Below are 71,496 nucleotides of genomic sequence, written 5' to 3'. Positions count from 1 at the left end.
CATAGAACATTGATCCAATTCTATTAAAAGTGCCTAAGCTATCTCCAACTCAAGTTGATTCCATAGAATGTCAAAGAATCATCTCTATTTGGCTAGTGGAATCATATCAGACTCTGTGCGCCCATCTCCTTGGCCAAGAGCATTCCAACTATTAGGGCCTCGTACTCCGCCTAGTTATTACTCGCTTTGAAGGCGAACCTCAGGGCCTGTTCGATCAAAAGCCCGTTCGGCCCCTCCAAGATTACGCCAGCTCCACTTCCCGACTGATTTGAGGACCCATCCACCGAGATTACCCACTTGAAACTAGCTTCCTCCTCCTGTCGTGCACTTCCTGGCGAAAGCTCTGCCACGAAGTCCGCGTAAACTTGTCCCTTTATGGGTCCTTGGGGATCGTACTGGACATCGAACTCTGACACCTCCACCGCCCAGCGAACCATCCTCCCTGTCACGTCTGGCTTCTGCAGCACTTTCTAGATAGGGAGGTTCGTCATGACCACCACCGTGAAAATTTGGAAGTAATGACGGAGCCTCCTGGCCGAGAACACCACGGCTAGTGCTGCCTTCTCTAAAGCTTGATATCTCACTTCTGGCCCTTGCAGGACCTTGCTCACGAAGTATATGGGCTTCTACGTCTGGTCCTGCTCCTGGATAAGTACCGAGCTGATCGCCCGCTCGGTCACTGCGAAATACAACCGGAGGGGTCTGCCCGTCTGTGGCTTACACAGCACGGGAGGAGCAGTTAGGTACTCCTTAAGCTTGAGGAATGTCGCCTCACACACCTCGGTCCATACAAACCGACTGTTTCTTTTTAAACACTGGAAGTAGGGGTGCCCCTTATCTCCTCCAGCAGATACGAATCTGGACAGGGCCGCCATCCGCCCTGTCAGCTGTTGTACCTCTTTCACCGAGGTGGTGCTCCTCATGGCAAGGATCGCCGCACACTTCTCTGGGTTCGCCTCTATCCCACGCTCGATGAGTGCGAACCCTATGAATTTACCCGCCTCGACCCCGAATACACACTTTTCGGGGTTCAGCTTCAAACGATACTTGGCTATGGTAGCGAACAGCTCTTCCAAATCAGCTGCGTGTTGTCCCCTTTCCTGGGAGGTCACCACCATATCGTCCATATAGGCCTGCACGTTTCTTCCCAACATAGGTGCTAGGACCTTATCCATCAACCTCTGATAGGTGGCGCCAGCGTTTTTTAGGCCGAACGACATCACTGTGTAACAGTAACAGGATGTCTCAGTCATGAACGCCGTTTTGCACTCGTCACGAGGGTGCATCTTAATCTGGTTGTACCCAGAAAACGCATCCAAAAAGCTAAGCATCTTGCAACCCGAGGCGCTGTCTACCAACGCGTCGATGCTTTGCAATGGGTATGAGTCCTTTGGGCACGCCTTGTTAAGGTCAGTGAAGTCTACGCACATCCTCCACTTCCCGTTGGCCTTCTTAACTAAGACCACATTAGCCAGCCACTCAGGATATTGAATCTCCCGGATGTGGTTGGCGTTCAACAACTTCTTCGTCTCTTCCTGCATGACCAGTCGTTTTTCTTCGTTGAACTTTCTTCTTCTCAAGCGCACTGGTCGGACCTTGGGGTCCATGGTGAGACGGTGAAATAGAAAGTCTGGGTCGATGCCTGACATGTCCGAGGTGGCGCGATATCACTTCTGCCACCCGGTTCTGTTCCTCTTGGTCTAACGATCCACCCAACCTAAACGTCTTACCACCGATCTGTCTCTCCACTACATTCTCAACCGGCTCGGGCCGCCTCTCCCGGGCATTCTCTGCGCGAGATACGCCTATGCGGTTCTCCTCCATAGGTATCACCTCCGCAGGCGCCTCCTCCATGGGTACTACCTCCACAGGTGCCTCCTCCATGGGTGGGCGCTCCACCACCATGAATATGCCCCTCCTCGTCTTAAGGCTATTCTCATAGCACTTCTTGGCTTCTTTCTGATTGGATTTGATCACGATCACCTTCCCACTGAGATCGGGCAGCTTCAACTTCATGTGGCATGTGGACGACACCCCTCTCAGCCGATTCAAGGCTGGCCTTCCCAGCAAGATGTTGTACACCGCGTCGGCGTTCACAACCAAGTACCTTATGCTTTCGGTACGAGACGCCCTGTCGTCTGTGAAAGTCGTCCTCAGCTCCAGATAGCCTCGCACTTCCACTTGATCTTCGACAAAACCATACAAACATCCCGTGTATGGCCTAAGTTGATCAGGAGACAACTTCAACATTTTAAACATAGACCAGAACATCACGTCCGCTGAGCTGCCCTGGTCTACCAGCACTCGGTGTACTTTCCTTCCTGCAGTTACAACCGAAACCACCACGGGGTCATTATCGTGTGGGACGACGTCGCGTAGATCATCCTTCGTAAACGTGAGATTGACATCAAGCGTGTTGTCCACCACCTGCTCTGCTACTGACATTACTGAGCGCACGTACCTCTTGCGCTGGGAGGCAGTGCACCCTCCACCCGAGAATCCACCAGAGATGGTGTGGATTTCCCCGTGGATGGGCATCTTGTGGGCCTGGTCCCCCACTGATGCTGTTAAGGCCTCGGTCTCTGATGACCCCGCCAGGTATTCATTCAAGAAACCGCTCTTCACAAGCTCATCCAACTGATGGCCCAACGCCAAGCAGCTGCTGATCGGATGTCTGAACGCCTAGTGGAACTCGCATCATGCATCCTTGTGCGGTCCCAACACCTTATCTGTCTTCGCCGGCATCTTCAACCTATTCGCTATGTTGGGCACAGCGATCAGGTCTTTCAACTCTGCCACGAAGTTGTGCCTCAATGGCTTATTTTCCCTTGGGCGCCCCTTGGCCTGAGGCTTTCTGGCCTCGTAAGGCTGCTTCCTTCCCCGAGTCTTCTTGCCCACTGCGGCCTCATGCACTCTCGTGGGCTGCGCACGTGGCGATGCACTATGGCGCGCGGGGACCACGCACGCGCGCTTTTCGACTATTTCTCCTTTTGTTGCGATGTGCGCCACCGCACGACGCCTGATTTCAACAAAAGACTTGGGGCGACATCTGATGAGCGATTCGCTGAACGGTCCAGGGCAAATTCCCTTCCTAAACGCATGGACTATCATCGACTCATAAGTGGTGTTGACCCTCACCACCTGTGCCCCAAAGCGATTAACGAACTCTTTCAACGATTCCCCCTGATACTGCTTCACGTTGAAAAGATCATACGAAACGGGTGGAGGAGCATGGTTTACGATGTACTGTTCCCTGAACAGTTGCGACAGCTGCGCAAATGAGGTCACGTGGCCATCTGGGAGACTGATGAACCAGTCCATCGCCACCCCCACCAAGGTGCTCATAAACAACTTGCACCTCACGGCGTCAGAACCGCTGACCAACATCATCTGCGTGTGAAACGCAGTGAGGTGCGCCTCTGGATCCTCCACTCCAGTGAACGTAGCTTTCGGCCCTACGAACGTGGGTGGTATTACTGCTTCCATGATTGTCTGCGAGAAGGGCATGGGGAACTCTCTGGGAGGCGTGAAGCATTCTCGATCCTCTGTTTCACGACTTCCAGACTAGTTGCGCAACCCATGACGTAACTCTTCGTTAGTGCGGTGCAACTCTTCGTTTCTAGCTTGCGAAGCCGCAAGATCTTGCTGGATGCGCTCCTGCTCCACCCTCGACGCCGCCATCGCCTCCTACAGGCCCTGCATCACCCCCCATCACCTGTTGTAGGGTCAAAGCCTCATTCCCTACGCGCGTTGTAGCACTTAGTCTGGTATTCCTCATTCTTGCATGTTTCTTGGAGAATCTTGGACTGTCTTGCAAATCTTGGAGCTTTCTTTGTTGAACCTGAGCAAACCTTGAAGATTCTTGATGAACTTTTCAAGAATCTTGAAAAACCTTAACGAACCTCCACAACTCTCACTGGATCTTCTACTTCCTGCGGTGGGACAAATGTTTTAGATCAGGCCCCACGGTGGGCACCAAATGTTCCTGCCGCTTTGACTTGGACACCTTCGCACGTCTCTACGAGCTTCGCTTCACGAACGCCTTTACTTCTATTCCAACGTTGTTCCTCCTCCGCCGCTAACACCTGAAATAGAGAGACAAATGGCGCCCTCACGACCGTTTGCACTCCGACAATCAAGTCAGCTATGGACAGGAAACACCAAACACCTATCGTCACAGAACACCGTAAGATCAATTTTCAGAGAAACGTGTTACTCTCAATGCTCTCACACTTGGGATCTGTAGAAACGTACCTCATTTTGTTTACCATAAACCTTATATACCTTCTTGGTGTTCCTGTCCATGTGTCAACCTGAGACTTGCGTATCCTGTGGGGGCTCCTTAACAACACCGTTCCTAGTCTTAAGGCCCTTTCAGTGTGTAAGGCTGCCCTGTCGAAGTGCACCTGCGCAGAGGTGACTGCTTGGGTGCCAACTCATACGCCTAATCTCCGAGTCATTTGCCCTAGGAGTACCTCGCCTTCCTCACGTTCCATGCCTGCAAATCGCCCTCTGGGACGTGACCCTCTCATGGGTCATCTCTGTGCCAGTGGCTTTCCAGCGGTGGTGTGTACTGTCGCGTCCCTACACCTCATGTACGGATCCCTCTTGAGTTGGGTCTCTCCCTTCTGGTACTGGGGGTGTGGCTTGAAAACCATTTCTCTTTATCTATTATTACTGTCCGGGGTGCCAAGGCCCGAGGCTTCCACGCCCCTACCATGCCGCCTCCTACCGTGTCGCCTCCTCCACGGTTATCACGACCCATGGGTATCAGGAGGGGACATCTTCCTGGCTTACAAAACCGCCTCAAACGCCTTTATCATGTTGATCCTGGAGGCGCTCGAGGCCGGTCAACGCCTGAGGTCGTGGACCTTAAAGAAACTCCCTCTCTTGCTTTGCAGTACTTCTAGTGGATTCCTCGCTCTGGGTTCCATCATGTTGACTTTAGTCAACGCCCGAGGACCGTACGGTACAGTTTTATAAAAAAATATGGATTTGGATTTAAAACTCATTCCAAATATTTGGATTTGGATTGGATTTTCCAAAATCCAATCCATGACCACCCTTACGATTACATAACAATAATAATAATAACAATAATAATAATCATAATAATAATAATAATAATAATCTATACTTATATAAAGGGAATTCCCCTCTTAACTACCATTTTATTTTATTCCAATTTTATCCTTATATTTATGTTTTATTTTATTATTTTAAAAATATATGAGAGGAGATATTTGTCCTTTTCTGACTTCTTTATTTTTAAAAACTAAATTTTGAATTTTAAATTTTAAATTATGAATTGTGGAGTAATTGTATACATAATTGAAAATTGCAGCAGTCTTGAATTTTATTATTGATTCACAGAGTAGTTTTAAAAGAGTCATCTTTTTATTATCTCTCCCAACTTCAAAAACTAAGCGAGAGTCACACGTCTTTTGAGTTATTCAACCAAACATTTCTCTTCAAACCCCATTTTTCTCCCTTTCTTCTTGAATGGTTCAGAAAAACCACTTACGTCATCCAAGAACCTCTCTCTGCAACGTCATTAAACATGTAACTTTCTCAATTCACGTTGGATCTAAGAAGTGAACCTTTTTCCTCAAAAGTGTAACCGTGTGTAATGATGCAAGAAAGAAGAAGAAGAAAGTTTCATCCTTTCAACACAAAAAAACTCTTTCATTCTTCTTAGGTATGCACATTCTTTTCTTCACTTTACCCAACTTCTTTGTTACATTTTTATGATTATATATTATTTATCATTATATTTATTTGTCTCTCATTTCTCCTCTCTTTTCTCTGCAAATTTGTTCTTTTCTTTGCAAATTTGTTCTTTCGTATCTCCGTGCACTTTTTTTTCCTCTCTTCTTTATTCTCCCTCTGTGTGTTTTCGTGTCAATATTATGCGAGTACACAAGATTTTGTGTAATTTTTTGTTTTTTATCTATTCTCTTACATTCTTTTTGAACTTTTAATGTGTTTTTTTTACAGAGAGAAAATCTAGAGCGAGAGAGAAAACAATGAAGATCACACAACGTTGTTGGTGCTTAGATGCATAGGTGAAGGTTATGATCTCATGATTCTCGCGAACGCTTTCGACAATGAAGATCACTTTGACTACTTCCAACACCACATCATCAAGGAGTTCACCATCTTTTTCGATCTTACCATCGCCAATCGCATCCCTCAAGGCCAATGTCTATACAACACGAAGGTTCTTTTCCCTTAAATTTGATTTCTTAGGGTTTCTATCTTTTACCCTGCTTGTTCCCTTTGATAATAATAGAAATCATAATTTTTTGTATAGAATATAACATGTGATGAGTCATGGAGAAATGTAGAGGAAGACTCTAACAAAAATATAGAAGGGAGAATTGCTCTTCCTTCTTCTCCCTACAAAGATTGCTAACAAAACCAATTTACCGTGTTTTTTTATGTTGATGAAAGTGGTAAAGTGGTGGTAGCACCTCTCATCACTCAATAGAGCAAGTGTAAACAAATTTCTTTATAAGAGTAATTTTAGCATATACATAAATGTATATTTATTTTGCCAATTATACTTTCAGAGTTACATGAGTAAGTAATTATTTTTAGTGAGGTATCAATAGCTATTTTTAATTTTTATAAACTGTTGGAGGAACGTCGAAAAAACACACCATCTCATAAAACAATTGATAAAATATTATTCACATAAATTTATAAAATAATAAATTAGCTTAATTTCCATAATTAAATACTTCTTAATCTCTTTATAAAAAATTCAAGCAACTAAACAATAAGATCAAAGGAAGCAAACATAGTAGATTAAAAGGAAAAAAAAGTAATAAATAATATGATAGGATAATAAAGATAAAAAATTAAACAAATAAATTTATAAAATAAAGAAATACTTTCTGTTTTTAAATAAGATTTTCACTTTTTAGAATTTAAAATTATTAATTATTCTTTTCAAATGGGTGATTGTTTTAGTCTTTTATATAATGTTTTAAATCTTTGTTTGTTCAAAATCTATAAACATTGATTAATTGTTGGATCCAGAAAAAAAGAAATAAAAGAAACATGTAAAAAAAAGTAAAGTGAAATTGTTTAAATTTAGAATAAAAAAGTAAAAATGAAAAAACAAATATTTATTTGTAATGAATATTTTCATTTTTTTATTTTCATGGAATTACTTTAACTATTAAGTTTATTATAATAAAAAATATGTTAATTTTAATTACATAATTAATTATGGTTTTAAATATTAATGACATAATAAAATATAATAGATTAAACATATATTCAAGAATTAAATATAAAAGAACAGAAAGTGCAGGTCTCCTATTTGTCTTATTAGAAAACAATTTTCTGTAAAATTAAGTTTTGTCATTACTATAAATAAATCACAGGAAAAAAATATACCTATTGTTGGAATTTACGACACATTTTTAGTCATGGTAAATTATATGTTGTGTTATCAAGAGTTGTTTCGCAAGTTTCAACAAAAATTATTATTACATAAGGACACCTTGAAGGAGAACATGAAAATTTTACCAAAAATATTGTTTATAAAGATATTTTGTGATCCTGCCTGTTGACCAGAACGCTGGAACCTGCCTCGTCAAAGGATCGACGTGTGCACCGCTTCAAACCTCCGTCCTTCTTCAAGATCCACCTCAAGAACCTGCAAAAGAACAGAGCGGCGCCGCTGCGGCCGATCGCACTGCAATGCCCAAGTCAGTGACTGAACCACCAAATACTAAGAGCAAGATCACTCGAGAACTCTCAAGGAACCGTGCAATGTTCTCTCTCACAGTAAGCTCTAGAGCTCGCAAGCGTAAAGAGTTTAATCTGAACGTGCGTACCTCAGAAAGTTCGTTGAGAACTCTTATATACCTGGTCACTTTCTCTCTCCTGGCAGTTACAGACCTGGACACGTGGCTCGCATCCAGTCGTACACGTGCCATCATCTGGAGCCTCCTTGACTTGGGCGCTGCTTCTGACTCTCTTTTTGGCTAAGTTACTTATGCATGGTACTGCCCAGTGCATAGCTAACTTGGGAGCGCGATCTCTACTGGAATTGGCGAGTTAGGGTGCTCTCGTACACCTTCCCTGTGGTCTCGCCGGCCGCCTTCATAATCTGCATCACCTTCATCTTCGGCGATGTGCTTGCTCTGGCGATCTCCAATCACTTGGTCGCCTAAGTTTACCATCTGGCGACTTCATCTTCAACTGGGCGATCGCCTGGTATGCTGGAGATCGGAGCACGCCAACTTAATAACTGGCGACTACACGAACCCCCCGACTTCCTTCCCTTCTGCAACTCTGGCGCCTTGTCAACACGCCTACACTGTAGCTTGGTGCCACGTCATCACCTCCGACTACCAGGGCGGTACACAAGCCCCCCAGTCTTAAGCGAAGACTTGTCCAGCGAAAAGACTGAAAGAGTCACGTCAACACCGATCTACGTGGCACTGACGCAGAATTCCAAGCGGTTGTACTTTCTGCTTCTCTGACGCTCCACCAAACCCCTCACCCATCGCTCGACACGTGGCTTCATCAACGGTTACCTTCAGTTACCGTTTGCGCTTCCCAAACCCACTTCGAAAAACCCTTAAACCCATTTTCGCTCCACTGTTCCATCACTTTTCTTCGTATTCTCAAACGCTCTAACTTTCTTCTGCAAAAAAGCTCTCAGCGTTCTTCAACATTCTGAATCACCAACATCTTTCATCGCCTTCTTGATCATAAAAAGGTACTTCCTTTCCTTCTTCTGCTGGTTTTTCCTGCATTTTAACCGATTCGCATCATCCTATAACTGTCTGGTGCATACGTTGTGGGTTGTTTTTTCCATTTCTCCTTTCTCGTAACTTAGGGCTTCGCCAATCGTTGCAACGAACCTACGTTCGTTCGTTTTTCACCCTTCTCCTATGATCGAGTCAACCTCTGCGAACCCTTATCATTTTTCCTTTTCTTCTTCCTTTGCAGCTTCAACAATGACTCGCTCAAAGATCACCCCAAATCCTCCTCCTTCGTCGCGAAACCCTTCTTCTCAAGCACACAACCCTCTGCAAGCACGCGGTGCTTCATCTTCTCAGGCTGAGAGGCCTGCACCTTCCCGCCCCAACCTGGCCCAGGCGACTCCGCCTATCACCGGAGGAGCCCCCGTCCCCCCACCAGACTTCAAAAAACTCTATCCCTGGGCCAACTCGACCCTGTTGAGGGAAACGTCTTCTGTGAACACTGCTGGGGCAGTTTTGCGATTGACTAAGGGGGATGAGCCTCACCAAACATTCCACAAGGAGCACGATGAGAAGATGGCAGTGCTACCTTGCCCCCCTGGCCTGCCAGTTTGTGCTGACGACAAGGCGAGCAATGACGGGCCCTTCTGCTTCGTTTACACAACTCTGTTCAAGAAGGTGAAACTAAAGTTTCCCTTTACTCGTTTCGAGAGGGAGCTTCTCACCGAGCTCAACATCGCCGCCGCCCAGCTTCATCCCAACAGTTGGGCGTTTGTGCGGGCATTCCAAGTTATGTGCGACCACCTGGGGTTGCCAGCATCTGTAGATGTTTTCTTATTTCTCTTCGAAGCCAAGCACCCAGGAGATCGCCTGTGGGTAAGCTTGAATGGGATTGCTGGGAGGTCGATCCTCTCCATCTTCCAGCAATCCTATAAAGACTGGAAGGGAAAGTTCGTCCAAGTGCGCCCCAATGACAAGGACGCTTCCCTCCTCGACGGCTTCCCCTTGTACTGGGTAAACAAGGGGAACAAAGAGTCTAAGAGCAGCTTCAGGAGGCCAAGAAGTCCTGACAGCATGGGTGCCTTAGACAGAGACCTTTGCTTCTTTTGGAAGAGCGTGGCAGATGCCAACATCACTTTCCTCACCACCACGCTCATCTGCTTCGAATTCTTCGAGGACCAACTCGAAATTCGAATAGGTTAGAACGTTTAAGCTCTTGTTCTAATACTGCTTCTGTTAACTGTTTCTGGGCGTCTTGTGCATTGGGCACAAGACTTTGGTTTTATTTTTCTGCACTCTTTATCTGCTTTGCTGCACATTGCCTTATGCATTGATTTTCTCTCTGAACTAACCCATGCATTTTTGCTCTATGCAGATAATATGTTGGGCCAGGGCAAACTCGCTGAATTGAGGGCGCTCGCCCGAACCCACGGGTTGGCAACGGGTTCTCAAACAGTGCCAAACTCGGTGGTGGAGATCGCCGCCGCACAGGGCTGATCGCCACCTAAGGGCCCAGCTCCCTCCGATGTCCAACCCGCCGCCCAACGCAAAAAACTTGTCCTCAAAAGACCCAAGAGGAAAGCTCCCCAAGTAGTCCACGAGGAGGAGGAGGAAGACGACGAGGTCACTAAAGATGGCCTTGTTACGAAGAGGAAGAGGGTGGCACCTTCTTCACCACCTGCCCCACCCCCTCTTCCAACATCAACACCTCCATCCATGCCTGCTCCACCTCCAACTTTGCCATCTCCACCAGCTCCTGCCTCACCAGTCCAAGCAATCCCACTGGCAACTGCGCCACCTGCGGTTGAGGCCCCCGAGCCAAATTTCATGGAGGACCCCCCGAGCGCCTCCACGCCGTATGTATCAGCTGGAGGGGGTCCTCCTTCAAATGCCTCAGCCGCAGACGTTGCTCCAATCGGGGATGAGGTTGCACATACCTCTCCAATTCTGATTACTGAATCCCCGACGTCGCCACCGCGCCAAGAAGCACTTGCTGAACAGCCAACTAAAGAAGGTGGCGGCGAGAGCCAACAACAGGCGCACCAGGTGTGATGAGAATCAAATAAAGGAGGCTTTTATTAATGGAGGAAGAGGACATCCACCCTCACATTTGAAGTTCTTCCTTCTAGTCTTCTCAAAATTAAAAGAAGACATAAAATAAAGATGAGGCCCAAGCCCAAAGCCCAAGCCCAAGCCCAAGCCCAAGAAGGCCAAAGCCCAAAGAGCCCAAGTCCATCCCATGAGGGGCAAGGCCAAGCTTTGAAATACTGTTGTATAGTTTTAGGAGGTGTGGTTATTAAATAAAGGAGTGTGAAAATGTAAAATAAAGTCACATTACCCATGTGACTTAGGAGAGTGGTGTAGGTGTAGTTTTTGGGAGGTGTCATAGTAGAAAAAGGTCACACCTCCCATGTGACTTGTTTTTGGTGGGAATTTCAAATGAGTTTATTTGAAATTTCCCACCTATTTTTCAGCACCTTAGGCTATATATAGAGGTGCTTCCTTTGTAAAATTCAGATTTGAATTTTATCTAAAGAAACTATACTCAAAATTGGAGTGAGCATTTGGAGAGCTTTGAGCTTCTTCTCTAGTCTTATCTTGAAGGACCATGGTTTCCTTAAGTGGCGGCTTCCACACTCATCTAGGAGCATCCATACTTCTAGTGGCGTGATCATCCAACCTATCTTCCATCTTCATGAGCATTCTCTTCTCCTTCCTTTCTTCTTCTTCAATTGTTCATGTTACCTTGTGTTTTTGAGTTGTCTAGCTTTCGGTTTTTCTATTTTCAGCACCTATATTCTGTTTTGTTTTTAAATTCTGTTCGGTTCTTTTGTTTAGTAGCTTAATTCTGTTCGGTTAATCTAGTTTCTATTCCTTTGTTGATTCAATTTGACAATATTTGGTTCATCCAAATGAGTTTGGGATTTGGTACTTGTTATTGGTGAGTTCTTGATCTTAGAACCATGATCCAACTTCTAAGAAAGTGCCTCTACATTTTCCAGCTCAAGGTGATTCCTCAAAGTGTCAAGAATCTTGTTCTATGTGGCTATTGGAATCACATCAAGGTGCCTCCACCAGCAAGCCTCTCTCTCGAGGTCACAAGAATGTGGGAGCCTTTCTCTGCTAAACTGAAGATGATGGCAGAAGACTTCCCCACCATCGTAACTAGAGTTGTGGAGAGCTCCACCAGGAAACTCCAGGACGACCTCTTCAACCTTCAAACTAAGAATAGCACCATGAGGGTTGAGGTGGAGAAGTTGTCCTTCAATTTGACACTCGCGGAGATTGAACACTCCCGAGTAGAAGACGCGATGAGCACCGAGCTCCGGTTGGCGCGCAAGGAGGCCACCGATCTTCGCCACAAGGTGCAGCTTCTGGCTCAAGAGAAGATTGAGCTGGAAAGCAAGATTGTGCCTTATCGCGTTAAGGTGGCTGACTTAGAGGCCCTAATAAAAACTGACACCGCCAAGGTGAAGAAACTGGAGCAGAGGTCCGCTGATCGGGAGATCTTCCTGGGAAAGGTGGAAAAGGCGAGGGACGACGTCATGGCTGAGCTTGCCGAGGCCAACAAAGAGAAGGGGAAGATTGCTGCTGAATTAGGCCAAGTGCAAGCAGAATCCAAGAAGGTTGCTGAAGACCTTCTCCAGGCTCAAGAAATCAACGAAAAACTCAAGAAGCAAGTTGAAGAGCTGGAGCAGCAGAACAAGGGGCTGAAAGAACAAACTGAAGAACTCAAGAAGCAGATTGAAGAGCTTAATCTGAGTTCTGCCCAAATTCTGGCTACTGGATTCGAAGCTGCACGGGAACAGTTCGCATGCTTGTTCCCCGATCTGGATCTCAGCATGGTGTCCCTTAACAATGAGGTGGTGGATGGAAAAGTGGTTCCCGCTGAAGACTAATCAATTTCCCCTCATCCACCACCTTTATGCTTTTTCTTTGTATGTAACTTGTAATAAACTTTTTCCCTCTTTCTGTATATGTGCCCGAACTGGTATTTACTTAATGTCAAGACCTTTGCATTTCTTCTTGTAACTTCTTTAACTGCTTTAACTTTCCTTGCGCAATTTACTTCAAAGAAATGACTTAGCGATTTCGTAGGCACGATCTTATACTTAACTGCTTCGAACCACTTCAACTTCGAATAACAACCAATTTAACAACTTGTAATCTCAATGCAATGAGCTTCAGCGTAAAACCATTCTTCAAACGAAGATTTTTAACTCAACTAATGGCTTGGAACGTCGCTTCACCCGATCTGCTTCATTAAAAACGGGTCTTTAACTTTCTCGCCACTGTTTGAATTTTTCCTGGTCGCCAAAGACTCTTGGCGACATCAGCTTCTCTCTGGCTTCGTACCTTGGCCATTGTTCTTTTATCTGGGGGTAGAGGCGCCTTTCGGGTCCTTCTCTACCTTCTTGAACTTCAGAACAAAAGACCGGGTGGCTAGACGCTCTCTTCGAACCTACCTTAGCCACCTTCCAAACTTCTTCCACCCTCAACACCATACCTGAACTCGTTCGAGACGAGAAGGATTTTATCTTGCCTGAACTCGCTCATAGGCGAGAAGGTCTTTAACTCGCCTGAACTCGCTCATAGGCGAGAAGGTCTTTAAACTCGCCTGAACTCGCTCATAGGCGAGAAGGTCTTTAAACTCCCCTGAACTCGCTCATAGGCGAGAAGGTCTTTTACTTGCCTCTACATTGCCCCGGGAGTTACATCTTCTCGCCCCCAGAAACAGTGAGGACTTTTCACTGGTGCCTCTACATTGCCCCGGGAGTTACATCTTCTCGCCCCCAGAAACAGTGAGGACTTTTCACTGGTGCCTCTACATTGCCCCAGGGGTTACATCTTCTCGCCCCCAGAAACACTGAGGACTTTTTACTGGTGCCTCTACATTGCCCCAGGGGTTACATCTTCTCGCCCCCAGAAACACTGAGGACTTTTCGCTCTTCCGCGCCTGCGCTCGCTCGACGACGAGGAGGTCTTTATCTTGCCTCAGAACGCACGAGGGCGTTGAGGTCTTTTAACTGATTCCTCCGATCGCCGAAAGACGATGAGGACTTTAACGTTAACTTGTGCCTCCGGTCGCCGAAAGACGACGAGGACTTAAAACTTTAACTGATGCCTCCGATCGCCGAAAAACGATGAGGACTTAAAACTTTAACTGATGCCTCCGATCGCCGAAAAACGATGAGGACTTAAAACTTTAACTGATGCCTCCGATCGCCGAAAAACGATGCGGACTTAAAACCTTTTAGAAAGCATGCAATATATCTTTAACTTGCCTTAAGTCACATACAAGTGACAAGGTCTTTCTTCAAAACTTTCTGAAAACAACAGGCACGCAATCTAAAACAACTTGTACTTTGAAAACTTCTCTTTATTGGGTGGCCTCATTAAAAACCCTCCTTAGGGAAAAAAGAGTGCCCCCTTCAAACTGTTTTAACAGAGACATTGTAATGTAACTTCGTGTTTATCTTTACTTACAAAGTTCTCAACTGTAATACAACTTCAGGTGCGTGGCGTTCCAGGTGCGAGGAATCGCCCCTTCTTCCAATGTCTCTAAGCGGTAGGCGCCGTTCCCGAGCGCCTCGGTTATTCTGAACGGTCCAGTCCACTTGGGCGACAGTTTGTTCTCCATCTCGTACTGGTGGGCTTTCCTCATCACCAGGTCGCCTTCTCTAAACTGTCTCGGCATCACCTTCGAGTTACATCTTCGCTCAATCCTTCTCTTCACCGCTTCAGCCTTCAATCTCGCCTCTTCCCTGACCTCATCCAGTAGATCCAGGTTCAGCCTTCTCTCCTCATTCGAGTCTTCCTCTACAAAGTTCTGGAATCTCGGCGAGCTCTCCTGGATCTCTACTGGAATCATTGCATCACACCCATAGACCAAGCTGAACGGGGTCTCATGGGTTCCTGACTGCTCGGTGGTGTGGTACGCCCAGACTATACGGGGTACCTCCTCAGCCCAGCTTCCTTTGGCTTTCTCTAGCCTTCTCTTCAAACCTCTCAGCAACACCTGATTAGCTGACTCCACCTGGCCATTTGTCTGAGGGTGCTCGACAGATGCAAACACTTGTTGAATTCCCACCCCTTCGCAAAGCTTCTTCAACAGGTGGCTTGCAAACTGAGTCCCATTGTCCGACACCAGGCGCTTAGGCACTCCAAACCGGCACACAATGTTCTTCCACACGAAACCTTCGATCTTGTGTGCGGTGATCTGGGCCACTGGTTCTGCTTCGATCCACTTGGTGAAATACTCAATCACCACCACCAAGTACTTCATCTGCCTGATCGCCAGCGGGAAAGGTCCCAGGATGTCGATTCCCCAAGTATGAAACGGCCAAGGGCTGTAGATCGACTTCAACTCCTCGGGAGGCGCCTTGTGCCAATCGGCGTGCTGTTGGCATTGTTTGCAACATTGGGCATACTTCTTGCAATCTTCTCTCATCGATGGCCAGTAGTAACCTGCACGGAGAGTCCTCGCGGCCAGAGCTCGACCCCCGACGTGGCTTCCGCATATACCTTCGTGGAGCTCTGCCATGATTCTCGTGCACTTCTCGCCATGTACGCATTCCAGGAGTGGGTGAGTGAACCCAAACCTGTACAGATCGCCATCAATCAATGTGTACTTGCTAGAATTTTTCTTTACCTTCCTAGCCTCTGTCGGATCCAGTGGGAGAAGGCCATCTGCCAGGCATCGCTTGTACTGTGTTATCCAGGTGTCTGGCTCATGGATAGCGCAAACCTGCGTCATGTTCACCTTCTCTCCTCAACATGTTCTAATTCTCGGCGATCTCAAAGTTTCTTGCGTAAGGGACTTATGACTTCTCGCTGCTTTCTCCGTCGACTTGCTTATCTGAAGAACCAGGTGATCTGCCACAAATGCTCTCGGCGTCTTCAGAGTTTCTTGAATCACCGTCCTCTGCCTACCCCCCTTGCCTGAACTGGCGAGCTTAGCTAGCAAGTCAGCTCAGGCATTCTGCTCTCTGGGCACATGCACTACTTCAAAGGAGGCAAAGGAACTCTTCAATTCCTGCACATACTCCAGGTAAGCCGCCATTTGTGGATCTTTAGCCTGGAACTTGCCTGTTACTTGCCCTGTGACTAGCAGCGAGTCACTCTTAGCCATTAGCACCCTGGCTCCCATCTCTTTGGCCAGCAAAATCCCGGCGATCAGCGCCTCATATTCTGCTTGATTGTTACTGGCTTTGAAGGCAAATCTCAAAGATTGTTCGATCAGCATGCCGTTGGGTCCTTCCAAAATGACTCCAGCACCGCTACCCTGCTGGTTCGACGATCCATCCACCGAGAGTACCCAACGGAAGTTGTCCCCTTCAACTCGTGTCGCCTTAGATGAGAGCTCGACCACGAAATCCGCAAAGATTTGCCCCTTGATCGGGCCTCGGGGCTCATATTTAATATCAAACTCTGACAATTCTACTGCCCACTTCACTATCCTTCCCGCAACGTCAGGCTTCTTCAAGACCTTCTGGATGGGCAGGTCAGTCATCACCAGTATGGTGAAGCTATGGAAATAGTGGCGCAACCTCCTCGCCGAAAATACCACAGCCAGCGCAGCCTTTTCCAGGGCCTGATATCTCGTTTCGGGGCCCTGCAACACCTTACTAACAAAATAAATAGGCTTCTGAGCCTGATCTTGATCCTGGGCGAGCACCGCACTCACCGCCCTCTCAGTTACAGCAAAATACAACCTGAGAGGGGTTCCCACCAGCGGTTTGCACAAAATCGGCGGGCTTGCCAGATACTCCTTCAGCTTGACGAAGGCTTCCTCGCACTCCTTCGTCCAAGCAAACTTGTTATTGCGCCTTAAGCACTGAAAATAGGGATGGCCCTTTTCTCCGCTGGCCGACACGAAGCGAGACAGGGCTGCCATCCGACCTGTTAGCTGTTGAACTTCCTTCACCGTAGCTGGGCTCCTCATCGCCAAGATGGCGGTGCACTTATCAGGGTTGGCCTCTATGCCTCTTTCAGTCAAGAAGAAACCCAAAAACTTTCCAGCCTCCACGTCGAAAATGCATTTCTCTGGATTAAGCTTTAATCTGAACTTGGCGATCGTCGTGAACAATTCCTCCAAGTCTGCAACGTGCTTGTTTTTTTCTGGCGAGGTCACGACCATGTCATCGACGTACGCTTGCACGTTCCTTCCCAGCATTGGTGCAAGTACTCGATCCATCAACCTCTGGTGCGTGGCTCCCGCGTTCTTCAACCCAAACGGCATCACCTTATAACAATAGCACGATCTCTCCGTCATGAAGGCTGTCTTCTCTTCATCCATGGGATGCATCTTGATCTGATTATACCCCGAGAAGGCATCCAGGAAGCTCAACAACTTACACCCTGCAGCACTATCTACCAGGGCGTCTATGCTTGGTAAAGGATATGAATCCTTTGGGCAAGCCTTGTTTAGGTCAGTGAAATCGACGCACATGCGCCATTTCCCGTTACTCTTCTTCACCAGTACGACATTTGCCAGCCATTCAGGGTACTGGACTTCCCTGATGTGGCCTGCAGCGAGGAGTTTCTGTGTTTCGTCCCTGATCGCCTGCCTCCTCTCCTCGTTGAACTTCCTTCTTCTTTGTCGCACTGGTCTCACCAAGTTGTCCATCGCCAGATGATGGCACAAGAAGTCGGGATCGATCCCGGGCATGTCCGAAGCGGACCATGCAAACGCGTCCAGATGCCGCTCAATCACCTTGGCGATCTGGTCCTGGAGCTCAACCTCCAGGGATCTTCCCAGCTTGAAGATCTTTCCCCCGATTTCTCTCTCGAGCCACTGCTCGACGGGTTTTGGTCTGGTTTCTCTGGCGATCACCGCCCTGGCGATTCCCAGTTCTCTCGCTTCCTCAGGGCGATTCCTTGCCTCTTCCTCCTCCAGACCAACGTTCCCCTCCCCCAGCTCAGCGTCCACCATCTCCACGTCCCTTCCGGCGGTCTCTTCTGTTGCCGTCGATTTGGGCTTCACACCAGGAGGCGGGGTGGTTGTTACGTAACTCACCGATCTCTTGTTTTTCAGGCTATTCTCATAACACTTCTTCGCCTCCTTCTGATCGGATTTGATGGTGATAACCACCCCCTCCATGGACGGCAACTTCACCTTCATGTGCCAGGTCGACGGTATGGCACCTATCCTGTTGAGCGTGGGTCTTCCCAACAGGATGTTGTATGCTGAAGGAGCGTTTACAACGAGGTATTTGATTTTCTCCGTTCTTGAACCCGCCACATCTGTAAACGTTGTCCTTAATTCTATGTACCACCTGACCTCCACCTGGTCACCAGCGAAACCATACAAACACCCTCCATAGGGCCTCAGCTGGTCAAGGGGCAGCTCCAACTGCGTGAAAGTCGGCCAGAACATCACGTCTGCCGAGCTTCCTTGGTCCACCAGTACCCTGTGGACCTTCCTTCCTGCTGTTATCAACGAAATTACTATGGGATCGTTGTCATGAGGCACAACATCCCGGAGATCTTGCTTGGTGAATGTAATATCCACTTCTGGCGAGTGGTCTTCAAACATATCCACCGTCATCACAGACCTCGCGTACCTCTTCCTCTGTGATGCGGTGCATCCACCTCCTGAGAAACCCCCTGCAATGGTGTGGATTTCTCCGTGCGTGGGCATCTCGTGCTGCTGAGCCTCAGCGCCTGCTGGTTGGGAGCTCGATGCGCCCCCCGTCCTTCTGTCCAGCAAATAATCATTTAGGAACCCGCTCTTAACCAGATCGTCGAGCTGGTATCCTAATGCTAAGCACGAGTCCACTGTATGGCCAAAGCCCTGGTGAAACTCACACCAGGCGTCTGGCTTTGGTCCCAACACCTTGTCGCCCACCTTCTCTGGCGCCTTCAACCTAGCGGATATATTGGGAATGGCGATCAGATCCGCTAATCCCATGACAAACTTGTGCTTAGGCGGGCGATTGTATTCCCGGCGTTCTGGTTGCTGGCGTCCTTGGCCCCTGCCCTTGTTCTTCCTTGGATCATAGGGATGGCGAGTCCTCTGATCCCTCCTGGCCGCCGCTGTCTCCAGCACCCTCTGTGGCTGGATCCTTGTCTGGGCGCGTGGCCTAGTGGGGGCCACGCTTCCTCTCTTCTCGGCGACTTCGCTCTCGTCGGCGATGTGGGCCACCGCAAGTCGCCTGACCTCAGCAAACGTGGCGGGGTGTGCCCTGATCAACGCCTCGCAGAATGGTCCCGGCAGCACGCCCTTCTTAAATGCATAGACTAGCATTTTTCATCTTTGGCCGGCGATCTGACCATCTGCGCCCCAAAGCGATTTAGGTAGTCCCTGAGGGACTCTCCCTGATACTGCCTTATATCAAACAGGTCGTAAGACACCCTGGGCGGTGCCTTATTCACGATGTACTGCTCGACAAAACTCTTCGAGAACTGTTGAAAACTGGTTATGTGACCGTTAGGCAGGCTCACAAACCATTCCAGCGCCGTTCCCTGGAGCGTGCTCACGAACATCTTGTAGTACACGGCGTCTGATCCCCCTAACAACATCATCTGCGTATGGAACGTGGTGAGATGAGCTTCAGGATCCTCCACGCCGGTGAAAACAGCCTTAACAGGAACCACACTCGCAGGAATAGGCGTGTCAGTAATCGCCTGATCGAAAGGCATAGGAAAAACACGAGGTGGCGACGACGGCGCGACCTCTTCAGCGATAGAACGCCCTTGCTGCTCCTGAAGAGCTTGACGCAGCTCCTCAGTCACCTTGCTAAGCTCATCATTCCTGGCCCGAGAGGGGCCAGGTCCTCGTGCATTCTCGCCTGTTCTACGCGCGAGGCTTCGACAGTTGCCTGCAACGAGCGCATAATCTCTACCATCTGCGCCATGGTCATGGCGGCGGCGCCTTCAGCAGCGACGGGCGCAACTGGACTTGAACGATTGCTTCTCATTTTTCTCATGAAACTTGGCGAATCACAGAATGCAGCGAACAACACTTACTTCAGCTACGATCGATTCAGCGATCAATCGGAAAAACTGTGCGAAACTCCGCAAGAAAACTCTAGAACACCACGAACCTCCAAAGAAACCTGCAACTCCACCAGAAACCACCACTTCTCCCACGGATAACCAAACGAGCGAAAGAACTCAAACTCCACCGAACAAATCACGCGTCAACAGCAGAAAACCTTACTTCACCGAACAAAAATCCAAACGAACGGTGGAAAACGCGAAATCACCGAACAAAACTAGATGAACAGCGAACTACGGTTGCACCAGCACACAACCACACAGAAAATCACGAAAACCTCCAAGAACTCACGCTGTGGATGGGAACAGGTTTTACACGGCCCCACGGTGGACGCCTGATGATCCTGTCTGTTGACCAGAACGCTGGAACCTGCCTCGTCAAAGGATCGACGTGTGCACCGCTTCAAACCTCCGTCCTTCTTCAAGATCCACCTCAAGAACCTGCAAAAGAACAGAGCGGCGCCGCTGCGGCCGATCGCACTGCAACGCCCAAGTCAGTGACCGAACCACCAAATACTAAGAGCAAGATCACTCGAGAACTCTCAAGGAACCGTGCAATGTTCTCTCTCACAGTAAGCTCTAGAGCTCGCAAGCGTAAAGAGTTTAATCTGAACGTGCGTACCTCAGAAAGTTCGTTGAGAACTCTTATATACCTGGTCACTTTCTCTCTCCTGGCAATTACAGACCTGGACACGTGGCTCGCATCCAGTCGTACACGTGCCATCATCTGGAGCCTCCTTGACTTGGGCGCTGCTTCTGACTCTCTTTTTGGCTAAGTTACTTATGCATGGTACTGCCCAGTGCATAGCTAACTTGGGAGCGCGATCTCTACTGGAATTGGCGAGTTAGGGTGCTCTCGTACACCTTCCCTGTGGTCTCGCCGGCCGCCTTCATAATCTGCATCACCTTCATCTTCGGCGATGTGCTTGCTCTGGCGATCTCCAATCACTTGGTCGCCTAAGTTTACCATCTGGCGACTTCATCTTCAACTGGGCGATCGCCTGGTATGCTGGAGATTGGAGTACGCCAACTTAATAACTGGCGACTACACGAACCCCCCGACTTCCTTCCCTTCTGCAACTCTGGCGCCTTGTCAACACGCCTACACTGTAGCTTGGTGCCACGTCATCACCTCCGACTACCAGGGCGGTACATTTTGTTATCTTAAAAATCAGGTATTTCATTTTATTTATGTTTATAAAGATAAGTATATGTGAATATTCTACTTACACTATTTGTTATTATATATTAAAGTTAACATAATATACAAGGAGCCCTTACAGTTAAATAAAGATATCAACACAAAACATTCACTCATTTATCTACACAAACAAACAGGTAATTACCAATATATATATATATATATATATATATATATATTGCATATATGACATAGGAAACAAAAATTTTAAAGAAGGAAACACTTAGAAGGATGATCGATCAATCACTCGCATTGGTTAAGCCAATTCACACCAAGATATAATGATTTTACATAATGATGATGATGATGACATTTTTTTTATCCATATATAAATTTATATTGTTAATATAAGTGTGCGAATAATAACATTTTTTATTCGAATTTTAATATCAAACATAAATATATAAATAAATAAAAAAATACAGATACACAGACGCGAGAATGCATGTGTTCCCGCTAAAAATAATAATAATAAGAATAATAATAATAATAATAATAATAATAATAATAATAAAATTAGGCTCCAGCTCGAGAGGGTCTTATCTGTTTCAATCCCTACTCATCATCATGATTTGTAAAATATTACAAACTCTTTTCTATTTCCTTACTTAAAAATCATTATTTTAGTCCTACACAACAATATTTTTTTAAATCTACCTATATTAAGAAGAATTATTTCTTTATAAGAAAACTCATTTCCCCCTTTTCCATTATTCTATCTAACAAAATTAGTAAAGAGAAAAATCAATAAATTTTTTTCTTGTCTTGCCTTTTTCCTTTAAACAATCTAAAAATTTGTCTTTCTTTTCTTATTATCGTACTTCATTCCTTTAAACTTCTCTTTTTATTCAAACAAAGTATAAATTTTCATATTTATTGAAATAATCTTTAAAAAAAAAGTAAATTAAAGAAAAAACTAACAAAAAAAGGAACTCAATTAGTCAATTATAAACTTCATTTTCCCCCTTTTTGAAGAAAAAAAAAATCCAGTTTGATTTCAACTAAATTTTTTTCTTAAACAAATAAAATTTAGGTACAATCATAAGCGAGCAAACCAGACCTAACAAATCATATTATGGTATTTTAATTTTTCTAATTTTTTTTTGTTAAATATGCATTGTTGCCCTACTTCAATTTCAATATAAGAAATCAATACAGGGACTTGAGGTTGTATAAAAAATAAAATTCAATTTTATTTCCATTTCATTTTAACGTTATGGTTATGAAATCAAAATAGTTTAGAAGTTAAGTCAATGATCTACATTTTAGGCATATTGAAATATACATGAAGTTGAGACCTTTGAATCATATCTCATTTACTAAAAAAACAAAAATGTCAAACAAAAGAACAACTTAGATGGATAGAAAAATTGACATTAATGAGTTAATCTACATTTTATGCATAAATATAAATGATAGAAATCAAATATCAATTTAACAACTATTATAACTATTGATGTTCCACAACCACCAAAATAAGAGTTACATTATATGTAGAAGCCAATTGAAAATTTATTCATCTAAGAATAATTAAAACATACATATAAACCTTCCAATTATCATTTAAAGAAAAGTTTGCAATGTGTAGAGCTTTTTGGGCACATGACCAATTCTTGAAGCATTTGACGTTTGTTTTGACGACTTAAGGAATAATTTTTACCAATTATTGTATTGCGGATTGCCATGCTCTGTAAAGCTCTTGAATTTTGCATTATATATTTTGTAAATTCCATCTCAGATCTCCTGCCTGTATAATTAAAAATACTACACCTTTTAAGTTGTGAAGCAATGCATTCAGGAACAAATTGTGGACAAATCCAACTTGTGCAAGAATATGGTTCTGCAGGCATATGAAGCATAACCGTTTCAAGCTTTGGACAATGGTTGAGCATTTTAATCACCAAGTGCCATTGAATATTCGATTCAAGGTGGAGCTCCAAATGAATCAAATTTTCAAACATAGGAAAACTCTCTTTCTTGAGCTGCAATAGTTGTACACACAATACATTATAATATTGATGATATTTTGTAAAAGAGGAAGAATGATAAGAGCACCCACTTTTAAGACTCAAATTTTGTTAATTGAAATTTGTGTAAATTCCACAAAAACCTACTTTATACTTGTTCGGTGGATCTCATTCCCAAATTAACAAGTCCCATATGAAAAAAGAGTGTATGCCATATGAGTGTGATAAGATATATAGGTAGGATGCCATATTTACTGAATCTCATTCCCAAATGAATGAGATTCACATGAAAATCAACAAATGAAAGTTTGTGACAAAAAAAAGGAAAATTATTGTAATTATTAACCATTGAGTATTTATCGTTTCATTAAAAATTACACATCCTATGGTGATTGATAGACATAAGAATGAATATAAAGCATGCATCATATAATAAATGAGTTTTTATCAAAATTAAAAAAAAAAATAGCAAATTAAGGGTTTTATTTACTTTCCAATCATACCTTGAGGAAGAATCTCAAATGCTCCACGTTAGACACCACTTTTAGAGGAAACTCAAAAACATAATCAAGTTTAAGGTCTGCCTTCACCAGTTTGGGCATGGTTTGAAACTCTATACCTTCTAATTTGTTATCCAAAAATATATGATATGCTCGAAAATCCTCCAAATTGGGACACCCATGAAAAATCTCTGCAAAATATTGAGACTTTGATATGAAAAGGAAATCCAAATGTAGAGTTTTCAGAGCAGGCATATGGACCTTCACAAAAACATCCATAGATAATCGATACAACTTGAGAACGACAAGTGTTTTGCAACTCCAAATAATGTGTGGGACCTCAAGGGCACGAGGAATCTCGATGTAGAGTTGCTCAATACCGCGTTGAATAATGATTCTTACCCATTTCTTAAAGAGATGGTAAGGGAAGTCATTACTGTAACCACATACGCGGGGGGTAAGGTGGAAGCGTGCAATTTTGAGGGGTTGTTGCATGCGACACCTGAAAAGGATTCCATAAGCAAATTTGAAAAAAAAGGTGTAGGATCTGCCATTTTGGATAAAAGTTTGGTTGTCAAGGTCAATAATGGATAAAAACAGCCACAATGGTTGCCACCTCTTGGAGAGAAGACTTGTGGCAAAGGAATCATTAGTTGAGAGAAAAGAAAGAATGTGACACAAGATTTCATCAGGTAATGCACTGATCCTATCCTGGGTTTCCATTCAACCATTACTCAGAGGAAGACACACAATGGCAATGAGAAGTGTAGAAAGAACTTGTTCTTGAATTACTTTTCCCCAATATATCTATATATATCAAAAGTTTGATCATTTTCTAATAATTAAAATATAGTTTCATTAAAATTGGTCTTAATAATATAAATTTTCATTTAATGAGACCGAATTTAATATTATATGTAACCGCTCTCATTAAATTAGTTATAGTATAATATTAAATTTCATTAAATGAATTTTAATTGTTTATGAATTAATATATAGGCTTAAATAAATTTCTTGTCCGTATTACACGACTGCTTTTTTGTTTTGAGTACCAACAACTTGTGGCTTAATTAAGTTTTAAGTATCTTGTAAAATCTAGTATTTTCAATTTGAGTCCTTATTGAATGTTTTCATTCCATAGAGTGTTTATAATATTTTTTTATTTTTATTAAATATCTTGCTTTTTTTTCCTTCAACAATATAATGTGACTATTACTTCTATCTTTTTATCTCTAACTCACGACCAACTTGCTTCTTCCTCACTAACCTTCTACGCATCGATCAACTTACTCATTCTCTCTCAAAGAGCTAGTTGACAGACGAATAAGAGGAGATAGGAGAAAAAAGGAGCAAATTTTGATTAACATGTCACAAACAAGAAGATAAAAGTAATGGTCATCAATTCATTGAGTATAAAATTAAACTACAAGGTACTTATACAAAAAATAAAAATATTTTAGATACCTAATAGATTCAATTGAAAGTAACTAAATTTACAAGGTATAAATAATTAAGCTTCAAATTGTTTAACTAATAACTAAATTTATTAAAATGTATGATGTTATCTCTATAAGTTCTATTGTCTTTTTGTTTTATAAATTGAAACATGTGTAATAATATGTTGTAAAGAGTTAAGGAAGGATATATCTTAAGTCCCTTTATGTTATACACACTCACTAGATAGTCACCATACGAAAGAAAATATATAGCTTCTAGAAAAAAATAAGTTGAGAGAGTAGAAGAGATATCTAAAATTATTTTTATAGAAAGCACTTGATAAGTCAACGTAATATTAGTAACAAAATCTAAATAAATATTATTCTGAAATACCCAAAAATTAGAAAATTTAAAGTATTCAATTTGAAAAAAATATTATTAGGTACTCAAAACAAAAATTGATCATAGACTCAAAACTTATTTGGGAAAATTTGCAAATTTACTTTTTAAAATAAAAAATCTAACACAAAATATTTTGGAAAAGGTTAAAACAACACTAAAGTTAAGAAAAGAGGGAAAAAAAACTTAGTTAGAAAATTTTAAATAGGAACACAATAACTTTGAAGAATACAACACTATAATTGAGGTTGTCAACTATTTATTCTCCTAGTCTAAAGTATTTTTAAAATTTTGAAAAGTTATAAATTCTTCTTAGGTTAACCATATTATGAGTTGTAAAAGTTCTTAGTGATTAGTACAAGAAAATTGTAAATTTTTTATATTCAAAATGTATGGGTAAGTTCGAAATTTTGTTTTTATATGTTTTTTGATGGATTTTTTATAAAAAAAAAAATTCATTGGTAATTTTATTCTAGGTAAATACTACTAATGGATTACTGATAGATACATTGGTGGAAAACATGCTTAGTAAGTATAAACGAAAATGTTTGTCAATAAATTCTAATAACATCATGATCTCTTAACATTATTACAGGGGAACACAAATCAATTAGTAATATCTGAACACATGTACCGATATTTTCAATGTAAACTTTTGTAGGTACCAAATATTTTATGAAATTTTTTGTCACTAATTTAGTTTTCATGTAAAGATATTTTATTTATTTCGGATTGATCTAAACATTTGTTGTATTATTAGTTTAACCAAATCCATGTAGTCCTAAAATTTATCCATATATTTCCAAGGAATCTGTAGGGCCCGTAGCCTCTCCTCCCCCCCTCCCCCCTCGTGCCATTTGTTTTTTTCTTATCTTTCCTTTCTCTTTATATCTCCCACTCTCCCCTCTTTCTTCAATTTCTCTCATATAACTCATCTATTTCAAAATCTGATCACACCTGCAATAGTGGAGGAGTTAGGATAAATTTCTATCTGATCAAATTTTCAAATACAGTAAGTTCATTAATACTCTAAAGATCTTTTATTCTCTGTTTTTCCTTAGGACTTAGCCATTAATCCTCATAGAGACAATGGCGTAAGTGTTACTCTATACTAGTTTTACCATATACTGAATTTTGGTGATGTTTGGATAACATGTTTTAGGTCCCTATATTTTTAAGTAGTTTCCCTGCTAGAGTTGAAGTTTTCAATGGAACATAGAAGTGTAGATAAGGGAAACTAACTTTAACTTTCAATAGAACCATAGGGTATAAGATCTGAATGTGAAGGATGTTCTGTCCGGTTGACTCGCCTCGCCAGTCGTCTTCAACGGTTGCTCTGGCTCATGTATCCTTCCCTGAGAATTATGCCTAAACTTCTCACCTGCAAAGACAAAGGGGCACCCTAGTGGCCGTTTGCACTCCGACGCTCAAGTTAGTATTAGGGCAAAGAACATCAAGTGTATAAAATAGCTTTAGTCTCAAAAGTTGCGTACCTTACTAGGGTTCTTGATGTGATTCCATTAGCACAATTAGAATGATTCTTGACATTCTTAGGAATCATCTTGAGTTGGTTAAGAGATAGGCACTTTATCATAGAAATGGATCAAGGTTCTATGAACAAGAACTCACCAAAACTAGTGCCAAAACACAAACTCATATAGAAGTTCCAATTATTGTCAAATTGAACCGAACAAAAAGGCACAAAAGCTAAGCAAACTGAAATAGAAAGCTGGAAATTGAATTGTACCGAACAAAAAGTTGGAAAATGAAGAAGAAAGATGAAGAACAGCAAAGCATAAAGAAAGAACCGAAGCAACACTAATTAAGCTGAAACTGCCGAACCAAATTCAACAAGGAAACAAGCTAAGACAAGGAAATAACAAAAGAAGAAAGGAAGGAGAAGAGAGTGCTCATGAAGATGAATGTATGGTTGGATGATCACGCCACTAGAAGGATGGTTGCTCCTAGATGAGTGTGCTATCGCCACTTGAGGACACCATGGATCCTTCAAGATAAGACTAGAGAAGAAGGCTCAAAAGCTCTCCAATGATCACTTAAAATTTGAGTATAGTTTCTTTTCTCTCAAATTCAAATCTCCATTTTACAAAGGGAGCACCTCTATTTATAGCCTAAGGTGCTGAAATGCAAGCTACACAAATTCAAAAACTCCCTCCTAAAAAAGCTTCTAGAATTGGCACCTAAACCAATGCATGAGGAATGTGTGACCTCTTCCTTCACTTTGGAACCTCCTTCTCTACTCCTACACCTATCTACTAACACCCCCCCCCTTAAGACTCCTAACTAAAGACTAAAAGATACTTTAACAATAGAGGTTTCTAATGTTTCCCTCTAAGCACCTTCAACAATATTCTTTATTATTTAATACTTGGCCTTGCCCTTCATAGGATGGACTTGGGTTTGGGCTTGGGTTTGGGCTTGGGCTTTGGGCTTGGGCCTCTCTTTGTTTTATGTCTTCTTTTAATTTTGAGAAGACTAGAAGGAAGAACTTCAAGTGTGATGGTGAATTGCCTCTTCCTTCATTAATAAAAACCTCCTTTACTTGACTCTCATCATACTCCCCGAGTTGGAGAGAATTCGTCCACGAATTCTGAATCCCTGCATATAACAAAGTCAGTTTACTTTTACAATCAAAAGTGTAAGAAAAAGGAAGACATGACTTAGCAGATGGAACCAAAGGGATTGCAGAAAAGGAGGTCCTATAAATCGACCAAGTTGGAAAAATTTGTTTGGGAATGATGATGTTTTTTGGAAAAAGACCTCTTAAATGGTGAAACCCATTAGGAGGTATGAAAAAATCATCCCTAACATATTTTAACCAAGGTGGTGTTGAAATAGGAACCTTGGGTAATGAAAAAGATAAAGAAGAAGAAGACCGTGGAGGGTCCATTTGAGGTATAGCACGAGTCAACACGATGGATTTAGAGGAGAAAATGGTGTGACTCGGTGTAGTACTTACTTCTTTTTCTTTCTCATTTTCTCTTTTAGTTTTCATTTTTATTTGGTCCTCATGAACCTCTTTGGGAGAGAAGGGTTTTAATATAACCTTGCGGCCTAGGAAGGAAAAAGACATTGTATTGGATAGGCCATCATGTAAAACATGTCTATCATATTGCCAAGGCCTTCCTAAAAGAAGATGAGATGCTTCCATGGGCACAACATCACATAAAACCTCATCTTTATACTTTCCTATTGCAAAGTTAATGAGGACTTGTTTATTCACCATGATTTCACCTACTTCACTAAGCCATTGTAATTTGTAGGGCTTGGTATGAGAGATAGTGGGTAAGGCTAACTTCTCCACAACTCTTGTACTAGCCACACTAGTGCAACTTCCCCCATCAATAATCAAGGAACATAACTTGTTGTTGATAAGACATCGGGTGTGAAAAATATTTTCTCTTTGAGTATCATTCAAAGATTTTGGAATTGTGCCCAACATACGTCTTACCATCAATAAGTCACCTTCACAAGGACTTTCACTCTCATTTTCACTTGATGGTCTAGAAGGTGAAGAATGCCTAAGTGAATTGGAATCATGCTCACTAACTACAATGCCTTCATGCATGTACATACTTCGTTTAGAAGGGCAATTAGCAGCAATGTGACCATATCCCAAACATTTAAAACACTTTTGACTAGACGATTTAATTGGGGATTTAGGCCTAGAAGTAGATGGCGTAGGATCCTTGGGTTTGAAAGAAGAATATTTGGAAGGATGTTTAGAAAAATAATTTTTGTTTCTCCAAGACTTGGAGTAGTATCCATCATTGGAAGCATTTTTTAAAGAGTTTTTCATAGCAAGTTGGGCTTCCACCTTCATTGCAAGATGAACTAAAGAGCCCAATGATGAATACTCTTGTAACTCAACAATGTCTTGAATATCCTTCCTAAGACCACTCACAAACCTAGCAATCATAGCTTCCTCACTTTCTTTTAATTCATTTTTAAGCACAAACGTCTCTAGCTCCTTGTAATATTCATCCAGATTTAGCGTGCCTTGTTGAAACCGTTGGAGTCTCAACATGAGGTCTTTCCTAAAATGTGGGGGCACAGACCTAGCGCGCATATGATCCTTTAAAGAGTTCCAAGAGTCCACGGGAGGACCCTTGTGATAGATAATGTCCTTTACAATTCCATGCCACCATTTCATGGCATAATCACTAAACTCTAGGGTGGCTAGCTTAAGCTTATGCTCATCTTGGATCTCATGGATCTCAAATATTTGTTCACACTTAGCCTCCCAATCTAAATATACATTAGAATCACTAGAGCCATTAAAACAAGGAAGCTTGACCGAAGGAAGCCTAGACTTTGCATCATGATAGAAGCCATTGCCGTAGTGATTTCTTTCCCCTTGGTGATGATGTATTTGTCCATGGACTTGGGGTGGAGTTCTCCTTCTCCTATGCTCATCTTCACGGCCAAAATCATTGGAAGAAGCTCTTGTTGAAGGTTTATGATGCTCATCATGGATTGAAGGAGATGGTCTAGCTTGTTGCACCTCCATCTTTTGCAATTTCTCCTCCAAGCGTCTAATGGTTCTTTGAGCTTCATGTAATTCACCAAGGATTGAAGCTTTGGAAGGAGAATTCTGCTTGTATGATGCATCACTTGAAAATCCAGCCATTTGGAATTAAAAACAGCAACACACAAAAACAGCAAACAAGTTAAGAAACAAAAAAAAAAATTAGCAAAAACAGTGAGTGTGTCCAGCAAAATGCCGAAGTGAATTGAGGTAGAAAAAGAGGTCACTCTCAAAGAAATAATGTCCTTGCACCAATCTGATCTTGAGGTCTTGGAATCCTCAAATGAAAGATGTCAAAGCAAGCACACCAATCTCAAAGGCAACCACCACAAAACCAATGAAACAATAAAGACAAACAAGAAAAGGTATAAGCAAAGAAAGGTAATTGCAAAAGGAAAACTATATGTAAGACAAACTCAAAGAGTAAGGAATGAAAGACAATCAAGAAAATAAAGAACTCAATGAGAAAGTAGGCACACAAAAGAATACTTAAGGAAAAGCACTAGAGTAGATGAAGAAAACAAAAATTTAGCTACTGGAAATTTTTTTTTTTAATGCAAACTGTGCTTGATATTCACTGATTTAACTGGAATGATATAGAGCAAACTGGATTATGAAATTTAAACCACAGAAACTTCAAGATGTTAACTCAATAATGGCACTGGAATCAAGTAAAAACAGTAAGCCAATTAATTGAGATAAATTTTTTAAAATCGCTGCCAGATTACGGTATTCTTTTCGGCAGAATTGTACACTTTTTTTTTATTTTATTTATCATTTTTTGTGTACTTTGAATTTTTGAATGATTTTTTTTTTCTACTTTTTTCTAACACTTTGAATATCACAAATACAGAATTTCAGAATTTTCGAGTGAGCAAATCAATTGCAATAAGGAAAAACAGTAAGCACTTTTTTTCAGAAACAGAGGAATCCTAATAGGAATAAAAACAGAATTATGAACTTGCAAAGACATAATGGAAAATGATGTATTGGAACTTGTATAGGTCTAGAATACAAGTATGAACTCAATTCTAAAAAGAAAATGCACAAAGGATCAATATCAATTCAGAAAATATATATGACACTAAAGCAAGAAACAATCAAAAACAATAAAAGTACTACTAGAAGTAATGACAATTATGGAATAACATGACTAAGACAAAACTTGACATGATTCAAAAAGGAAAATACTCAAACATATGATAGGCAAAAGAATTAAAACAGCAAGTAAACTCAAAATAAGCCTAAAACAGAAACTTAAATTGCAAGAAATTAAAAGAGCTCTTGAAATAAAGTGCTACACAACTCAACAATTAAACAAGAACACACCTAAACTCTTGATACCACATGATGTGATTCCACTAGCACAATTAGAATGATTCTTGACATTCTTAGGAATCATCTTGAGTTGGTTAAGCAAACTGAAATAGAAAGCTGGAAATTGAATTGTACCGAACAAAAAGCTGGAAAATGAAGAAGAAAGATGAAGAACAGCAAGGCATAAAGAAAGAACCGAAGCAACACAAATTAAGCTGAAACTGCCGAACCAAATTCAACAAGGAAACAAGCTAAGACAAGGAAATAACAAAGGAAGAAAGGAAGGAGAAGAGAGTGCTCATGAAGATGGATGTATGGTTGGATGATCACGCCACTAGAAGGATGGTTGCTCCTAGATGAGTGTGTTGCCGCCACTTGAGGACACCATGGATCCTTCAAGATAAGACTAGAGAAGAAGGCTCAAAAGCTCTCCAATGATCACCTAAAATTTGAGTATAGTTTCTTTTCTCTCAAATTCAAATCTCCATTTTACAAAGGGAGCACCTCTATTTATAGCCTAAGGTGCTGAAATGCAAGCTACACAAATTCAAAAACTCCCTCCTAAAAAAAGCTTCCAGAATTGGCGCCTAAAACAATGCATGAGGAAGGTGTGACCTCTTCCTTCACTTTGGCACCTCCTTCTCTACTCCTACACCTATCTACTAACACACCCCTCCTAAGACTCCTAACTAAAGACTAAAAGATGCTTTAACAATAGAGGTTTCTAATGTTTCCCTCTAAGCACCTTCAACAATATTGTTTATTATTTAATACTTGGCCTTGCCCTTCATAAGATGGACTTGGGTTTGGGCTTGGGCTTGGGCCTCTCTTTATTTTATGTCTTCTTTTAATTTTGAGAAGACTAGAAGGAAGAACTTCAAGTGTGATGGTGAATTACCTCTTCCTTCATTAATAAAAACCTCCTTTACTTGACTCTCATCAGTTCTTAACACCCTTTATATAGATTGAAACTAGGGTTTACCTTTGTTATGTTACCACTGTCTAGGGTTCCTTAGGAAGTGTCCCTGTGCCGCTATTGCGTAATCTTAGCGTATCTGGCACATGAACTTCCTTTAACTGGAGTGCAACGAATAATCAGAATGGTCGCCTAGGTCCCAACTTGGTGCACCTAATATCTAACGCCATCTGTTTCGCGGGTGCCCTAAGTATCCACGTGCCATGAATGCAACTTCCATGGAAACCGTAATTCTACTGGGCCCTTACGCCTCCTAGGATTATCCAAGATGTTGTGCCTTCATGTGTCATACATCCCACATGCATGGATCCCTCGTGTCTTAGGCTTCCTATACATCTCTTGTCTTAACTATTTATCTTAATGAAATTCTAGGGCCCACCTTACGGGACCTTTCACTTCATCCTGATGGTCGATGTCCGATCTTCTCCTTCTACTGGTGAAGTCCGATGTCGATCTCCAACATCGGGTTTAGGATAGCAACCTTAAAGATTGACCGACTCTCGAGTATGCGTCTGGGGGCCCCCTTCCATTACCAAGCATCGAGGTGTGATATCTGAGGTCAATCTCTGAGTGAATCACCGAGGACCGGTCGGTACACAAGCCCCCCAGTCTCGAGCTGTAACTCGTTCCAGTAAAGAGACTAAGCGATTTCGCTGCGCGACCTACGTGTCACTGGGTATCGAGTGTCAATAGTACACCAAAGCGACGTTCCATCATTTTCCACGTGATCTACGTACACTCGTCAAGATCAATGGCTGGGACTTGTTGGCGCTTGAATTTCCCCACGCACTGTTCAAGCATCTTGATCCTTACGCCCCGCCTACTGTTTCATCACTTTCATTTTCGCGATTCTCCTCTTAGCTCTCTATGCGGAAAACACTCTCTTCTCCTTTCCCCTCTTTAGGCATGTGGATTCTTTTCACGAAAGGTACGATTTTTACTTTTCGATTACCTCACCGTTTGTGCTTTTATCATTCACGTCATGGTTACATCTTCCTGGGTCTGTTTATGATTCCCGTATTTCCGGTGCATTTATTTTTCTGCTCATACTTTTCAGGTTTTCGTTTTTTTAGGTCTTTCTGGTGTTGTCAAGTTACGTTGTTTTCCCCCTAAAGCCTTTCTTCCCCTTTTCCTTTTAGCTTTCTTCGTCAAGATGACCAAACGAACTAGGCGAGTCTCCGAACGGGCTTCTCCTTCAGACTCTGCTTCAACCTCTTCTTCGTCCTCCGCTTCTCCACTTTCCACAATCCCCCCTCCTCCGGCCCCTTTTTACAAGTATTTATACCGTTGGGCTCCAACGGATCTTTTGGGGGAGACGTCCACCTTTACTTCCTTAAAAAGCATAGCGGCTTATAGAAAGAGACAATCGTGCCACCCATCAAGCGTCTTTGACAAAAATCACGACAAATTTGTGCGGGTGGTGGCTTGCTGCTTGGGGGAACTGGTATGCGCTGACGATGCCTCTGACCCCGAGGGTCTCTTCTGCTTTGTATATTCGAACCTCTTCCAAAGGCTAGGGTTCTGGTGGCCCTTTATCCCCTTTGAGCGTACCTTACTGACTGAATTAAATGTGGCCCCTGCCCAGCTTCATCCTAATAGTTGGGCGTTTGCGCGGGCATTCGCAATTCTCTGTTGTGGCCTCGGACTCACACCGTCGGTGGACGTCTTCCTCCATTTCTTTGAGGCCAAGGACTCGGGAAAGATGTTGTGGGTTAGCCTAAATGGCATGGCTGGGAGAGTACTCTTGACACTCTTCCAACAATCGTATAAGGGTTTTAAGAAGAACTTCTTCAAGGTTCGCTGCAACCGGAGGGACCCTTCTCTTCTGGATGGGTTCCTCTTGTACTGGACGGAGAAGCCTAACCTCTGGAGGGTTCGTTGTCCTGAGGAGCTTTCTACCTTGGAGAGGGGTGTTTGTGAGTTTTTGTCCTAGTTTATCGCCCCTCTGAGTACCACGGAGTTGCTCAAGCGAGAGTATAACCCTGAGGGTCTTGAGAGCTACATCGGTACTCCTTAGTTCCTAAGCCTCTCCTTCTATTCTGGTCTTGCATGCACCCTAGTCTTATTTACTTTCATATTGAATTACTTCTGTTACACAGGTATGCGTCTCAACGATGATAAAAGGAGAAAGTTGGCGGATCTCCTGGCCAAACAAAGGGCGGCTGTTATTGAGTCGTGTCTCTTGATACCCTTGGCTCCTTCTACATCCACTGTTCCGGCCCCGCAACCCATTAATCCGACCCCTATCGCTAGTGAACTCAAGGGAGTACTGCGGTAGAATCAGACGACGAGGACACCTGTACCGGCCTGGTCCGTAAGCAATCGAGGGCGGGCGTATCTACAATGCCCTCAGCTTTTGTTTCTGTTGGCGCTCCGGCCTTCGTAGACCATCCCCGAGCACCTCTTCCCCCTTTCCTGCTTCCTCGCAGGGTCGGGGAGGGAGTACTATTAGAAGTCAGGACACTGACTCCCCCACGACTCTCCCTCCATTGTTCAAGCAGACGCTTAATTATTTCTGAAGTTGCGAGACGGAAAGTGTGAACAAGAATCTCCTCCAGGATCGTGTGGCTGAGTTTCTGGGGTCGCTTGTGTTTGCTTCCAACCGGGCGCTTGCCAGGATGCAAGCCTTTAGGGATCTTGAGGCCAAAGTATCGAGGCTTGAGGAGGATGCTATTGCCAAGGCCAAAGTCTTTGCCAACCGTGAGACGGCTCTGTACTTGGAGGTAACCAACCTTCGTCAAATTGAATCCAAATACGTTGTGGACGGTCAAATCGTGCCACGAGGATGATTTCTTTTTGTAACTTTATTTTTACAATTTACCATACTTCTTCGGGTGGGGTTTAACGAGGGAGGCTAAATTGCTCCTTTCTGCGCGATGTTCCGTGGAAGGAGGTTCTTTCGGTTTTTCTCGAGCCACATTCTTTTTCACCTAGGTGATCTTGCACCCAGCAGGCTCGTTTGGGAGGTCCACACTGCCTCCAACTTCTCTGTGCATCACCCCGGGGAAAGGGTCTCTTTTATCGGTAATGAACCATATTGTTCTCGAACAGGGCGATCCCTTGTAAGAGGGAGATTCCCTCATGGAACCATATTACTTCCACTCTTGACTATCACCACAAGGGAGAGTCTATTTATTTCTGTGAACCGTACTATTCTCGGACTTCGTGAACTCACGTAAGAGGGAGGTCCACTCAGGGAACCATATTACTTCCGCTATTTACTTTATTACTACATGGGAGAGGTTCATTTATTTCGGCGAACCATACTATTCTCGGACTTGGTGAACTCACGTAAGAGGGAGGTCCACTCGGGGAACCATATTACTTTCGCTCTTTACTTTATCACTACAAGGGAGAGGTTCATTTATTTCGGCGAACCATACTATTCTCGGACATGGTGAACTCACGTAAGAGGGAGGTCCACTCGGGGAACCACATTACTTCCGCTCTTTACTTTAACTGAACAACTTTTATTCGGGTGACCTCGTTAGAAAATCCTTTCAAGGGAAAAAGAGTGTCCCCATAAACGTGTACAAATGCAAAGTTTAACTAAAGTAGAATTTTAGGTTGGTCGCATTCCAAGTGCGAGGAATCGCGCCACCCTCTAGTGTCTCAAGACTATACGCCCCATTTCTGAGGGCCTCCGTTACTCTGAAAGGACCGGTCCACTTGGGGGATAGCTTGTTTTTTAACTGGTACGGGTGAGCCTTCCTCGTCACCAGGTCGGCGACCTGGAATTTCTGAGGTCTCATTTTGGAGTTGTACTTGTACTCCACCCTCCTTTTTAAAACTTCAGCTTTGATCATTGCTTCTTCCCTCACTTCGTCCAGTAGGTCCAAGTTCACCTTTCTTTCTTTGTTCGATTCTTCGACTACGAAGTTCTGGAAACGCAGTGAGTTCTCTTGGATTTCTACTAGGATCATAGCGTCCGAACCGTACACCAAATTAAATAGCGTTTCCTTGGTTGTGGACTGAGGGGTGGTGTGATAAGCCCATACGATTCTAGGAACTTCTTCTGCCCAGGTCGCTTTGGCTTTGTCCAATCTTCTTTTTAGGCCTCTGAGTAGAACTCGGTTGGCCGATTCGACCTGTCCGTTCGTCTGGGGGTGTTCTACTAACTCGAACACTTGCTTTATTCCCAACTCTGTACATAACTTACCCAGTTGTTGGCTTGCGAATTGGGTACCATTATCAGATACTAACCTCTTTGGGATCCCGAAACGGCACACTATGTTCGTCCACACGAAGTGTTGGACCTTGTGGGCTGTGATCTGTGCTACTGGTTCGGCTTCGATCCACTTCGTGAAGTATTCTATGGTAACCATGAGGTATTTCATCTGCCTTATTGCCAAAGGAAAAGGCCCCAGAATATTGATTCCCCACATATGGAATGACCATGGGCTGTATATTGATCTCAACTCTTTTGGGGGCGCGTTGTGCCAATCTACATGTTATTGGCACTGCTTGCATCGTTGGGCGTATCTTGTGCAGTCTTCCCTCATGGTTGGCCAGTAATAACCTGCATGGAGGGCTTTCGACGAGAGAGATCGGTCGCCGATGTGGCTACTGCATATTCCTTCGTGTAGTTTTGCCATGATGCGTGTGCACTGTTCACCGTCCACACATACCAGTATGGGATGGGTGAACCCGTGCCTGAATAACTTTCCATCGATTAGGGTGTACTTACTTGAATTTTTCTTCACTTTCCGGGCTTCTGCGGGATCTAGTGGGAGTATTTCGTCGGCCAAGTAACATTGGTAAGGCGTCATCCAAGTTTCCCCTTCTTCGATCTGGTGAACCTGTGGCATTACCAATCCAGCAACCGGATACTTGCTTATTATAGGCGTTTTCACCGTCTCCTGTGTCAACAATCGATGACTCCTCCTCATCCCTTCGGAGGTGTCGACGTGCTGGATCTTTGCCATTTTGTTCGTGATCGTTCGATGTGTCTTCAGGGTTTCTTGAATCACTGTCCTCTGTCGGCCCCCTTGCCCAAACTGGCGAGTTTAGCAAGCAAGTCAGCTCGGGCATTTTGCTCTCTGGGTACATGGACTAACTCGAACACATCGAACGATTCTTTCAGCACTTGGATGTATTCCAAGTATGCGGCCATCTGGGGATCTTTAGCTTGGTACTCCCCCATGACCTGTCCCGTAACTAACAACAAATTGCTTTTTGCCAGCAATCCCTTCGCTCCCATTTCTTTTGCTAGCAACATTCTTGCGATCAAGGCCTCATACTCTGTTTGGTTGTTATTGGCTTTGAAAGCGAAACGGAGGGTCTGTTCGATTAGCAACCCACCCGGGCCTTCCAAAATGACACCTGTTCCACTACCTTGTTGGTTTGACGAACCATCTACCGAGAGTACCCACTTGAAATCTGCCCCTTCTTGATGGGTGGCTGTTGAGGAGAGTTCCACTACGAAGTCAGCATAAATCTGGCCCTTAATGGGGCCCCTAGGTTCATAGTGTATGTCAAACTCAGATAATTCTACCGTCCATCGTGTCATTCTTCCTGCCACATCTGGTTTCTGTAAGACTTTGCGGATCGAAAGCTCTGTCGTTACCATGACGGTGAAACTTCGAAAATAATGACGGAGCCTTCTTGCTGAAAATATTATTGTTAAGGCCGCTTTTTCCAAGGCCTGGTATCTTACTTCGGGTTCCTGCAACACCTTACTGACGAAATAGATTGGTCTTTGTACCTAGTCCTGCTCCTGTAACAGGACCGAGTTGATTGCCCTTTCTGTAACCGCGAAATACAAGTAGAACGGGGTACCTAGCTCGGGTTTGCACAATACCGGAGGGTTGACTAAGTACTTCTTCAAATTTTCGAAAGCCTCCTGACATTCACGTGTCCATACGAACCTATTGTTTCTTCTCAAGCACTGGAAATAAGGGTGACCCTTGTCAGCCCCTGCTGATACGAACCTGGACAGAGCGACCATACGTCCTGTCAATTGTTGTACTTCTTTCACCGAGATCGGGCTTCTCATATTTATTATGGCAGCATATTTCTCGGGGTTCGCCTCGATCCCTCGCTCAGTGAGCAAGAAACCTAGGAATTTCCCTGCTTCTACTCCAAACACGCACTTCTCCGGGTTCAACTTTAACCTGTATTTTGCTATAGTAGTGAATAACTCCTCCAAGTCGGTTGCGTGTTGTTCCCTTTGCTGGGTGGTAACAACCATGTCATCCACATACGCTTGGACCTTCCGTCCCAATATGGGTGCTAGTACCTTATCCATTAGCCATTGGTAGGTGGCCCCTGCACTCTTTAGCCCAAAAGGCATGGCTCTATAGCAATAACAGGATGATTCGGTCATGAATGTGGTCTTACATTCGTCCGTGGGATGCATCATGATCTGGTTGTAGCCGAAAAAGCATCCAGGAAGTTGAGCAACATGCACCATGAATCACGGTCTACCAAGGCATCGATACTGGGCAGCGGGTAAGAATCCTTTGGGCAGGCTTTGTTAAGATCTGTGAAGTCGACGCACATTCTCCATTTCCCATTTGCTTTCTTCACTAGCACCACATTGGCCAACCATTCAGAGTACTGGATTTCCTTGATGTGGCCAGCCTTCAACAATTTCTCTGTCTCTTCCCAAATGACCTGTCGCTTCTCTTCGTTAAACTTTTGTCTACTTTGGCGGACAGGCCGGACGCTGGGGTCCATGGTGAGGTGATGACATTGGAAATCAGGGTCAATGTCGGACATGTCAGCGGCGGACCATGCGAAGGCGTCAAGGTGCCTCGCTATGACCTCGGAGATTTGGTTCCACAACTCTCCGCTCAGGGATTGCCCAAGTTTAAATATCTTGCCCCCGATCTCCTTCTCTACCACACCTTCAGCAACCTCGGGTCGATTTTCTCGAACGATCTCTTCTCGGGTTACTCCATCTTCCCTAGGCGGTTTGGACGTGATAGAGAATATTCCTCCCCTTGTCTTTAAGCAGTTTTCGTAACACTTCTTAGCTTCTTTCTGATCGGACACGATGGTGATTACTGTTCCCTCGAGGGAGCGCAATTTCATTTTCATGTGTCTTATGAAGGGAACTGCTCCCAACCTGTTTAAAGTTGGCCTTCCCAATAGTATGTTGTAAGCCGATGGTGCATAGACAACAAGGTACCTGATATTAGTAGTGCGCGAAGACAGGTTGTCTGTGAACGTGGTACTTAATTCGACGTACCCATGGACTTCTACCTCGTTCCCTGTTAAGCCATACAAACGTCTGACGTACGGTTTTAACTGGTCCATGGATAATCGTAGACGGTTGAAGGTTGTTAAGAACATAACGTCAGCCGAACTTCCTTGATCTACAAGGACATGGTGTACCCTTCTCCCGGCGGCGATCAAAGAAATTACCATCGCGTCGTAATCGTGAGGTATGACACCTTGGAGATCGGCTTGCGAAAAAACGAGGTCGACATCGGGAGCGGAATTTGTCTGTCGTGACTCCACTGCTGCCCGAGCGCACTCCTTTCTTGGAAAACCTCCTGAGATGGTGTTTACCTCTCCATGAATAGGTACCTCGTGCCCCTGATCTGCTCCCGCTACCACTAATGTCTGATTGTCTATCTCTTCTTGTAAATAATCCTTCAGGAATCCGCTCTCACTAATTCGTCTAGTTGATGTGCCAAGGCCAGAAAATTTCGTATATGGTGGCCATTCGCTTGATGGAATTCACACCAAGCGTTCTTATTGGGCCCCATCTTTCTATCAGTCTTCGCTGGTACCTTCAACCTTGCCGCTATGTTAGGGATAGCGATTAACTCCTTGAGCTCCACCCGAAAATTATGCTTTGGGGGAGGATCCCGTCTCGTGCGTGCCCCCCTTGGGGTTCGTTCATAGGGTTTCTCCGCCCCCTTCTTTTCTGCTGTTGCTTTGTGAAATCTCATAGGCGGGGGTCGGGTGGTTACCCGTGGCCGAACAGGGGCCACGAGACCTTGCTTCTGTGTTACGCGATCAGGTAGACCCTTAGCAATGATTCACTGAAGGGCCCAGGTAGCATTCCCTTGACAAAGGCGTGGACTATCATGGCCTCATCGGTGGGCTTCAAGCGGACCAGTTGAATCGCAAATCTGTTCAGATAATCCTTCATGGATTCCCCCTGGTACTGCATGAAATCAAAGACGTCGTAGGAGAGCCGGACGGGGGCCTTGTTGACAAGGTACTGTTCCCTGAATAGTGTGGCAAATTGATCGAAACTAGTGATGTGTTCGTCGGGGAGGCTGATGAACCATTCTAGTGCTGCGCCAGACAGGGTGCTCATCAACATCTTGCAATAGACGGCATCAAACCCTCCGGTCAGCATCATCTGGGTTTGGAATGTTGTAAGGTGGGCCTCCGAGTCTACTACTCTTGTGAAGGAGAGCTTTGGACCTAGACATGTTGTTGGTAAATTCATGATTGATCGCGAGAACGGCATAGGACGTGCCCTAAGTGGTACTGTGGTGCACGTTCGTCTGCTGCACGCTCCCCCACATGTTGCAAACCCCTTCATAATTCCTCATTGGCTCTGCGCAACTTTGCGTTGTCTGCTCGAGAAGCCGCTACCTCAGCTTAGAGAGCGTGCATCGTATCCAGGACCTGATGCGTGGTCACATTATCCCCTTCGGGGGGTGCCCTCCCCTCAGATCTAGCGGTCGCTCGTCTCTTGCTCCTCATTTTGTTAGTTGAGACTCTTTACGTAACTGTGAGTGGGACCTTGTTTTAACGGGCCCCACGGTGGGCGCCAAATGTTCTGTCTGGTTGACTCGCCTCGCCGGTCATCTTCAACAGTTGCTCTAGCTCTTCTATCCTTGCCTAAGAATTATGCCTAAAGTTCTCACCTGCAAAGACAAAGGGGCGTCTTAGCGACCGTTTGCACTCCGACGCTCAAGTTAGTATTAGGGGAAAGAACATCAAGTGTATAAAATATCTTTAGTCTCAAAAGCTGCGTACCTTACTAGGGTTCTTAACACCCTTTATATAGATTGAAACTAGGGTTTACCTTTGTTATGATACCACTGTTTAGGGTTCCTTAGGAAGTTTCCTTGTGCCGCTATTGCAGAATCTTATCGTATCTAGCACACGAACTTCCTTTAACTAGAGTGCAATGAATAATCAGAGTGGTCGCCTAGGTCCCAACTTGGTGCACCTAATATCTAACGCCATCTGTTTCGCGGGTGCCCTAAGTATCCACGTGCCATGAATGCAACTTCCATGGAAACCATAATTCTACTGGGCCCTTACGCCTCCTAGGATTATCCATGATGTTGTGCCTTCATGCGTCATACATCCCACATGCATGGATCCCTCATGCCTTAGGCTTCCCATACATCTCTTGTCTTAACTTTTTATCTTAATGAAATTCTAGGGCCCACCTTACGGGGCCTTTCACTTCATCCTGATGGCCGATGTCCGATCTTCTTCTTCTACTGGTGAAGTCCAATGTCGATCTCCAACATCGGGTTTAGGATAGCAACCTTAAAGATTGACCGACTCCCGGGTATGCGTATGGGGGCCCCCTTCCATTACCAAGCATCGGGGTGTGATATCTAAGGTCAATCTCTGAGTGAATCACCGAGGACCGGTCGGTACAGGATGTGGTCCCAAGTTTCAATTTCTCTTGCAAGGATGTTTTTGATGAAATTTTTTATTTTATGTTGTGCAAACATGTATAAATATTAGATTGGATAGTTTGGAAGTTAAATATTGTTTTTTATACTGGAAATGTTCTTGAATGTTATGAATTTGTAAATGTTTTGTGATTGAATGATATGTATTATATGTGAATGATGAAAATGTTTGGTTGTAAGTTTTAGTGTAATATTTTTTTATAATACACGGTAGGTGGTTATTATTAATGATGGACTTAAATTCTAAGTGACTTGAAGGACCTAAATATTTGGGATGAATTGACATTGTGTTAATGACATTTTTTTAATTGTGATGAATAGAAATGCGACATCTTCAAATTGGAATAATATAGAATGAGTCACGAATTAGGGTAACTTGTTTTGTAGTCTGACTTCAAATAAAGATAAATAAAGCATGCTATATAAGTAGTACTTCGACAGAGAAGAGTGTTATACATAGATATCTAGAGAAAGTGTCAAGGTTGTCTTCAAAGATAAAAGTGGAATTTTCTTTGGTTGGTGCTTAAGCAGGGTTTGTGTTAATGACACTTTATAGAAAGGCTTAATCTGAGTAGTAAAGTTGAAAAATTAAATTGGAGAAAATAGATTATTGGGTCGAGTATGCTACCATAAGGAATATCAATATTGTTGGTAAACAAGAGGAATAAGAAATCTAGATTATGTGTGGAATATTGAAAGATAAACGAGATTGTTGAGGGATGATAGTGATATGATTCCAATAGCAAGGTATAGATGATTCTTTGACATTTTATGGAATCAACTTGAGTTGGAGATTGAATAGGCACTTTTATGGAAATGGATCAATGTTCTATGTTTCAAGAACTCACCAAAACTTGCGCCAAACACCAAATCTCACATGGAAGACCCATTTCTTGCCAATTGAATCGATTAAAAGAGGTAAGAAAGCAAATGAATCGTTTAAATTGCTTAGAAATTGAAATGCACCGAACAAATCAATAGGAAATGAAGAAGAACCAATTGAATCCAGCAAAAGAGAATATGAACCGAACAAAACATGAAACTTAAGCAAGAACACCGAATAGAAAGCAAGAAAGGAACCTAAGACATGTTTAGGAATTCAAATAGGCACGGAAATGGAATGAGAAGATGGAGAAGAAAGAAGACTTATGTGGTTGTAGTTCTTGATTGATGAACACGCCACTTGAAGTGTGAAAGCTCCAAGATAAGTGTGAATTGCCGCCACTTGAGGGAACCAAGGCTCTCAAGATGAGACTAGGAAGAGGAGAAGACAAGTTCACACTACACTCAATCACCAATTTGGGAGAGTTTTGATACTACAAATTCCAATTCTGAATTTCAAAGGACCCAAGCCCTTCTTTTATAGGAGCAAGGGTCGGTTATGAGCTTTACAAAGCTTGTACCACAAGCTACCCAAGAGTCTCCTAAGCTAACGCCTATAGTGACTCATGAAGAGTCACCTTTTAGAAAATTCTAAACTAAAGCCTAAAGATGCTTTACAAAAGAGGTTTCTTTATGTTTCCCTCTTAGCACCTACCTAAACACTATTCTATATTATTTACAAATTTATACAAAAGAAACTATAAAGAGAGATATTTAATTGAAGCCCATTCTTGAAAGCTTGTAGACTTATTTGGCTTTTAGGCTTGATCCTCTCTTTATTTTATGTCTTCTTTTAATTTTGAGAAGACTAGAAGGAAGAACTTTAAATATGTGGGTGAATGACCGCTTCCTCCATTGGTAAAAGCCTCTCTTATCTGTTCTTCATCATACTCCTCGAGTTGGAGAGAATTCGACCGCGAATTCTGAATCCCTGCATATAACAAAGTCAGTTTATTTTTACAATTAAAAGTTGAAGAAAAAGTCAAACATGACTTAGAAGTTGGAAGCAGTGGGAGTTCAGAAAAGGAAGTCCTATAAATAGACCAAGTTGGAAAAATTTGTTTGGGAATGGTGATATCTTTTGGAAAAAGACCTCTTAAATGGTGAAAACCATTAGGAGGTATGAAAAAATCTTCCCTAACATTTTTTAACCAAGTTGGTGTTGAAATATGAACCTTGGGTAATGAAATAGATAAAGAAGAAGAAGACCTTGGAGGTTCCATTTGAGGCATAGCACGAGTCAACATGATGGATTTAGTGGATAAAGTGGTGTGACTCGGTTTAGTATTTACTTCTTTTTCTTTCTCATTTTCTCTTTTAGTTTTCATTTTTATTTGGTCCTCATGAACCTCTTTGGGAGAGAGGGGTTTTAAGATAAGCTTGCGCCCTTGGAAGGAAAAAGACATTGTATTGGATAGGCCACCATGTAAAACATGTCTATCATAGTTCCAAGGCCTTCCTAAAAGAAGATGAGTTGCTTCCATGGGTACAACATCACATAAAACCTCATCTTTATACTTTCCTATTGCAAAGTTAATGAGGACTTGTTTGTTCACCATTAGTTCACCTTCGTTACTTAACCATTGCAACTTATAAGGCTTGGTATTAGAGATAGTGGGTAAGGCTAACTTCTCCACAACTCTTGTACTAGCCACATTAGTGCAACTACCCCCATCAATAATCAAGGAACATAACTTGTTGTTGATAAGACAATGGGTGTGAAAAATATTTTCCCTTTGAGTATCATTCAAAGATTTTGGAATTGTGCCCAACATCCGCCTTATCATCAATAAGTCACCTTCACAAGGACTTTCACTCTCAATCTCACTTGATGGCTTAGAAGGTGAAGAATGGCTAGATGAATTGGAATCATGCTCACTAACTACTACCCCATTATGCACAAACATATTCCTCTTAGAAGGACAATTAGCTGCAATGTGGCATAACCCATACACTTAAAGCACTTATTACTAGATGATTTAATGGGTGATATAGAAGTAGAAGGCTTAGATTCCTTAGATTTGAAAGAAGAATCTTTAGAAGGAAATTTTGAAAAAGACTTTTTATTTTTCCAAGAATTGTTGTACATTAGGAGCATTTTTAAAAGCATTTTTCTTTGCAAGTTGAGTTTCCACCTTCATTGCAAGATGAACCAAAGAACCCAATGATGAATACTCTTGAAGCTCAACAATATCTTGAATATCCTTCCTTAGACCACTCACAAACCTAGCTATCATAGCTTCCTCACTCTCATGCATATTGACCTTAAGCAAAAGCGTTTCTAATTCTTTGAAATAAGCATCCACACTTAGCGTGCCTTGTTGAAACCGTTGGAGCTTCAACATGAGGTCTTTCCTAAAGTGTGGCAGCACAAATCTAAGGCGCATGCGTTGCTTTAAAGTGTTCCAAGAGTCCACGGGAGGACCCTTGTTATAGATAATGTCTTTTACAACACTATGCCACCAATTCATGGCATAATCAATGAATTCTAAGGAGGCCATCTTAACCTTTTGGTCTTCTTTGACCTCATAGACATAAAAAATTTGTTCACATTTAGCCTCCCAATCTAGATAAACATTAGGATCACTATCCCCATTAAAGGTAGGAATTTTCATAAAAGGAACGTGAGACTTGGAGTCTTGGTGATGTTTTTGGTCACGGTGATGGTTTCTTTCATTAGAATGATGATGATGCCTCCTTCTTCTAGTATCCTCTTCACAGCCATGATCATTGGAAGAACCTCTAGATGAAAGTTTATGCGAATGACATTCTTCATTGATAGAATTAGAGGACCTAGGTTGCTTCATTTCAAGTCTTTGTAATCTTTCCTCCAACTTTCTTATAGCTTCATCTTTGAGATTAATGGTTCGGTTTGCCTTTTTTAATTCAACAAGAACAGAAGCTTTGCTAGGAGAATGCTGTTTGGAAGAATCACTGCTGGAATATGAAGCCATTTATAAAAGAAAAACAGCAAACAAAATAGCACACAAATGTTAAGAAACAATGTTAGCAAACACAAAATTTAGAACAAATGCCGAAGTGAAGTGTCACTTAAAACACTCCAAAGAAAGAATACTCCCCTTTACCAATCTGAATTTGAGGCCTTTAGTAACCTCAAATGAAAGATGTCAAAGCAAGAGCACACAATCTCAAAGCTAATCACCACAAAACCAAAGAAACAATAAAAGACAAACAAGAAAAGGTATAAACAAGAAAATCCTATAACAAAAGGAATACAAGATGTATGACAAACTCAAAGAGTAATGAAGAAAAGAAAAGCAAGAAAATAAGGTACTCAATAAAAAAGAAGGCACACAGAAGAGACCTAAAGAAAAGCACTAGAGTAGATGAAGAAAACAAAAAAAGAACTACTGGAAAATATTTTTATGCAAACTGTGCTTGATGTTCACCGATTTATCTGGAATGATATAAAGCGAACTGGATAATGAAATTGTAACCACAGAAAATTCAAGATCTTAGCTCAACAATGGCACTGGAATTACTCAAAAATAGTAAGCCAATTAATTGAGATAAATTTTCTAAAGTCACTGCCAGATTACCGTATTTTTTTTTGGCTGAATTACACACTTTTTGTTTTTGATTTATCATTTCTTTTGTACTTTGAATTTTGAAGTACTTCTTTTTTCTACTCTTTTATAACACTTTGACGAACACAAATCCAGAATTTCAGAACATTCCAGTTAGTAAATCAATTGCAATAAGGCAAAACAGTTAGCACATTTTCTTGAAAACAGAGGAATCCTAATAGGAATGAAAAACAGAATTAAGAACTAGCAAAGACATAATAGAAATGATGTATAAGAACTTGTATAGATCTAAAATACAAGTATGAACTCAAAACTAAAAGGAAAATGCATCAAAGGAACAAGAAACAAACTCAGAAAAATTGCAATACACAAAAGCAAGAAACAAAAATTACAATAAAAGGAACACAAGGAATTGATAACATTTTTGGAAAAACATGACTATGACAAAACTTGTATGGATTCAAAAATTAAAATGACATAAACACAATGTAATAGCAAAAGGAAAACAGCAAGAAAAATCAAAAATATCCTAAAAACATAAATGAAACAACAAGAATTGAAAGTTCTTGAATTAAAAGTGCAAAACAACTCAAAACACAAACAAGAAGAAACCTAAACTCATGATACCACATGATATGATTCCAATAGCAAGGTATAGATGATTCTTTGTCATTTTATGGAATCAACTTGAGTTGGAGATTTAATAGGCACTTTTATAGAAATGGATCAATTTTCTATGTTTCAAGAACTCACCAAAACTTGCGCCAAACACCAAAGCTCACATGGAAGACCCATTTCTTGCCAATTGAACCGATTAAAATAGGTAAGAAAGAAAATGAACCGTTTAAATTGCTTAGAAATTGAAATGCACCGAACAAATCAATAGGAAATGAAAAAGAACCAATTGAATCTAGCAAAAGAGAATATGAACCGAACAAAACATGAAACTTAAGCAAGAACACCGAACATGAAACTTAAGCAAGAACACCGAATAGAAAGCAAGAAAGGAACCTAAGACATGTTTAGGAATTCAAATAGGCACAGAAATGGAATGAGAAGATGGAGAAGAAAGAAGACTTATGTGGTTGTAGTTCTTGATTGATGAACACGCCACTTGAAGTGTGAAAGCTCCAAGATAAGTGTGAATTGTCGCCACTTGAGGGAGCCAAGGCGCTCAATATGAGACTAGGAAGAGGAGAAGACAAGTTCTCGCTATACTCAATCACCAATTTGGGAGAGTTTTGATACTACAAATTCCAATACTGAATTTCAAAGGACCCAAGCCCTCCTTTTATAGGAGCAAGGGCCGGTCATGAGCTTGACAAAGCTTGTACCACAAGCTACCCAAGAGTCTCCTAAGCTAACGCCTATAGTTACTCATGAAGAGTCACCTTCTAGAAAATTCTAAACTAAAGCCTAAAGATGCTTTATAAAAGAGGTTTCTTTAGGTTTCCCTCTTAGCACCAACCTAAACACTATTCTATATTATTTACAAATTTATACAAAAGAAACTATAAAGAGAGATATTTAATTGAAGCCCATTCTTGAAAGCTTGTAGACTTATTTGGCTTTTAGGCTTGATCCTCTCTTTATTTTATGTCTTCTTTTAATTTTGAGAAGACTAGAAGGAAGAACTTTAAATGTGTGGGTGAATGACCTCTTCCTCCATTGGTAAAAGCCTCTCTTATCTGTTCTTCATCAGATAGTATGGTGGATCAAGTTGCATGAAATATCAATGTTTTCCAAGTAGACATGAGATTTGGGTATCCAAAACTTTAAGTAAAAAGTGAAGATCTGTATGAGGCAACTTATATAGACCCAAATATGACCAGTAAGAGTGAGTAACAATGTCGTTTTTAGTGATGAACTTCATATACATATTCATGTTGTCATGAATATGACATTTCTTATCCTCTTAAACAAATTTATCATAGTCTATATAAAGATGGCATGTCTATCTATCCTGTACTTTGGGGCACATGAGGAACACCTATGAGTAATGACAACATTCTTGAAGAAAAATATATTAAGTTTGAATGGTGAATATGAAAATTTTAGTTATGTCATTACAACTCAGAAAAATGTAGTGGATCCCAACCAAATGAAAGGTAATGTGTTTCAGTGGAATGTCCCAAGATTGGCATGGAGAGAAATTTATGTGAAGAAATTTTTTACAGGGGTTGGTATGAGGGTTCTCTAAGATAGTAATGTTGTTAACACACGAGTTGCAATGAGTGAGCTTTTTGCTTGAACGGATAGATAAGAGTGGAATTCTTTTAGAGTTTTGGTGGAGATTGATTATTTACTAGTATTAACAATTCTTTGCATACAAAAACTTCTTAGGTATAAGCTATCACGTCATAGGTGGGGTCGTGTGAGTATGCGAGAAAAAATGGAGATATGTTATGTTTGGAGGGAACTAAAAGTTCACGAGAAAAATTACTCTACTTGTTACATGGAGATGATGGTAGTGGTATTGGCTTCAAAATCTAGAGGCACTATTTTAGTGGTACTTAGTTTCGCATGTTCAATATCATAAAAATCAAAAGTAATCATTTGTTAAGAAAGGACTAGACATTAGGGAAATGATATTGGTGAAGTTATTAAAAGATTAAGATTTCAAAGTTATGTATAATTTGGAGAAGGCAAATCTGGTTGAAGGACATTTCAAGTCTCAAATGTGATAGCAAAGGAATTAAGTTAGAGGAGGTCAAGCACCAAGGGGAGTAAAAATTTCATGATGGAAGTAAAATAAGGATTATGAATTTTAGGATGAAGTTTTGTACTTGCAAACAAGAAGTAGAGAATATAGTCTAGTATAATAGTTGTAAGAATGATTGTCCATCATGAATAATTAAGATATATCATTATCTCAAGAAATTAGGAAGTGGCTCAATAGTTCCTTGTTTGTCTAAACTTTAAGAGAATGAAGTGGAGTATCTAAGACCTGAGATAATGCTACAACCATTTGTCATGGCTAAGTAGAAATGGAGTTGTATTGTTATATGTGTGGTTCCTTTCCCACAGACAATGAGATTGCATAATGGAATCTGGATTGTGGTAGACCGAGTAATAAACGATGCATAATTGAAAGATTATGATTTTTCGTGGAAGTATTATCCTGATAAGCAATGTTGTTGTAGATGCTTAAAGTCAACAGGAGACATAAGTATCAACACTTAAGATTAGATGGTTGGATTTGAGTGGAAGTTTCAACAGTTTAAATTGGAAGTTGTATTACATTTTTTATAACTAATGAGTTTCTAGAAAAGTGAGTGTAAAGAAATTGGTGAAATTGAATTTGAAGATTATTCTAAGATTATTAGGTAATGATGAAACTAAAGAATTATTTGTAGGAAGTGAATGGTATTTTAAGATTTAGGAAAAAAATATGTGTGTTAGAGGATGATGAATTGAAGCATATGAGTTATCTAAGAGTCATGAAAGCAAGTTCAATTACATCTAAGTATAATCCAACGGTATCAAGATTTCAAGAAATTTATTTGGTGACATGGTATAAAGGAAGATATAGTCAAGTTTGTAGTTGCTCATTTATCAGTCAAAAATTCAAAAGGCTGCACAATTAATGAATGAAAAGTATGTTAACATAGTTTGACATTTCCATAATGGAAATGTATTAATATCTCCATGGGTTTTATCACATACTTGTCACAAACATTAAAGAAACATGACTCAGTATGAGTAATAAGGGATGGATTAATGAGGACTACACACATTCTACCTACAGATAGGAATGATATGCTTGAGGTTATGCAAATAATTAGGTGAGCTACAAGGTCTTAGTTTGAAAAAAGTGGTGAAGAGGTGACATTGAGTACTTTAAATAATGTTAAGGAAGTTTTTTCTTTGTTAGGTTATTCTTATCTTTTCATAAGGGTGAGTATGGATCCTTTAGTTATGATATCCATATGCATGTTCCACCTTTCCATTTTGATTTAGTTATTCATATCTCAAGGTTCTATAGATTTCACTTTGTTTATATTTGATCTTGTCAGTATAAGCTTGGATTGAATAACATGAGTGTTATTAAAGATATTCTTGTGAAGAAGGTGGTATGAGGTGTCTAGGTTCATGTTAAAATACAATAAATTTGTGGATTATTGAGTTAGGTCACATCATCATCGCTTAGGAAATTTGAATATAATCTTTCAACATAAATATTGCGAAATACTTGAAGATCATGGGGTTGACCTAGATTGTCTGCTTGAGATGGAGGAAAGAACTTTGGGGGCTTAAATTCAATATGCACTAGAATGAAGGTTGGTCAAGCAAAATCTAGAGTATGCTCCATCACTTCAAATTATCAACAATTGTGAGCTAAATTTTGAGAACTGTGATGATTGAAGACATCTTCGAGCAGATAATTTTGATATAAATAAATGAAGAAGGCCTTTAGATTTCTTTGTGGGTAAACATGGTTCTCTAACAATTACACCGTTCATTTGTGTAAGGAGAGCAATCCTATCTAAGAAGTTGATTCAAAGTTCATAGGTCCTCGTCCAATTCGTAAGAGAATAGAATTTGTTGCATATAAAGTTATTCTTCCTCCTCTATTAGCCAACATTCTCACTATATTTTGTGTATCTCAACTAAGGAAATGTTTACTTTATTCCAATCATGTCATATCATCTAATTCAATGCAAGTGAAAGAAGAACTCTCTTTTGAGATGAACCAACTAAAATTTTAAATTCTCTAAAGTAATATCATGGTAGAAACATCGTTATAGTCAAAGTATTATGAAATCTCATATGTTGTGATACCAATTGAGGAATAAAATAGAATATAAGAAAATCATATCCTAATCTTTCTTGGTAAGATAATTTTGGAGGACGAAAATTTTGTTCTTAGAGATAATTGTAAGACCAGTAGCCTTCCCCCCACATTCTTTTTCTTTCTTTTTTCTTATCTCCCTTTTTTCTCTCTCTCTCTTTAAATATATATATATATATATATATATGTATGTATGTATGTATGTATGTATGTGTGTGTGTATATATATATCATTATATGTTCAATTTCTCTCTCATAACTTATCTATTTCAAAATTTTATCACACCTTGTCGTAGCTGAGGAGTAAGGCTACACTTCTACCTAATCAAATTTTCAAATAAAGTAAGTTCATTATTACTCTAAATATTCTTTACTCTTTGTTTTTTCTTAGGATTTAGCCATCAATTATGATGGAGACTGTACCGTCCCGTATCCGGGCGTTGACTAAGTCAAGGTCAGAGTCAACGGCTGAGGAGTCGAAGTCAACGCAAGGCGTCGCCTAGGTGAAGGCTTCGCCTAGGTGAAGGCGTCGCCTAGGTGAGGGCGTCGCCCAGGTGAGGGCGTCGCCTAGGTGAAGGCGTCGCCCAAGTGTGGGCGTCGCCAGATCAAACAGTGTAAAAGCAAGGCAATCACGGTGTGGTTCCCCGATACCCATGGGTAGGAAAGACCATGGAGGGAGCGACGTCGTGGGAAAGCCTCAGGTCCCGATATCTCGGGAAAGTGATAAAGGCCGCAGGATCGGGCCACGCGTCAGAGGGTCGATTGCCCAGGGGAAGCGCAAACGTCTCTAAAGGAGGGCCACGCGATGGGCCACGTGGCGCGCGATCAAGGGTAGCCCAAAAGGTGTAATCATCCCCATTTCAGGGAATGTCCAATCGGTCATTAAGAATACCCTTGTGGTTCAGAAAATGTCGCGTCAGTAATTCGAAAAATTGCTGAGTCAGCAGAGAATGACACGTCATCAGGAAGGCACGTGGATGGCGGGGGCAAGGCTTTAGTCTTTGCGCTGAAGACAAGTCTTCGGCTTAAGACTGGGGGGCTTGTGTACCGTCCCGTATCCGGGCGTTGACTAAGTCAAGGTCAGAGTCAACGGCTGAGGAGTCGAAGTCAACGCAAGGCGTCGCCTAGGTGAAGGCGTCGCCTAGGTGAGGGCGTCGCCCAGGTGAGGGCGTCGCCTAGGTGAAGGCGTCGCCCAAGTGTGGGCGTCGCCAGATCAAACAGTGTAAAAGCAAGGCAATCACGGTGTGGTTCCCCGATACCCATGGGTAGGAAAGACCATGGAGGGAGCGACGTCGTGGGAAAGCCTCAGGTCCCGATATCTCGGGAAAGTGATAAAGAGAAGGAAAAGGTGGCTTCAAGGCCATAGTGATAGTACCAGTGAAGGGCATCCTGACTCGCGAAGTACCCCTGCCGCCCCAGAGACGCCTTCGGGACAGATACGACCCAAGAGGAAGGTCACACCCAGGATAACCGGGTGCAGGGTGTGAGAGGAAGGCAGATACGCTCTCAGAGTAAGTGGCTAGATACTTGGGGGCATGAGTTCGCACCCAAAAAGTCACCCCTAGCGCAGTAGCACTCCCAAGCAGGAGGACTCACACGTAGAGACGTCCCCAGATGGGCAGAAACGCCCCCAGATGGGGTCATGGCGTCGTGAGGCCCTCCACGTGTACGACAGCCATGCCGGAATAGAAACACCCTCTAGTTAGGTGCCAGGTAATTAAAGATATTCAATACAGTTTCCCTTTCGAGCATTCAGGTACTGTTATGGCTCCCGAGCGTTTCAACGTCTTAAATGCGCTACGTTTCGTAATTAAGCGCTTTAATGAGTGCGTTACGTTTGAGATTAAAAGCGCTTTAAGGCGCTTTAAATGCTGGGGCAGTTTAAATAGCGCTGGGAATGTCGGAAAAAGGTGGGAACCTTTGGCAAATTTACGAGAAACTCTCTGGTTGCTTGCCCGTGCTTTAAGGTTACGTACAAGTGACTGGGGAATATTTTTTCCTGAAGGAGATAACACACACACAGACACACAGTTCTTTTACCACCTTCAGAGTGCCACACGCGGTGCTCAGAGACGGGGGTGGACAGTTTTTGGTGTTTCTTGCTGGCTGACTTGAGCGTCGGAGTGCACACGGCCGCTAGGGCGCCTCTTTGTCCTCTTTTTTTGCAGGAATCCACGGGCAACCAGCGGGAAGGAGTCCCTAGCTGACGGTTGAGGTCGTGCACGAAGACGTCCCGGTCAACCGGACGGAACAGAGACAGTTAGGAAAAGTGTTCCTCTCAACTAGCTTTACCATATATACTGAATTTTGATGATGTTTGATAACATGTTTTACGTCCCAAGATTTTGGAGTAGTTTCCCTGTTGGAGTTGAAGTTTCCACTGGAATAAAGAATTTCAGGTAAGGAAAGCTAACTTTAACTTTCAATAGTACCTTAAACTATAAGATCTGAATGTCGAGGGGACATGGTCCCAAGTTTCAATTTCTCTTATATTAGTTAATGAAATTATTTGATTTTATGTTGTGTAAGCATGTATAAATATTAGATTTTGATAGTTTGGAAGATAAATATTGTGCTTTATGTTGGAAATGTTCTTGAATGTTATGAATTTTTAAATTTTATGTGATTGAATTATATGTGTTATATGTGAATGATGAAAATTATATGAAACTAATGTCATACAATAGGGATAAGGTACGCATTAGTGTTTTATGGTACACTATATATGAAAAAACTGTTTTTAAGAGAGATCCTCTTGTTAGAATTAAAGGCCTTAAACAAGACGGGGGCTGAATTGTTTAATGAAAGGTTTTCAAAAATTCTGGACAAGAATGAAGATTAATGCAAAATCACAGAAGAAGCAATCAGATCAGCCAAAAACCAAAACTGTTTTAAATTGATTCCAGAAAATCAATCGGTTGTTTATGCGAATCAACCGATTGTTTTTATCAACATTTTGCAAAAACACAGATTAAACAGTTTTAATAGCAATGAGGGATAGAGAGATTCAACACACAAAGTTTATACTGGTTCACTTATAACCTGAGCTACGTCCAGTCCCCAGAAACCCCTGGTATTTCACTAAGTAATCAACCACAGATTTCACAACACAAACACCAAATAGGTGATCTTGAACCCTTAGAGAACACTCACGCTCTTTGAAACACAAACACTACAAGTTAGAACACCCTCTAACTGTAGACACCAATATCTTACAATTTTACAAATATGAATTGAAACACAAGTAAGAACAGGGAGGATCACACCTGATATAAAACGAATACAACAGATCCAATTCCACTCTTAACCAATGCAAAGCCTTAAGCAATCTTACAATCTTGGAAAACTTTTAATCTCTGTACCCTCTCGTATCCGGGCATTGACAAAGTCAAGGTCAAAGTCAACGTTGAGGTCAAAGCAACATAAGGCGTCGCCTAGGTGAGGCGACACCAAGTGCAAGCATCGCCAAGGCGGGGCGTCGCTAAGAGGAAGCGTCGCCAGGATAAGATGTCGCCTAGCAGGCGTCGCCAAGGTAGGGCGTCGCCAAGGTAAAATGTCACAAGAGCAAGGCAACCACAGTGTTGTTCCCCGATACCCATGGGTAGGAAAGACCATGGAGGGAGTGACGCCGTGGGAAGGCCTCAAACCCCGATAACCCGGGGTAGCATCAAAGAAAAGAGAAATGTGGCTTCAAGGCCATAGTAATAGCGCCAGTGGAGAGCAATCTGACTCGTGAAGTGCCCATGTCGCCCCAGAGAAGCCCTTGGGATAGTTACGACTCATGAGAAGGGTCACGCCCAGGGGTAGCCAGGTGCAGGGTACGAGAGGAAGGTAGATACGCTCTCAAAGTGACTGACTAGATGTTTGGGGGCATGAGTTGGCACCCAAAAAGTCACCCCTTGCGCAGATGCACTCCCAGGTAGGAGGACTCACACGAGGAAATACACCCCAAGTGGGGTCACGATGCTGTGAGGCCCTCCACGTGTTATAGCAGCCAAGTCAAAACAGAAACATCAATTTGTCAGGTACAAGGTAATTAAAGCTATTTAATAGAGTTTACGTTTCGAGCGTTTAAGGTACTTTAAATGCTCCAAGCGGTTTAAACGTCTTAAAGGCGCTGAACGTTTCATAATTAAATGCGCTTTAAGACGCTTTAAATGCTAGAGCAGTTTAAATAGAACTGGGAATGTTGGAAACGGGGTTCGAACTTTTGGCAAATTTTCCAGAGACACTCTAGTTGCTTGCTCGAGCCTTGAGGTTACGCACAAGGGACTAGAGAAAGATTGTTTGCCAGAACGAGAAAAAATACACAATACACAGTTTCTTTTGACCACCTTCAGAGTGCCATGCACGGTGCTCCGATACGGAGGTGTAGAGTTTTTGGTGTTTCTTGCTAGCTGACTTGAGCGTCGGAGTGCAAACGGCCGCTAGGGCGCCCTTTTGTCCTTCTTTGCAGGAATCCACAGGTAGCCAGTGGGAAGGTGTCCCTAGCTGATGGGCGAGGTTGCGCACAAAGACGTCCCAGATCAACCGGCCGCAACATTTGGCGCCCACCGTGGGGCTGATTTAAAACATCAGTCCCATCGCAAGCTTCAAAAGATCTATCGAAGCCACCATAACGTTGGCAGAAGTTTGAGGAAACAGTGAAGAATGAGGGCCACCACTAGACAAGGTTCCGCACGCGCTGCGAGTGAGGAAATGTCCATGGAGCAGGTCATGGAAATGATGCGGGGGCTACAGGATGAGATGGCGGAATCGAGGGTGGAACAAGAACGCATGCAGGCGGATCTCGCAGACTCGCGTGCGAGAAACGAAGAGCTCCATCGTGTAAATGAAGAGTTGCGCCGGGGTTTGAGCAATAACCAAGGGCAACGTGAACAAGATGAGACCGAGCGTCTCACCCCAGCAAGGGAGTTTTCCACACCCTTCTCGCAGAAGATCCTGGATGCAGTAATCCCCAACACGTTCACGGGACCCAAGGTGATCTTCACCGGGATGGAGGACCCTGAGGCGCATCTCACTGCATTCCACACGCAGATGGTGTTGGTAGGCGGCTCCGATGCCGCGAGATGCAAGATCTTTATGAGCACCTTGACGGGGATGGCAATGGATTGGTTCATCAGCCTTCCAAACGGCCATATCACCTCCTTTCAGCAGTTGTCGCAGTTGTTTAGAGAACAATACTTGGCGAACAGGGCTCCGCCGCCAGTTTCCTACGACCTGTTTGATGTAAAACAGTATCAAGGGGAGACCTTGAAGGAATACATCAATCGTTTCGGGGCCCAAGTAGTAAAAGTTGGTACTTCAGAGGAGCCTATGATCGTGTATGCATTCAGAAAAGGCGTATGTCTCGGCCCTTTTTGCGAATCCATTATTCGCAATCGCCCTAGGACCTTTGCCGAAATACGGCGTCGGGCGGTGGAACATATCGCCTCTGAGGGAGAGGTGTGTGAGAAGCGCACCAGCGTTGTACCCTCACGCCCGAGAACGCAGACGCGGGCTCAACCCGTCAGGGTCAACGAGACCACGACAGGGAGAAAGAAGCCAAAGGGGAGACGCCCCTATGAGACCAGAAAACCCCAGCCCATGGGTCCAGCAGGAGGGGATCGCCCGGCCAGGGAAAGGGCAAGGCCAGCGAGGTACAACTTTGTGGTGGAATTGAAGGATTTGATTGCCGTGCCCAATATAGCTGAAAGGTTGAGGCGACCGGCGAAGACTGACAAGGTGTTAGGGCCTCGCAAAGACTCTTGGTGCGAATTCCACAAAGCTTTCGGTCATCACATCGATAACTGCCTGTCGCTGGGTTACCAGCTAGATGAGTTGGTGAGAAGCGGGTTTCTGAAGGATTATGTCGCAAAGCCCGCCACGACCGCGACCCTGCCAGCACCAGCGGAAGAGCAAGCGCACGAGATGCCTGTCCTCGGCGAAGTCCATACCATTGCTGGTGGCTTTTCCAGCGGAGGACCCACCGCCTACCAACGAAAGAAATACGCGAGGGGGGGTCAACTCAATTGAAGAAAGAATCTCAGGTGATCCGTGGGAGTCAGACCTCGTGTTCACGAGGGCGGATCTGCAAGATGTTGTGTCGCACGACAACGACCCCGTGGTCATTTCAGTTGTCACGGCGGGCAGAAAGGTGCACAGGGTTCTTGTCGACCAAGGAAGCTCTGCAGATGTCATGTTCTGGTCGACATTCAAGAAGTTGCGGTTGTCTCCCGACCTTTAGAGACCCTACACAAGGTGCTTATATGGGTTTGCTGACAACCAAGTGGAAGTACGAGGCTACTTGGAATTGAGGACAACGTTCACAGATGGAACGACCTCACGTACCGAAAGCATCCGGTACTTGGTCGTAAACGCTAATTCCGCCTACAACATCTTATTGGGCAGACCAGCGTTGAACAGGCTGAACGCAGTAGCCTCCACGCGCCATATGAAGATGAAGCTGCCGGATCTCAGTGGCAAAGTGATTGTCATCAAGTCAGATCAGGAGGAAGCGCGGAAATGTTATGAGAATTGCCTTAAAACAAAGAGAGGCGTGTTCATGGTGTTCGAGCGTCTGTCAAGTGCAAACACGGCGATGGAGATAGAGCCCTTGATTGAGGCGACGCCCACGGAGTCAACGCCCGGCGAGGCCACACCCGTGAGGGCGTCGCCCGAAGCAGACGCGCATATGGAGGAGGGGACTGACGACACATCGCCCGTAGAAGAGTCGACGCCCGGAAAGCACTACCGAGCGACGACTCTCAAGGAAGATAGCTGGGACCAACTGGCGGCCAACGTGGTGGAGAGGCAGATTGGCGGCAAAATGTTTAAGCTGGGGCGTTTGTTGAGCCAAGAAGAGCAGGATGAAGTGGCGGAGGTCATTTCGCGTCATTTGGATGCTTTCGCATGGTCCGCCTCAAATATGCCGGGCATCGACCCTGATTTTCTATGCCATCACCTTGGCATGGATGCCACGGTCCGCCCCGTGCGACAAAGTAGGAGAAAGTTTAATGAAGAGAGGCGACTTGTGGTAAGGGAAGAGACGCAGAAGCTGCTGAGTGCTGGCCACATCAGGGAGATCCAGTACCCTGAATGGTTGGCCAACGTCGTCCTGGTGAAGAAGGCGAATGGGAAGTGGAGGATGTGCGTGGACTTCACCGCCTTGAATAAAGTGTGCCCGAAGGACTCGTACCACTACCCAACATCGACGCACTTGTGGACAGTGCCTCCGGTTGCAAGATACTTAGCTTTTTGGATGCATTCTCAGGTTACAACCAGGTCAAAATGCACCCAAGAGACGAGAGTAAAACTGCGTTCATGACAGAGACTTGCAGTTACTGCTACAAGGTAATGCCCTTTGGGCTAAAAAACGCACGCGCCACCTACCAAAGGCTGATGGACAAGGTCCTAGCACCCATGTTAGGGAGGAATGTGTACGCCTACGTGGACGATATGGTAGTGGCGTCCAGGGAAAGGATGCAGCACGTGGCGGACCTGGAGGAGTTGTTCGTCACCATATCAAAATACCGCCTCAAGCTAAACCCCGAGAAGTGTGTCTTCGGGGTGGAGGCCGGTAAGTTCCTAGGTTTCATGCTCACGGAGAGGGGAATAGAGGTGAACCCTGATAAATGCGCAGCAATCATTGCCATGCGGTGCCCGACATCAGTAAAGGAAGTGCAAGAAATGACAGGGCGAATGGCGGCATTATCAAGGTTTGTTTTTGCGGGAGGAGAGAAGGGGCACCCCTATTTCCAGTGCCTTAAAAGAAATAGTCGCTTTGCATGGACTGACGAATGAGAAGCGGCTTTCATCAAGTTGAAAGAGTATTTGGCGACGCCACCGGTCCTTTGCAAACCAGAAGCATGCATGCCCCTCCGACTATACTTCGCGATAACAGAGCGAGCTATCAGTTCTGTGCTGGTCCAGGAGCAGGACCAAATTCAAAAGCCCATATATTTCGTCAGCAAGGCTTTACAAGGTTCGGAGACGAGATACCAGTCGCTGGAGAAGGCAGCGTTGGCTGTGGTATTTTCGTCCAGGAGGCTCCGCCATTACTTCCACAGCTTTACAGTGGTGGTGATGACAAACCTCCCTATACAAAACTCGGGGAGTATGATGAGAATCAACTAAAGGTGGCTTTTTATAATGAAGAACAAGATCATTCGCCTTCATATTTAAAGTTTTACTTGTTAATATTTGCAAAAGATAAAGCCCAAGCCCAAGCCCAAGAAGGCCAAAGCCCACAAAAGCCCAAAGTCCATCCCATGAAGGGCAAGGTCAAGTATTAAATAAATATTGTTTAGAAAGGTGCTTAGAGGGAAAATTAGAAACCTCTATTGTTAAAGCATCTTTTAGTCTTTAGTTAGGAGTCTTAGGGGGGTGAGTTAGTAGATAGGTGTAGGAGTAGAAAAGGAGGTGCCAATAGTGAAGGAAGAGGTCACACCTTCCTCATGCTTTGTTTTAGGCGCAAATTCTAGAAGCTTTTTGGGAGGGAGTTTTTGAAATTGTGTAGCTTATATTTCAGCACCTTAGGCTATAAATAGAGGTGCTCTCTTTGTATTTTTCAGATTGGAATTAATCTAAGAAAACTCTACTCAAATTTTGAGTGAACTTTGGAGAGCTTTTGGAGCCTTCTTCTCTAGTCTTATCTTGATGGATCATTGGAGTCCTCAAGTGGCGGCATCACTCTCATCTACGAGCATTCCACACTTCTAGTGGCGAGATCATCCAACATTCTTCCATCTTCATGAGCACTCTCTTCTCCTTCCTTCCTTCTCTTTCAATTGTTCATGTTGTCTTGTGTTCTTGAGTTGTTTGGTTCGGCTTTTCTATTTTTTTTCCAGCACCTATGTTCTGTTCTTGACTTTTAATTACACTTTTGTTCGGTTCATATGTTTGCTAATTCAATTCTGTTCGGTCCTTTCAATTTTACCTCTCTTTGTTGATTCAATTTGACAATATGTGGAGCATCCAAATGAGTTTGGGATTTGGTACTAGTTTTTGGTGAGTTCTTGTCTTAGAACAATGATCCAACTCTAAGAAAAGTGCCTCTATAATGTCCAGCTCAAGGTGATTCCTAAGAATGTCAAGAATCATTCTCTATATGGCTAGTGGAATCACATCATGTGGTATCATGAGTCTTAGGTTCTTCTTGTTTAATTGTCGAGTTGTGTGCACTTTAATTTCAAGAGCTCTTTAATTTTCTTGCAATTTAAGTTTCTGTTTTAGAATTTGAATTGAGTATTCTTGCTGTTTTTCTTTTACACCAAGTGCTTGTGAAAAGGTTTATGGCACTCAAAATTCTTATGAGTATGGTTGCTCTTTTGGAATGGCATTATCCTTCCTAGAGTTTACCTTAAGCTTCCTTTCACTTGTTGTTAAAATTTGTGATATGTCTTTTAATTTTGTAATCATGTCAAGTTTTGTCTTAGTCATATTATTCCATATTTGTCATTACTTCTAGTAGTACTTTTATTGTTTTGATTGTTTCTTGCTTTGGTGTCATATAATTTTCTGAATTGATGTTGATCCTTGGTGCATTTTCTTTTTAGAATTGAGTTCATACTTGTATTCTAGACCTATACAAGTTTCAATACATCATTTTCTATTATGTCTTTGCTAGTTCATCATCCTGTTTTTTTATTCCTATTAGGATTCCTCTGTTTCTGAAAAAAAAGTGCTTACTGTTTTTCCTTATTGCAATTGATTTACTTATTGGAAAATTCTGAAATTCTGGATTTGAGATATTCAAAGTGTTAGAAAAGAATAGAAAAAAGAATCATTCAAAAATACGAAGTACACCAAAAATGATAAAAAAAATAAAAAAAGTGTACAATTCTGCCGAAAAAAATACGGTAATCTGGCAGCGATTTTGAAAAATTTATTTCTCTCAATTGGCTTACTGTTTTTAATTGATTCCAGTGCCATTATTGAGTTAACATCTTGAAGTTTCTGTGATTTAAATTTCATAATCCAGTTCGCTCTACATCATTCCAGTTAAATCAGTGAATATCAAGCACAGTTTGCCTTTTAAAAAAAAAAAAATTTCCAGTAGCTAAATTTTTGTTTTCTTCATCTACTCTAGTGCTTTTCCTTAAGTATTTTTTTGTGTGCCTAATTTTCTCATTGAGTTCTTTATTTTCTTGATTGTCTTTCATTCTTACTCTTTGAGTTTGTCTTACACATAGTTTTCCTTTTGCAATTACCTTTCCTTGCTTATACCTTTTCTTGTTTGTCTTTATTGTTTCATTGGTTTTGTGGTGGTTGCTCTTGAGATTGGTGTGCTTGCTTTGACATATTTCATTTGAGGATTCCAAGGCCTCAAGATCAGATTGGTGCAAGAACATTATTTCTTTGAGAGTGATCTCTTTTTCAGCCTCATTTCACTTCGGCAGTTTCATTGCCAAAGCTCACTGTTTTTGCTAATTTTTAACTTGTTTGCTGTTTTTGTGTGTTTGCTATTTTTTTTAATTACAAATGGCTGGATTTTCAAGTGATGCATCCTACAAGCAGAATTCTCCTTCCAAAGCTTCAATCCTTGGTGAATTACATGAAGCTCAAAGAACAATTAGACGGTTGGAGGAGAAAATGCAAAAGATGGAGGTCCAACAAGCTAGACCATCTCCTTCTATCCATGATGGACATCATTCTCATAGACCATCTTCAAGAGCTTCTTCAAATGATGTTGGCCGTGAAGATGAGCATAGGAGAAGGAGGCCTCCACCCCAAGTCCATGGACAAAGACATCATCACCAAGGGGAAAGAATTCACTACGGCAATGGCTTCTATCATGATGCAAAGTCCAAGCTTCCTTCGGTCAAGCTACCTTGTTTTAATGGTTCTAGTGATCCAAATGTATATTTAGATTGGGAGGCTAAGTGTGAACAAATTTTTGAGATCCATGAGATCCAAGATGAGCATAAGCTTAAGCTAGCCACCCTAGAGTTTAGTGATTATGCCATGAAATGGTGGCATTGAATTGTAAAGGACATTATCTATCACAAGGGTCCTCCCGTGGACTCTTGGAACTCTTTAAAGGATCAAATGCGCGCTAAATTTGTGCCCCCACATTTTAGGAAAGACCTCATGTCGAGACTCCAACGGTTTCAACAAGGCACGCTAAATGTGGATGAGTATTATAAAGAGCTTGAGACGCTTGTGCTTAAAATTGAATTAGAGGAAAGTGAGGAAGCTATGATTGCTAGGTTTGTGAGTGGTCTTAGGAAGGATATTCAAGACATTGTTGAGTTACAAGAGTATTCATCATTGGGCTCTTTAGTTCATCTGGCAATGAAGGTGGAAGCCCAACTTGCTAACAAAAACTCTTTCAAAAATGCTTCCAATGATGGATACTACTCCAAGTCTTGGAGAAACAAAAATTCTTTTTCTAAACATCCTTCCAAAGATTCTTCTTTCAAACCCAAGGATCCTACGCCATCTACTTCTAGGCCTAAATCCCCAATTAAATCGTCTAGTCAAAAGTGTTTTAAATGTTTGGGATATGGTCACATTGCTGCTAATTGCCCTTCTAAACGAAGTATGTACATGCATGAAGGCATTGTAGTTAGTGAGCATGATTCCAATTCACCTAGGCATTCTTCACCTTCTAAACCATCAAGTGAAAATGAGAGTAAAAGTCCCTGTGAAGGTGACTTATTGATGGTAAGACGTATGTTGGGCACAATTCCAAAATCTTTGAATGATACTCAAAGAGAAAATATTTTTCACACCCGATGTCTTATCAACAACAAGTTATGTTCCTTGATTATTGATGGGGGAAGTTGCACTAATGTGGCTAGTACAAGAGTTGTGGAGAAGTTAGCCTTACCCACTATCTCTCATACCAAGCCCTACAAATTACAATGGCTTAGTGAAGTAGGTGAAATCATGGTGAATAAACAAGTCCTCATTAACTTTGAAATAGGAAAGTATAAAGATGAGGTTTTATGTGATGTTGTGCCCATGGAAGCTTCTCATCTTCTTTTAGGAAGGCCTTGGCAATATGATAGACATGTTTTACATGATGGCCTATCCAATACAATGTCTTTTTCCTTCCTAGGGCGCAAGGTTATATTAAAACCCCTCTCTCCCAAAGAGGTTCATGAGGACCAAATAAAAATGAAAACTAAAAGAGAAAATGAGAAAGAAAAAGAAGTAAGTACTACACCGAGTCACACCATTTTCTCCTCTAAATCCATCATGTTGACTCGTGCTATACCTCAAATGGACCCTCCAAGGTCTTCTTCTTCTTTATCTTTTTCATTACCCAAGGTTCCTATTTCAACACCACCTTGGTTAAAATATGTTAGGGATGATTTTTTCATACCTCCTAATGGGTTTCACCATTTAAGAGGTCTTTTTCCCAAAAATATCATCATTCCCAAACACATTTTTCCAACTTGGTCGATTTGTAGGACCTCCTTTTCTGCAATCCCTTTGGTTCCATCTGCTAAGTCATGTATTCCTTTTTCTTACACTTTTGATTGTAAAAGTAAACTGACTTTGTTATATGCAGGGATTCAGAATTCGTGGGCGAATTCTCTCCAACTCGGGGAGTATGATGAGAATCAACTAAAGGTGGCTTTTTATAATGAAGAACAAGATCATTCGCCTTCATATTTAAAGTTTTACTTGTTAATATTTGTAAAAGATAAAGCCCAAGCCCAAGCCCAAGAAGGCCAAAGCCCATAAAAGCCCAAAGTCCATCCATGAAGGGCAAGGTCAAGTATTAAATAAATATTGTTTAGAAAGGTGCTTAGAGGGAAACATTAGAAACCTCTATTGTTAAAGCATCTTTTAGTCTTTAGTTAGGAGTCTTAGCGGGGGTGTGTTAGTAGATAGGTGTAGGAGTAGAAAAGGAGGTGCCAATAGTGAAGGAAGAGGTCACACCTTCCTCATGCTTTGTTTTAGGCGCAAATTCTAGAAGCTTTTTGGGAGGGAGTTTTTGAATTTGTGTAGCTTATATTTCAGCACCTTAGGATATAAATAGAGGTGCTCTCTTTGTATTTTTCAGATTGGAATTAATCTAAGAAAACTCTACTCAAATTTTGAGTGAACTTTGGAGAGCTTTTGGAGCCTTCTTCTTTAGTCTTATCTTGATGGATTATTGGAGTCCTCAAGTGGCGGCATCACTCTCATCTAGGAGCATTCCACACTTCTAGTGGCGAGATCATCCAACATTCTTCCATCTTCATGAGCACTCTCTTCTCCTTCCTTCCTTCTCTTTCAATTGTTCATGTTGTCTTGTGTTCTTGAGTTGTTTGGTTCGGCTTTTCTATTTTTTTTCCAGCACCTATGTTCTATTCTTGACTTTTAATTACACTTTTGTTCGGTTCATATGTTTACTAATTCAATTCTGTTCGGTCCTTTCAATTTTACCTCTCTTTGTTGATTCAATTTGACAATATGTGGAGCATCCAAATGAGTTTGGGATTTGGTACTAGTTTTTGGTGAGTTCTTGTCTTAGAACAATGATCAAACTCTAAGAAAAGTGCCTCTATAATGTCCAGCTGAAGGTGATTCCTAAGAATGTCAAGAATCATTCTCTATATGGCTATTGGAATCACATCACAAAGGATCCATCAAAGGGCAGGTATATGCAGACTTTGTGGCAGAACTCTCGCCCGGAGGTGAACAAGAGGTGGAAGCGGGCACGCAGTGGTCGCTCTCGGTCGACGGCTCTTCCAACCAGCAAGGAAGTGGTGCGGGGATAGTCTTGGAGGGACCCAATGGTGTGCTGATTGAGCAAGCCCTGCGTTTCTCCTTTAAGGCAAGTAATAATCAGGCTGAGTACGAAGCACTGATTGCAGGGATGCTCCTGGCTAAGGAGATGGGCGCACAAAACCTCTTGGTGAAAAGTGATTCTCAGCTGATTACGGGACAAGTATCGGATGAGTTCCAAGCAAAAGACCCACAGATGGCGGCGTATTTAAGGTACGTCCAACTGCTGAAGGAAGCATTTAGCGTTCTTGAGCTAATACATGTCTTGCGAGAACAAAATGCCAGAGCTGACCTGCTGGCCAAGTTGGCCAGCTCAGGCAAGGGGGGCAGGCAGAGGACAGTAATCCAAGAGACGCTCAAAACTCCGAGAAAATTCATGGAGGACAACAGGGTGGATGTTCTCCATATTAGTACTGCGAGAGGGAGGCCAAGGAGTCATCTTTCCTTGACTCAAGATACGGTGAAGACGCCCCATATTAGCACATATGCGGACACGCCCGAAGGAGGAAGGCATGCGCAGATATGTGCTTTAGCCGAAGGAGACACCTGGATGACGCCATACAGACGATATCTGGCGGATGGGGTCCTCCCAACAGAGCCAGAGGAGGGCAAGAAGGTTAAGAGGAATGCCGCAAGATACACCCTAGTAGATGGAGTATTGTTCAGGCACGGGTTCACCCACCCTATCCTAACGTGCGTAAGCGGCGACGAGTGCACCAGAATAATGGCGGAGCTCCACGAAGGCATTTGTGGGAGTCACGTGGGGGAAGGCCCTTAGCCTCTAAGGTGGTACGTGCAGGTTTCTACTGGCCAACAATAAAAGAGGATTGCGTGCGGCACGCCCAGCGTTGCAAGCAGTGTCAGAAACACGCTGATTGGCACAAGGCGCTGCCAGAGGAGCTGAGATCCATATACAGCCCGTGGCCTTTCCATATGTGGGGTATTGACATCCTAGGTCCATTCCCATTGGCGATAAGGCAGATGAAGTATTTGATCGTTTCCATTGAATACTTCACCAAGTGGATAGAGGCGGAGCCCGTGGCCCAGATTACTGCGCACAAGGTGCAACACTTTGTTTGGAAGAACATTGTGTGTCCGAAAATGGAACCCAGTTCGCCAGCCAACAGTTGAGAAACCTGTGCGCAGAGGTAGGCATCAAGCAAGTGTTTGCATCAGTCGAACACCCCAGACTAACAGGCAAGTAGAGTCAGCGAATAGAGTTTTGCTGAGGGGACTAAAGAGAAGGCTAGAAAAAGCTAAAGGAGCGTGGGCGGAGGAAGTGCCAAGGATTGTATGGGCATACCACACCACGCCCCAATCTTCCAGCATGGAGACGCCTTTCAGCTTAGTATATGGGTCGGATGCGATGATCCCGGTTGAGATTCACGAAAGCTCGCCACGTTACCAAAATTTTGTGGCTGAAGAATCCAACGAAGAAAGGTGGGTGAATCTGGACCTACTGGACGAAGCCAGGGAGGAAGCAAGAATAAAGGCCGAAGCAGTAAAGAGAAGAGTAGAGCGACAATATAGCTCTAAGGTGAAGCCATGGCAGTTTCAGGTTGGCGACTTAGTTATGAGGAAGGCTCACCCATATGAGCTAGAAAATAAGTTGTCTCCCAAGTGGACCGGACCCTTCAGAATTACCGAAGCTAAGGGGAACGGTTCGTACAACTTAGAGACTTTGGAAGGGGGTCCCATTCCGCGCAGCTGGAATGCGGCCAATTTGAAGTTTTATTTTAGTTGAATTGAGTAAGTGAGCAGCCATGTAACAATCTTATTGTAGGGGACACTCTTTTTCCCTCTCGGGGGTTTTTTAACGAGGTCACCCAAATAAAAAGAAAAAGAAGTTCAAGGAAAACCTTGCCTCAGTTTTTTATCTTCTTCCCACTCGAAGTGCAAGACCAAGGGGTAAAGAGATAAAAGACAAAGACTCGAAGTGGCGACAGGCGTCGCCGAACGTATGCGTCGCTAAGAAGGGGGCGTCGCCAAGCATACGCGTCGCCAAGAAGGGGCGTCGCCAAGAGTGTGCGTCGCCAGGAAAGGGGCGTCGCCAGACTCAGGCGTCGCCAAGAAACATAACGGAGGAAACGCGCACAATATATTAAAAGAAGCGAATGTAGACAAAAGTGTGCAAAAATGAATGAGACAAATGAGACAAACATATACATGCCACGAAATAGAGTTCGAGATAAAGGTGAATGAGACAAATGAGACAAACATATACATGCCACGAAAAGTGCAAACAGACCACTTTTCAGTGGCCTCCGGAGTCTGGATGGGAGGAGGACGAAGCTCCGTTCTCAGCCCTCAACGCCTGGGTAAGCTGTGACCTCTGTTGCCGGTTTATCTTCGAACCTGCACCGAAGAAAACAAACATGGTAAAGACACCACAAGATAGGACATGCAAAGATCTAGTAAAGATGAAGAGCGGGAGGTTCTAAGGTAATCTCTCATACATATATACTTCTCCAAGGCTTCGGCGTTGTACTCCAAGCTAATCAAAGCGGCAGTGTCGAAGCCTCCCGCCTCAGCCAAGATTCGGCATGCCACCTAGTCGTTCAAGGGTAGCCTCTTGAAAGGTTTGGACTTCAAGGCTCTCGTCTCCCTTACCCAGTACAGTGGAAAACCATCCAGGGCGGAAGGCACGAGATCGGAACAACAGACTTTGAAAAATCTACCCTTCCACCCTGTGAAGGAGTTCTGGAAGGGAGTTAGGAGAACCCTGCTCGGAACGTTGCTGAGGGTCACCCAGAGGTTGTTCCTTTGCCTCTTCACCTCAAAGAAGTGAAGAAAGATGTCAACCGAGGGAGCACACCCCAGAAAGCTAAAGAGTATGTCAAAGGCTTTGACGAAAGCCCAACTATTAGGGTACAACTGGGCTGGCGCAGCGTTAATCTCAGTCAGTAGTTCCCTCTCAAACCTGGAGAAGGGCAGGCGCACGCCGATGCTTTTGAAGACCACCTGATAGAAGTAGAAGAAGGGGACCCCGTCGTTGGCCCGTTCGTCTCCGCACACCGGCTCCCCTAAGGTGCAAGGGAGCACGGTGATATCATCATCATGCCTCTTTGCGAAGGCACGATGATCGTAGGAGCACGGATCCCCCTTGTGTTCCCTTACGGCCCTGGTGGAGAGTAAGCTGGAGCATTCGTCGAGGAGCTCGCACGAGGCCCATGCATAAAGGTCCTTGGGGTTAACCCTAGGGGGAGGAGCATGAGAAGACATGTTGGCGCAAAGTATCAACAAAAGAGCTGGGAGATCGAAGGAGAATAACACGCTAGGAGTGCGGGAGGAAAATCGCCAACTAGAAAGAACGCAGAAGGAACTCTTTGTGTAGCGGTGCAAGGAGGGTGCGAAAACACAGAGATGATGGACGCATGTACAAGATTTCGAGGAACATAAATATTGCAGTTGGAGCGCCAAGTGACGCAAATGGGGGGCACCGTGCGATCGAGCCACGTGTCAGAGGATGGGAGGATGATCCTGGAGTCACTGGTTAACATTCAGAAAATGTCGCGTCGACAGAATGCCCAAGGGTACGATGCGCCGCCGAGAATGGGAGCATCTTGTCAGAAGCTCAGAAAATGTCAGGATCAAGTCAAGTGAGGGAACGTCCCATCAGCCATACGGGAAATGCCACGTGGATGGCGCGGGTGAGACCTTGAGCTCTCCGCTACCCCTAGGTGCTGACCAGAGTCAAAGTCAAAGTCGACGCCAAGGTCAAAGTCAACAGGTTGATCGCACCAGGCATCGCCAAGACACTGAAGGCGTCACCAGTATAAGACACTGCAGGCATCACCAGTATAAGACACGGAAGGCGTCGCCAATAGAAGACGCCGAAGGCGTCGCCAGTATGAGACGCCGAGGGCGTCGCCAGTATAAGTTATCAGCGGCGTCGCCTCCCCGATACCCATAGGTAGGAAAGACTGTGGAGGGAGACGAAATCGAAGAAGTCAAAACTAGTCACCAGAGGCGTCGCCTCCCCGATACCCACAGGTAGGAAAGACTGTGGAGGGAGACGAGATCGCCAGAAGCCGAGTGAACCACCGGCAGGGTTGCTCCCCGATACCCATGGGAAGGAAAGACCATGGAGGGAACGACCCCATGGGGGGCTTCGAGCCTTCCCTGTGCTTGGCGTTTCTAGACACCCTGAGGACGATATGGTGTTGCTGTAGCAGACCTCTCCTCAGGCGTGGGCGCCAAGCACCAAGAATTAAGGGACAGATCGCCTTAGTGTTTAAGACACTCCATGGACGATACGACGCTGATTACACAGGCCTCTCCATGGGCGTGGGCATTGAAGCGCGACCTTGTCCCAAGTGTTTAAGACCCAGAGCAGGTCTCGACCTTTGTGTTTGCAGCAATGGCGGAGCGACCAGCGCCTTCACGAGGCAGAGGCCTCACAGATACGAAAGTTGAGCAGGTTCGAGGTACACGTTAGAAGTAAGGCGCCGGATGTACAGGATCGCCCAACACAACGAAAGAAACGGGTAAAAGTACAGGCAAAGCAATTGAAGCATACAAAAATGAAGAACGAATATGAAATTGTTATACAAAACCCATTATCCCAACAAAGGTGCAAATAGTTCAAAAGATTTGCAAGTTTATCAGAGGATGGCAAGAGCGAATATAAAGCGCAAAAAGGTAAAGGTGGCGGTTGAAAGTTGGCATTTCAGTCATCCAATTCGAGGGGCACGACACGTCCGTCAACGACATGGTGGGTGGGATCGCAATTAGAAACGTTGATCCCCGGGTTCTCGCAGGCGGCCTGGGCCAAAGCCTCCGTGAATCCCTCCTCGAAGGTGCCGGCCATGTCATCGATGAGTGCCTTCTAGCCTTCTCCAACTCCTCGATGGTAGAGTCCCCGGAAGCCACCTGCTTCTCCATAGCCTCCTTCTCTACTCGAAGCCTGTTGACCTCAGTTTGCAGCTTGTCGTGGTCAACCTGGATAAGGCCCAATGTCTTAGCCTGGGTATCTATCTCCTCCTCCATCCACTCCAGTCTTTCGGCCTGCCCATAGCACTGATCCTCCAAGTCCTTCTGAAGCTCTTCGGAGGCCTCAGCCATGTCTTGGAGGTCCGTTATTTGAACCTGGAGAGATACTTCCCGGACGTAGAAGTCAGCCTGAAATTCCATCGCTTTGCCCAGTTGCCTGTCAGCCTCCTCTTTGGCCTCTTGGGCCAACTTCAGAGAGGCTTGATAGGCCTCATTTTGGCGTCCCAGAGCTTCCTTTTCCTCCTCTAGAGTGGCCACTCTTTCTTCCAGGGCCTGGAGGGCTTGTGTGTTTGAAGCGGCATTTCTAGCTTGGGCACGCCAATCGAGGGCCACGGCCAAGAAGGCTCCCAAGTAGAAGAGCATTCCTTCTTTCCTGTCGGAGCCTTCTGGCATCAATCCTCCGTTGAAGCCCCTCATCAAATGCATGATGGGAGGAGGAATGGCAATGAGATCGGGGGCCGCAGAAACAGAGGCAAGAACAACAGAAGCCTCTGCTGGTGGTAGAGATGGAGCAGACTCGGCCCCTTCGCCTTTTTCCTCTTGGACTATTGTGGGTTGATGAGAGGTGGTGCTAGGGGATTCTCCCTGAAGGACTCCCCTCCCTGTGGGGACGCTGCTGGTAGGATGGGAACCCTAGCAGCCTTTCTCCTCTTGAAGACTAGCCCACCGTCGGAGTCTTCGTCATCGGAGAGGACCTCCAACACCCTTTTCCCTTTGCCAAGGGGGGTTGGAGCAGGTGATGAGGCCACAGCCAGTGGGACTGCGGCGATGGGTGGAGGTGAATTGGGTGTTTGAAGTGTTTGGGGGCTGCGTGGGTGTGGTGAAGATGGGCCTAGTGGAGTTTCAGTGGCGGTGGAGGCGCCAGCCTTGGTGGCACGAGCAGCGTTCAGTGCTCTCGCTAAGACCATCCTCTTAGATGAATCCATCACTGATCCTACATTCAGACAAACCAAAGAACAAAAGTTAAAGCCACACCAGACCAAACACAAGGCGTCAGTTATACACAAATCACAGAATGCCAATCCCACTGCCAATGCAGGCATACGGATCCACAAGGCACGCAAGTAAATGAAATACAAAGAGTACAAATGAATACTTAGCAACGAGGGAAACAGGTGGAGAGGCTAACAATACAAGCATGATGTAATAATGCACAGATAAGAAAGGAAGGACAAAAGGCAACAAGGAATGAGCCTCCCTACCAAAATAGGTGGACAGGGTGTGCGTGTTGTACTCACACGCTATGAGCTTCAGCGTGTCAAAAACAATCCCCAGGCCAGCCAAGGCCTCACATACCCCTCTATCAGCGGAAGACAGTTCATCCAGGGCCTTAGGCTTGAGCAGCTTGGGGTGCTCTGTCCAGTATAGGGGGAAGCCATCCAAGGCTGTAGGGTCCTGTTTGGCGCAGCACACCCTGAAGAATTTTCCTTTCCAACCTTTGTACGAGTTCTGGAAGAGGGAAAGGATGATCCTGCCGGCGATCCCGGAAAAGCTCACCCAGAGGCTTTTCCCTTGCTTCTTCACCTCGAAGAAATGTAGAAAGATGTCCACAGAAGGAAGAACGCCTAGATATCCACAGAGAATTTGAAAGGCCCGAACAAAGGCCCAGCTATTAGGATGTAGCTGGGCGGGGGCCGTATTAATCTCCGTGAGGAGTTCCCTCTCGAAGGGTGTGAATGGAAGCGCACACCACGCGTTTGAATACAGTTTGGTACATGAAGAAAAAGGGGGCCCTACCCCTGGGTCTGTCATCCACACAAACGGGTTCCCCCGGTGTGCCGGGGCGGACGGAGATGTGGGCATCGTGGGTACGGCAGAAGGCGTTGAAGTTGTATAAGTGAGGGTCACCCCGATGGTTCTCCACATCCTCGAAGGTCGTCAAGGT

The 71,496-nt window shown here is 43.4% G+C and overlaps 5 protein-coding genes across 5 annotated transcripts; 1 reads left to right on the top strand and 4 right to left on the bottom strand.

Moving 5' to 3' along the window:
- Window positions 1–22,304: 22,304 nt before the first annotated feature.
- On the bottom strand, window positions 22,305–24,118 carry LOC137817439 (FBD-associated F-box protein At2g26860-like). Its single transcript, XM_068620727.1, has 3 exons — window positions 23,399–24,118; window positions 22,699–22,910; window positions 22,305–22,317 (listed from the first exon to the last, which is right to left on the bottom strand). Exons 1-3 carry the CDS (start codon window positions 24,116–24,118, stop codon window positions 22,305–22,307), a joined length of 945 nt encoding a protein of 314 aa, XP_068476828.1.
- A 12,918-nt stretch (window positions 24,119–37,036) lies between these two features.
- LOC137817438 (uncharacterized) lies at window positions 37,037–37,639 on the bottom strand. The gene has a single exon (XM_068620726.1). The coding sequence runs from the start codon at window positions 37,637–37,639 to the stop codon at window positions 37,037–37,039; it is 603 nt and encodes a 200-aa protein (XP_068476827.1).
- Window positions 37,640–38,427: 788 nt separating this feature from the next.
- Window positions 38,428–39,441, bottom strand: LOC137817437 (uncharacterized). The gene has a single exon (XM_068620725.1). It carries the CDS (start codon window positions 39,439–39,441, stop codon window positions 38,428–38,430), a length of 1,014 nt encoding a protein of 337 aa, XP_068476826.1.
- Window positions 39,442–40,030: 589 nt separating this feature from the next.
- Window positions 40,031–40,480, bottom strand: LOC137817436 (uncharacterized). The gene has a single exon (XM_068620724.1). It carries the CDS (start codon window positions 40,478–40,480, stop codon window positions 40,031–40,033), a length of 450 nt encoding a protein of 149 aa, XP_068476825.1.
- Window positions 40,481–55,565: 15,085 nt separating this feature from the next.
- On the top strand, window positions 55,566–65,397 carry LOC137817435 (uncharacterized). Its single transcript, XM_068620723.1, has 4 exons — window positions 55,566–56,239; window positions 57,306–58,071; window positions 58,179–58,473; window positions 64,475–65,397. The coding sequence occupies exons 1-4, from the start codon at window positions 55,566–55,568 to the stop codon at window positions 65,395–65,397; spliced, it is 2,658 nt and encodes an 885-aa protein (XP_068476824.1).
- The last annotated feature ends 6,099 nt before the right edge of the window (window positions 65,398–71,496 follow it).

The sequence above is a fragment of the Phaseolus vulgaris genome, unplaced genomic scaffold (assembly GCF_000499845.2).
Source record: "Phaseolus vulgaris cultivar G19833 unplaced genomic scaffold, P. vulgaris v2.0 scaffold_62, whole genome shotgun sequence".
NCBI lineage: Eukaryota > Viridiplantae > Streptophyta > Magnoliopsida > Fabales > Fabaceae > Phaseolus > Phaseolus vulgaris.
This window is presented reverse-complemented; position numbering and strand designations above follow the sequence as displayed.

What these genes read in the sequence shown, in the direction of transcription:
- LOC137817439 (XM_068620727.1), bottom strand. Translation starts at nt 24,118, where the DNA reads ATGGAAACCCAGGATAGGATCAGTGCATTACCTGATGAAATCTTGTGT. An exon ending in ATTTGAGATTCTTCCTCAAG is followed by an intron (nt 22,911 to 23,398) that starts GTATGATTGGAA and finishes CAACTATTGCAG; the next exon opens with CTCAAGAAAGAGAGTTTTCC.
- LOC137817438 (XM_068620726.1), bottom strand. Translation starts at nt 37,639, where the DNA reads ATGGTAACGACAGAGCTTTCGATCCGCAAAGTCTTACAGAAACCAGAT.
- LOC137817437 (XM_068620725.1), bottom strand. Translation starts at nt 39,441, where the DNA reads ATGGTAATTTCTTTGATCGCCGCCGGGAGAAGGGTACACCATGTCCTT.
- LOC137817436 (XM_068620724.1), bottom strand. Translation starts at nt 40,480, where the DNA reads ATGAATTTACCAACAACATGTCTAGGTCCAAAGCTCTCCTTCACAAGA.
- LOC137817435 (XM_068620723.1), top strand. Translation starts at nt 55,566, where the DNA reads ATGAGGGCCACCACTAGACAAGGTTCCGCACGCGCTGCGAGTGAGGAA. An exon ending in ACTTCACCGCCTTGAATAAA is followed by an intron (nt 58,072 to 58,178) that starts GTGTGCCCGAAG and finishes GGTTACAACCAG; the next exon opens with GTCAAAATGCACCCAAGAGA. An exon ending in TGTCTTCGGGGTGGAGGCCG is followed by an intron (nt 58,474 to 64,474) that starts GTAAGTTCCTAG and finishes CACATCACAAAG; the next exon opens with GATCCATCAAAGGGCAGGTA.